The 71,424-nt window shown below is 39.9% G+C and overlaps 2 protein-coding genes and 1 long non-coding RNA gene across 10 annotated transcripts; 1 reads left to right on the top strand and 2 right to left on the bottom strand.

The window, feature by feature from the left end:
• The first annotated feature begins 16,991 nt into the window (after nt 1-16,991).
• ATF7IP2 (activating transcription factor 7 interacting protein 2) lies at nt 16,992-44,381 on the top strand. 2 transcript variants are annotated; one of them, XM_068908406.1, is made up of 11 exons: nt 16,992-17,143; nt 19,026-19,885; nt 23,410-23,543; nt 26,266-26,397; nt 26,698-26,781; nt 28,017-28,177; nt 35,942-36,003; nt 36,945-36,997; nt 39,289-39,358; nt 41,715-41,818; nt 43,337-44,381. In XM_068908406.1, exons 2-11 carry the CDS (start codon nt 19,036-19,038, stop codon nt 43,739-43,741), a joined length of 2,055 nt encoding a protein of 684 aa, XP_068764507.1. In that variant the 5' UTR covers nt 16,992-17,143; nt 19,026-19,035; the 3' UTR covers nt 43,742-44,381. The 2 variants fall into 2 exon arrangements, with proteins under 2 accessions (XP_068764507.1, XP_068764508.1); XM_068908407.1 differs by lacking the exon at nt 16,992-17,143 and adding an exon at nt 17,150-17,909.
• On the bottom strand, nt 20,555-31,596 carry LOC138061072 (uncharacterized). 2 transcript variants are annotated; one of them, XR_011134690.1, is made up of 3 exons: nt 28,763-31,596; nt 25,858-25,908; nt 20,555-23,048 (listed from the first exon to the last, which is right to left on the bottom strand). It is a non-coding gene; the product is annotated as an uncharacterized lncRNA (long non-coding RNA). The 2 variants fall into 2 exon arrangements; XR_011134691.1 differs by lacking the exon at nt 28,763-31,596 and having other exon boundaries at nt 20,555-21,749; nt 22,284-23,048; nt 25,858-26,259.
• A 2,146-nt stretch (nt 44,382-46,527) lies between the features above and the next one.
• EMP2 (epithelial membrane protein 2) lies at nt 46,528-70,529 on the bottom strand. Of its 6 annotated transcripts, none has more exons than XM_068908409.1 (5): nt 70,396-70,529; nt 53,063-53,174; nt 50,016-50,109; nt 48,357-48,503; nt 46,528-47,783 (listed from the first exon to the last, which is right to left on the bottom strand). In XM_068908409.1, the coding sequence occupies exons 2-5, from the start codon at nt 53,138-53,140 to the stop codon at nt 47,599-47,601; spliced, it is 504 nt and encodes a 167-aa protein (XP_068764510.1). In that variant the 5' UTR covers nt 53,141-53,174; nt 70,396-70,529; the 3' UTR covers nt 46,528-47,598. The 6 variants fall into 6 exon arrangements, with proteins under 6 accessions (XP_068764510.1, XP_068764514.1, XP_068764509.1 ...); XM_068908413.1 differs by lacking the exon at nt 70,396-70,529 and adding an exon at nt 70,073-70,124; XM_068908408.1 differs by lacking the exon at nt 70,396-70,529 and adding an exon at nt 69,827-69,903.
• Nucleotides 70,530-71,424: the final 895 nt, after the last annotated feature.

Here is a 71,424-nt window from a genome sequence, read left to right as displayed (position 1 = left end):
AAAAATGATCACTTAAAGGATTTGAAACAGGCCTGATCATTACTGAGCACTGCATTCACAGCTCAAGCTTTCTACCTCCTGATTTAACATATTCCCAGATGTTTTACACTTAAATTAAACTATGTTATGGAAACTTAACTAGTTTCTACTAATAAGAATGTAGAGAGAGGGCACAGCAATTGCTAATGTAAAATACTCTAGAAGATGTGATTCCACTTTGCTAATGAAGCCTACACAAGGCAAGATAGACTGGAACCTCCACACTCTGCAACTTTTGGGATGGATGTCTGGTCAAGAGTAAAATATGTGGAATCCAAGGTGTGAACAATGGGATACTCTAAACATTGTAAACTTGCAGAATGCTATTCTGGACCAGTTTGAACACACAATATAAAGTTCCAAGTTAATTGCTCTACACTCATGCACTGACATGAGTCAATCCATCATGCAAGGCCATCAGATGCCAGAACTGCCCTAGCTACTCATTTCCACAAGAGAAAAGCAAGTAAGGAAAACAGGAAAAAGCAGGGACCTAAATCACTTTTATCCTCCAAAGGCCAGAGCAACTTTTTTTGGAGCAGCAAACAGTCCTATCTGATACCTCAGTAGTGCCACCATAGTGGGGCACTATTGTATTGAGGTTTGACTTCACAATAATTCATGTGTTTTGCTCATGTTGCTTGATAGATCTTTTCACTTGCTTTGAGGCTTACTCTCAACTGCCACAGGCCAAAATGTCACTGATCTAAACACTCATAATAAAGTTCAGATAAGTTTTCTAACTGCACTCTACCTAATAGCTCACTCTCATTCAGAGGGATGACCCTGTTATCACCTCTGTCTTCCTCCTTTCTTCCACTGGTTCTGGAGTTCATCTGAATGTATGGTAAGCCATTTCTTCTTCCTCACATAAAACAAACTATTCAACATCTTAGCTAGGTTATTCTTTTGCCTTTTTAGCAAGTTCATCAGCTCATCACACCATTAGAGTCACACCAGCACTGACAATGAAAGCAGAGAGGGGAACACAGCCAGGTTTTCATCTGGTTCAGAGGGAGGGGAGAACTACTACTCCTTCCTTCCTTCCTTCCTTCCAACAGCAGCATGCTATTAGCTCAGCTTAGCCATTCATGCATTTCCAAAACAGCTATAATAATGCAAGTCAGCATTGCCATAGCCTAAATTATCTCTCCCTCACGTGAGTGCTGCCACTATATTGATTCAACATAACTGACCTCAAAGAAAAGCACAGTCCATATCCTGTCAGTTAGCTCCCTGAACTAGCTCCCCATGGGGTTAGACAAGTCCTCCTGTAAAGAGAATATGAAACTGTCATATGCAGGGAAGGGGAAAGGTGGGAACACAGCAGTATTGACTTGAATTAGTTTAAGGTGTTGTGGAACCACATGTGTAAATACTTATTTGACTAGCTTAAAGCAACTAGAAAATAAAGACTTGCCTGAATTGGATTCTGTCACATTGGATGCATATATAAACATCCCAAAGACTATCTCAATACTTACATAGGCTATTATCAGGCTTGATTATGCGTTATTACCTAACTTATGTATGAAGGACAAACTATACTGTGCTTTCTAGATGATACAAAAGTCTTTCAGTGCAGACCTTTATTTTAAAAGAAAGTGCATCATCCACTACTATTTCTCCAGCCAGAAGTCCTGAATTTTAAATGGCTACCAGATATGATTGCTGGTGGAAGCGAGATAACAACTCAAAGATTTGCTGACCTACAGGAAACAGCTACAGCAGTACATCAGATATGTGAAAACTTGAGAAAATGGTGAGAGGGTCAGGAGAGAAAGGCTTTGCCAAAACTACTTAAAGACCTGTGAGGACCACAGTTTAGTGTCTCCTCCCCAGTCTGCCAACATGTAAAAGACATGTCTAAGTAAGAGAAAGAGCAAATGGTTTTGAATCAGTGGGGGTGGGGGAGTGAAGAAGGAATAGCGTCAAGTCCTCTCCTTTATACAACTGCCATGTCCCAGTGGCATTTCTCACCTTTACCGGATAAGCACAGCATACCTAGCCCCCAACTAGAGGCGTCCAGAAAGCCCCAGACTCCATAATTTAAAAGCTTCTTTCTCATTATACATTAATATATATGAAAAACGTATGGCTCTTTTGAAATTTATGCACCTGGGTAGCATGCATCATTATCACAGCTTACTGGTACTTGCAAAATGAAACCGAATAGACCCTCATTTGCTTCTCTTACAACACTAATAGATATTGGAATAAGACAAAACAAACAAACAGAACCTATATGGGTAAGCTTGGAAGCTGGTCCCTGTAAGAATGACAAATCTAGGAAACTGCAGAGACAAACTGACCTTGGAACACACCAAAATCCCCTACTGGTGGAACAAGAGCTCTCAGGTCTTCGGTTTGGAAAGATCTAAAAGCGATTTATCCTTTGTGTATTTTCACAGCTGCGTAAAATAACTTCACATATTGTAGGTTAGGAGTGCCCAAAGAGAGCACAAAGGAATCAGAATTATATAGAGAGAATATAATTCATGTTTTGAAATTGACATAACAGCATCATGAGACACTCATATCATTTTTCGTTTGTATTCTCAGTAGTCCTTCAGTCTTAGCACAGTGCAGTTCATTGCTGCAGTTTAAGGAAGGGCACTCAGTCAACAAAAACGGAACAATGAAGTCTCAGTTATTTTTATACTGACATCACAAGTTTGAGAACCAGACAGTGCTGGAGTCTGATTTTATGACACAGCTAATTCTAGCTATGCAAAACCGCAGTTCCAAAGCTCACTTGCCACGATGTTTTGCCTCCAGGCATTAAACAAACAATCAAACACTTTTACTAGAATGGGTCAGAAAAAGTATTTTTGCTTGTCTCTAATAACTAGAAATGAATGGAATTATGTTAGCAGCATGTTATGATGCAGGAATCCAGAATAATGAGTTTCTTCAGGAAAACATGGCCAATTAATCGAATCGTAGATGTTGCAATGATGGTACTGACTTCACAAGAAAATACTAGCCTTCAGGGATGACACAAATTCCATGTGCCATCTTATATGCATTTAAGTGAAAGCCAGAATGAACAGATACAATTTATAATAAATTTTATTGAACTGTTTTTCCTTGTACATACACTTGAGCTGTAACTTTTTTTCAAATTTGGGAATCCCTCATTGTGCAAAGGAAGTTTTAGGATTTGTTTCCCCTCAAGATAAAAGTAATTGACAAATGCCTCATATCATGTTTAATCAATGAGCTAGTCATTTTTTAAAAATCACAATGGGATCCAAGAGTCATTTTCCTTTTAAAATTATAGTGTAAGTTTACTAAAACAATTACTGTTTTTTGTTCAGTTAGGTCTTACTGCTGTCTGCAGCTAACATGGGCAAAAGGAAACATCAATATAGCAGTTACACAGTGTATATAAGTCTGCACATGAGAGTTGATAGTTCTTCAAATACCTTTCATGTAAGGATTACATATTTTAGCATGGTAATAGAACGCTTAACATTCATGACAGGGAGGATGAAAAACATCAAATCATTAAAGACTTTAATATGCCAAACCAGATAATATGCACCACAGAACATCTAAAGAATATGCTGGAGAGCTCCATGAACGATTTATATTGATTTTTAAATCAATCTTGAAAAAACTGAGGATGTTCCAGATGATTGCCAGGAGGGAAGTGGAGGGAAGCCTAGTGTTGTGCTTTATGCAAGGCAGTAAATGGGACTTGCTAGGAAATTGTAAGTCATTTTGCCTGGAAGTGATATCAAAGTGAGCCTTGAAATTATGGAATATAGTTAATAAACACAAAAATAAAGCAATTAAGCATCATTAATGCTACTCAGCACAATTTCAAGGAAGATTAGTTCCTATGATTGCTAACTTTTGATGCAACGTTTGCCAAAGTCTTGAAATAAACATCTGTACCCTACAAATATATGTAGCACATTGAATTATTATTTTTAAAATGATCTTTAGTTTTTAGACTGGCTAATCAATGTAGTTTTTTCAATCAGTTCTTCTTCAGATTTGTTCTTGCTATTCCAGATCTATATTAAGAATTTAGACAAAAAAGTTAGAGTTGGTAGATAACAAAATTTGTTAAATTATTTATCAGCATTCTGCCACCACTTCTTGACTTACATCCCCTTCCTTTCTCATCTCCCAAACTTACTGTGACATTTACTGCAGGTTAAAAACTAACAAGCAGCACTAATTTTGAGTGAGATGCTTGCAAAAGCATTATGTAAAGAACTGTACTGGACTATTGTACAATTTCAATTCTACTTTTCTCCTTGAACATTTGAAGTTTACTTTCTTCCTCCCTCCTCTTCCCCCAAGAGGTAACGAGGAAAAATCGAACCCATTTTCTTATCAAAACATCACACTACACTGAACTGGACTTTTGCAATCAGTGCAATTTGTTACAATTAGGAGATCGGCTGGATTTTTTCTTTTTAGCAGTATTTCAAATGCCTCTTAATTTCAGAGCAAGACTATATTCTCAAATAAGTCATCATGCATTTCTCTTCTGTCTGTCTGCTCCTTATCTGGAAAGCAGACTTTTAAAGTTTGGGTAGATTCACAATTAGTAAGCAGCTAATTTTGCTCTGACATCTGGCAGCCATATAGATTCTCCCTACAGACACAGCATAGTTACTGTGCTAAAAAATAAGAGCCATCAGTGGATGTGATCGAACAGATTCCCGCTCCTACAGTGCATACAGCCAGCAGTTTGCAGACTTTACAGCAGATCGCCCGTCCACCAACACCACCACACCACAGTCTCCCCACCAGCGTACGCAGCCAGTATGGGCAACCTGATTCACCAGGAAAACCCAAAACAGTTGAAATCAGAAACACCCATCTTGTCCTCTCTTGGAAATGTGGGGTTGGGGGAAAGATGGCTTCTCAGATTTTCTGCATGAAGGGCTTTTATTTTCTCCAGGTTATTTATTGCCCTATGCTGTAAATAAGTTTTTCTCTAGCTCTTAAGAATATTTTACTTAGGTCTGCGTTTAAACCTTTCGGACAATAACAAAAATTAGCATAATGTACCTCTGAGAACCTCTTGAGAATAATTTGGAAAAAAGTCTCACATGATATTAGGCTATTGCAAATACCATTTGGACTGTCTTTTTAAAATAAAAGCTACTACACAAAATTATAACTTCTATACCAAACTATTCCCCTACTATATTCCGTCTTCCCTCCCATACAAGAAAATACTTCAGTACCTTTAATTTCAGCACAAGAGTTGTGAAAAATAAGAGGAAAAGGTTCATCTGGGTGATCGTATTCCTTTCGGGATGCTGAATGCTGTACTCAGCCCTGAGACAGGCCAGTTCTTACAAGTACAATTCAATCTTCGGACAATTCTGCTAGTTTATTCTTGAATGTTCAGATCATCTGTTGCCCCAAATATTGTTTCACAACTAGTGGTCCCTATATCAGAAATTAAATTTATGTTACATGTTGTAGCGTGGCATTTTATTTGAGCTGTCTCTCAGTAAAATAAGAGGAAGTTTCCACTTACTCCCTGCTCAACAAGGCCTTTAAAGAAAAATTTTCTATCCAGCCCATGCAGCAATTGCACCACCTGATGGAGCTATTAGCGGAATCTCAATTATCCTATAGCATTATTCCCAGATGGCAGATCTGACCTTAAGTCCAATTATTTGCCTGGATAATCCTGGTTTCAGAAAATTTTTGCATTGAACTTAAATTAAGAATAGAAGTGTATGTCTAGGATAGCATATAGCAGATTTTGCTTATATTTCTGATGTCCTGCTTGTCATTACAGTTGGTAATCAACTAACATAAATCTGAAGCGTAGGAAATGTGATCTACAATGACAACATGCAGTCTGGAAACTCTCTGCATTAAGGAATGCATGATACAATACATTACCACAACCTGCATTTAAAAAAGTGAAAGTCAAGAACACTCATTTCATATCTGGATTTTTCAATAAAGTTTATGTGTTTTAAAGCCAATTTTCCATCTATTCCTAAGACATGAAAGCTCTACTACAAAATAGAGCTGAGATTCTTGTATAACCATTAACCCCAAAAGCTGGTTCAGAAAAATATAATCAAATGTAGTTTACAAACAATCGGCAATGAATAGGATTTTCTTCCAAAAATGCCAGGATCCTATTATAGTTTCACATAATTTTGCAGATGCACTGATTTATGATATCACAGATTCAATGTTTCTGAAAACTAAAAGTTTGAATTGACAGCACTCAGGTAGACTACTTTTGTTAATCACAGTTCTATTATACTAAAACTCCTCTGAACACAGTGAGTAAAGACATATTAGTCCATTACTAGACAAGGAGATACAACAGGAACATTTCTCTTTTACTTATTACTGATATTGACCTTAGGAAAGAACAAAAAATAAATTCAGAGAACTATCTGTAAACCCAGGTTTAAAACTATTTTTCCCCTTAACTGTACTCAGTTAAGCATCTGCAGGCTTTACTAGGCTTCTTGTCTTTAGTTAAAGCTTCCTATGTAGTCCCAGAAAGCTACTGAACATATCTATTAATTGCCACCACATATATCTGCATTTTTTGATTCTTTCAAACAGTTAGGCCAGACCTATATATAAATACCACATCTCAGTGCAACTCCATATATCACACAGCATTCATCTTCTCTTCCCTGGGGCAAACCAAGTTTGTTTCTGTTACATGAAATATGTATTTTATCAAAAACAAAGAATGAAAAGCCACAGAAGCAACTGAAGTCATAGGGGAGAATCACCACTGGCTAGATATCTCATCAAAAGCATTAACATATTGAACTACTGTGGACTCAAGAATATCAGACATATCTTGCTGTAAGATAAGTGTAATGAACTTTTAACTTCAAGATTAACTTTGGATGCGAGTTGGAAGAACAGAACTGATGACATGGAGGAATTGAGTTTAGAATGTTCTAAAGGAAGAAGGAGATGTAAGCAGCAACAGCACCAAAGAGAACGTACTCAACTTAGAACAAACAGAACTGAAACTGAACTTTGATAAGGAAGAAGAACATCTGTTACTAAATAATCTAATGTAATCAGCAATATCAAGAATGGCACTAATCAGCATTAGGAGTTAACCAATAGATTTGTTTAATCAACAGTGACGTAATGCTAGCAAGCATATAAAAGAGGGAAATAAAAATCAACGGGGTCCCTCTTCGGAGGCACCCAGCTCAAGCTGCTTTTCACTACGAGTCTGACTCTTTATTCCTGATATCCCCAATTTTTCTATTACACTTGCCAATCCATTCCCACAGTAAATTTAGCAAAATTAAATGAGGTCCTCAGACTGTCACCTCACAACAAACTAAGCATAAATCAGCTACCTAAATTCAGCAGTATTGCAAACAATATCCTGAATCTGAAGCCACTTATATCAAAATCCAAAACTGAGGAGGGGGGAGAACAACTCTTGTTTTCTGACAAGAGCAAAGAACTTAATCAAAATGTGACAGTACCACAGCCAGCATTAGTCAATACATTCACAACAGGACAGCCAGGTTTGCAAGACTCAATCAAAATCACCTTTATTTACATTGGAAACTTTAGTTATTTGCCTACGTGATCTAGGGGCCTTGCATTACTTACTATTCCTATTATCAACGGCCATTCAGATTAGCCAGTTGTCAGAGCTGGCAGTTGTTGAAGCCAGAGTCAGACTCTTTCCTTCTACCTAGATCTCTTTACTCTGCAGGCAACCTAACAGTGATCTTCTGGATGAAAGGTAGTTGAATATGACCTTGCAACTTCATCTTTTTTACTTATGATTTCAGAAAGGTTAAAAACTACTTGTGAAAGGTATTGTAAAATTAATTTTCATTGCTTCAGGTTGTTTTTTCAGCATAGGGGAATTATAGTAGCATTCAGAAACTGCATTCATTTTTATTTAAAATGTTCTTTCTAGCAAATTCGTGTACTATCTCCAAAGTGACCTTGTTACTGTTTTTATTTTTCACTCTACAGTGGGGCAAACCATTATAAATATGATAGAATTCTGGTATGAGCTGCTGGTGTTTTGGGCCTCTTGATGAACAGCTTAACTTAATAAGAATGACTTTCAAGCCTAAATTCAGACTCGGTTTGAAATTTGGTCAGAGCTGAAACTTCCCCTACAAAAAGGGTAAAAATTCTGGGATTTGGTGCCTAAAGCTGGAGGGAGGGTTCATGCTAACTCATGAATTGCTAACCTAAGCCTACATTTTTAGTTATACTTAATATTGTACTTAATTCAATTCTTCCTCTTTCACATTTTGTGCAAGGTTGAATTGACTGGAAGCTAGCAAATGTCTGTGTTCTTACCGATGCAGATTCAAAACTCTCTGGCACTTCATGCAACCACTTAAAAAACTTGGCCATAAAGATCATATTGAGGAAAAATATTCCACTATTTAAAAGACCTCTCTATACAAAAAACTCTAAATTCAAGTGAATCTGTTTAGCTAAAGCAAAGCAAAAAAAAAAAAAAAAGATATAGTAGGAAAGGAGCCTAGACAATTCAAACTACTAGTAAATAAATTTCTCAGTAGAAACCCTCAGAGAACATGTTCAACGGGATTCAGAATTTTTAAATAAATAGACAGCAGAAGCCAATGAGACATTCTAGGTTTGTTAAATGTTACCTCTTCTCCAGAAGGTGGAACATCATACTAAAATATTACAAAGCAAAAAGCATGACTGAACTTCATAAAGTATGACATTCCCCCACAAAACTTAGTTCGTTCCACTTCTGCTGAAGTGAACGTGGCAAAGAGGCAAACCCAAAGCCTGAACGTGTTGGGAGAGCAGGAGAGGGCCTGGCAGTCAGCAAGTGGCCATAGCCTGTTGTCACAACTTGTCCTTCCAGCCCAATTCTTGGTCCTGCAGAGTAGGTGTTGAGTGCTAGGCCAAACTTCTTTCTTTTCTGACTCTTCTCACAGCTGCCCCACCAAACGCTGCCTAGATGCAGGGGTAGTCACTCTTGAGGGTAATGAAGGTCCAACTATTCCTGCCACCTCTCTCGAGCTTCTATAGGGGGTTTAGAACCTAATGATCCCAGCAGGCTTCAAAATGCATTTGGAGAAGAGCTTATGGTTTACTTTCCTTCGAAAGGAATCTAATTTATGCATGCAAACACTGCTTTAAGGACTGATCCAACATAAACTTCATGGAGATAACCAGGGGATCCCCATTCAAAACTGCACTACTGCTTTGAACCTAATGCTAACGCAGACAAAAGCCAAAGCCTGGAGGAGGAGGTATACTGAGGAGACATACAATTGCTTCTACCTCCCTGCATAAGACAGGCTGGAGGAATGACTGTATAACAGAACACAATGAGGAGCCAACTCAACTGCTGCTGTTAAAAAATTCAACTTGATTTTTTAAAAATCTTTAAAACAGCTACTCAAATAATGTATTCAGTCTATTATAGTGAATTACACAAGTTTATCATTCATTGGGTATAACACAAACATAATAAAGCATATGAGGTTGCTAGTATATAAGCTTGTATACTTAAGAAACAAGTTCTAAAAGCAGTAACTTGAACAATCTTCCTTGTTTTATTTAAAATTTGTAAATCAAAATGGCAAGTAAAAGGGTATTGTAGTTCAGTCCAAGAGGGAAGGAAAAAAAAAACATAGACTTTGTTTTGAAGAACTTTGTTTTGCAAGGCTAGTAATAATACGGACAACTGGCAGCTTTAAAAAGCATACCTTGTTTCTTGAAGACTTTGATTGTTTAGTCAGGCTATCCTATACCAAAACCGAGCAGGTCCAGATACAAGCTGTTCTGTTTAACAAGCACAGTAACTCTGTTGCTGCTTATAAATCCTTCTTGAAGACAGTTTATTTTCAGACAGAGTTAAAACACCTCTGTTTGGTCTATTCCAGCGCTCATCTGCTAAAAAAGCCAGTCCCTAAGCTTCCCTTCCTAGTAACTCAAAATCACATTAAGAACTGTTAGGCTGAATTGTTTGAGTTTCACTGACAGGAATTTTTTCTTTTTATTTGTAGCTTTCCAGCAATGTTAACCACATAGCAACAGAGCTTCTGAGCAACTTTTTCATGAACAGATTTGCTTCTAACCAAATTTACAGGCTGAAAAAAATCCAAGTAGAGCTGGATGACCTTGGTCCACAGAAACACACTTTGGTATGTGAGTCTGATAAGGCTCAAGACTGTATGTAACACTGCTGATGTTAACCCTTTGCTCTGTAATCCCAGTAATAAAGAGCCATTAAGTGAAAAGAAAAAAGCCTGTTTAAGTATTTGAATTATTTTATAATTAGTCTGAAAGTTAAAATCTAGTGTCTAAATTCAAACAACTTGAAGAGGCGGGAAGGGAGTATAGGAATAAAAAGAAACCATGCGGGATGGGGACTAAATGTATCTCAAAGCTAAAATTCAGAGAGCTTGCAAATACTTTATATTATCTGGGAAATATCAAGCCATCCCAGATATACATAGCTCTCTAATCATTTGCTCATCCAGCCTAACTATAACCTATTCATTTAAAGAATTTCTAAGTCTCCATTATACCTAAAAGAGCTGAAATAATGCCACACTTTTTTGTAGTTTTTTTTTACAGAGGAACAGCCAAGCTGAAGTCATGTAGGTTTCTCTGTTTTTATCTGGGTTTTTTGTTTAATATTCACTAAGGAAAAATACATGACATGTTATGCTCTAAATACACTTCTCTGGGAGATGAGAATTGCTTTATCAGTCTGCAGACTGAGCACTGATGGAGCAACTAGAGAAACTGGAAATATAATAAATCATTTTGATTAATGAAAATTATGCATGTTATAGAACTTTCAGAGAAAAACAAAAACAAACCCCAAGCTCCTCTGTGTTTCTAAATGCGAGTTTGTCACTAAATCCAGCAAAACAGAATCAGATTATAACTTAACAGAGCTCCTCCAACATTCCTTTGTGCTGCTGTTTTTCACCTAAGGATAAGGTAAGGAAAAAACTTTGAATGCAAGTTACTACATTTTAAGTGGCCAAACAGCCTTTCACTCCTGCTGTATTCATTGACGCTACTCACAGCAGACTGCCTTTGAGCATCTCAAACCATCCTCCTTCCAAACAAGCTTCACAAGCTGCTTGTGAGCTAACAAAATACTATGCATAGTTAAGAATATAAGACAAGTGTGTTCTCAGATTCACATAGTGTCTAAATTACCGTTCTACAGTTCATTTTTAGCTTTGTATGTATAAGAAAAGATGCATGAAATGAATGTTGCTATTGAAAATCAATGGCATCACTTTAGAAAACAAAACATGCTTAAAATTTCAAAAGATCAACAAACTATCTCTTGCCCTTCAAAAAACAGCAGCAGGTGACATCACGTTCTTCTGAATCCTAACCTGCTGTCCCTCTCCCTCCCTGTAAAAATACACAGCAGCACAGCATGGCCTGTAGAGTAGGGACTTTTTTTCAAAGTCATGCTTCTCAAGGAGTTCTGTGGAAAATAAGCCAGGCTTGCTAAACCCAGCTCTTCCAATCCCTCTACAACGCTGTCAATCTCATACACAAAAGCATTCAAATTAAAAGTAACAACATACTAATACCAAAAAAGCTTGATCGTGGCAGAGATTCCTCTAAATGTGGTTACACTTTTCCTCGTCTTTGGAAACAGGGTAGTCAGAATGAGCAAATTGAATAAACTAATGCTAACATTCGCAGGTTGAATTTATTTTTGCTCAGTCTTTGCCTGTCTGCACTGCTAAATGTTATCATGATCAAAAAGAAAAGTAATGTCAGCCATAAAAGGATTAATCAGCAATTAGAGTTAAAGTGAGACTCCTCCAGATCTGTGCTACTGCTGACTTAAGCCTCTTGTCCCTAAGCAGCAGTTCAGAGAGGTACTGCTCGTGCTCTGGAAATATTCTCAGTTCCTCACAAAAAGTTATATGAAGAGGCATCCTCTGAAGCCTGAAAAAAATTAGGGCAGAAACTTTTCTTGCCCGTAAAGACAATAGTCCCCTTTCCTCATGTGGATTTTGAACACAGTCTCCGTATTTGTCCATTTTGAAGATTCAGACAGATATATGCACAGAGATGATCATCTGAAAAATTGCCATAGAGGGGACATATGCACTCAAAAATGTTCCTTATTTCCAAATCAATTAGTGGACTAATACATTACTGCATTACAAGCTTTAATGCATTAAACTACACCATTAATAAAATACGTACTTCTGTGTTCACAGTTTTCGACACTTACTCTGTTACACAAGTAACAAATCTCCTAAAACTTGGCCTCTCAGGACCCTAACTGTTGTGTGTTTGCAACATCAAATACTTCAATATAAAAAATAAATCATAAAATGTTTACTGGATTTAACAGAGTGAAAAAACTTACTATAACTACTAGATATCCTTTAATAGTTTAGAGATATTAGAAAGGGTTTCTCAAGAGATATGAAAGGACTAGCTATTATAACAGCTTCCTCATTTACCACAGTAATATCACTGTGAGCAGTGATACAGTAACCAGCATTTCCTGCATTGATAGCGCTAAAATCTAACTTTAAGAGTGGAAAAGCTAAAATGCTTATTACAGGGGAAAAAAAGTTGCAGGGCATAATTTATGATAGCCTTATTAGACTTGAAACTAAAGAGATTCAACTACTTTTAGAAAAGAAAGCCCAAAGGAAGCAGGAAGAGGAGACCTTTGGTCAATTTGAAACATTCACTGTCCCTGACACAGGAAAACTGCTTTAATGAAAATTGAACTTCACTGTTACAAGAAAAACACACTAATGGTATTTACATTGTATGGAAGAGAAGTAATAAGCAAGAGATCCCTACTTTTCTGCTTCTTCAAAACTTGCCTATAAATTATTAATTGTATTTCTTTTAGTCAATAGATTTTTATGTGAGAGAAAAAAAAAACCTGAGCTCTGGGTTCCTTTCACAGATAATCTTTCTTTGCTATACTAGGAGGTCTTCAATTTTTCCTGTCATCAAAATGGGAAAAACCTGAGGCTATACTCTCGTGGACACCTTAACCTGCATCAGCTGGCACCGCTGCTAAAATAAACATTCCTGTCCCCCCATCACCCTTGGAAGCAAACAAATACCAACAACAATACTAGAGAAAATACATGGGTTTATATTTGTAAACAATGACAAAGTGGCATTCAGTTTTAAGAATTAAGGTTTTACGAAAAATGAAAGTTTGCCTTTAGTATGTTTAACAATGTTTGATAGTATTCTGCTTCTTGAATACATCTTCATCTACAGAGATGGGCTGTCTTATCTTGGAATTTCACTCGGAGGAATTTTCCATGCTCAGAGCCAGCTTAGAACAGCTGCAGCTTTGGCACTGCTATTCATCTCCTTCCCCTGGGAGAGGTACACTGAGTCTGTGAGATCCTAAAGCTCGTACTCACTCACGCAGACTGCAAGGGGCTACAGTTTGTGAAAACTTCCAGGACCTTCGATGGAGCCAGTCAGCAAACCCTTTCACTCAATGCCCATGGGGACTAAATATCTTCCAAATCCCAGAACAGCTCCTCCCAAAATTCTCCTCCTCTGCACCTCTTCTAACACGGTCTTGCTTGTGACTTATCAAGAGGTCGAAACACAATCACAGAGGCATACAACTAATCTAGGTCAGAAGGAACCTCTTTTTGAGTGGAAACCCCCATGAGCCCAGGTCCTTCTCTGCAAAGTTGCTTTCTAGGCAGTTGTTGCCAAGCCTCTACTGTTATTTGAGGGTATTCCATCACCAATGGAAGGACTTTGCACTTGCCTTTTTTGAATGTCATGAGGTTCCTGTCAGTCCACTTCTCCAATCTGTTGAGGTGCCTCTGAATAGCAGCACTGCTCTCCATTGTATGCCCTTGTCCGCACAGGGAAGTCAGATTAGTAGAGGGAACAGTTTATTATGCCTCTTTCTTCCTCCAACTCTTTGGCAGAACCCTAAATCTGCTAGATCTCATTGATAAACTGCCTTTCACTTCTTACAGCTCCTCTGCCTGCAATTTGCTCTGTTGCTATCACCACTACCAAACTGAATTTTGCCATGTAAAGCTCGGTGACCATAGTGAGAAGCCTCGAGCCAGCCTTGCTATACAAAAGAGCTCTTCATGACTGATTTGACAGAAAAGGGAGGCAAATAAGTGAGGAGGGAGTAAGCACAGCCTCCCCTCCGTAACATGGCCCGGCTAACAAAGGATAATACCATAGAAATCAGAGCACAGAAAAAGTGTGTGTGAATAGAATACCCAAATCTGTTCAGAGAGGATGTTTGTCCAAAACCTGATAATGCTAAGAGGAAATTAACAACGATGAAGTTTGCTTAAGACATCCATCAGCTGGATTCAATAGTAACTGGGGTATTACCAAGAGACTTTTCAGAAAAGGAGTCAGCTTGGAAAGAGGCATAAAAGAGCATGAACATTTGTGATGGTGACGGGTGATCTTGGAGTGAGAAGAACATTAACAGAGAAGCAAACTGGGTCTGACACTGCCAGAAGTCACCCCGCTGGAGGACACCTCTGCCAAGGCCTGACAAGGCATCCTCCCTGGAGTGCAACAACATGTCCAACAAGTGGGGACCCACACCTTGGGTGTGCCCACATGAACTAGCAGGGCGCTTTCTCACTGCCACATGGATCAGCAGAGCATAGGGAGTAGCACAGAGAAGCATAAAGGTGGAGCCACACAACTCCCACCAGAAGGGTGTGCAAACAGGGGAGCCTGCACTCATTGGGGGGGTGGGCGGTTGTAACCCCCATGGCTGTAAAAAGGGGTACACATGAAACAGCTTGAGAGTGTGTGTTAACAGCACTGACACTTGGAATACGCAGAGGTAGAAGACACCACTCTGGAGCAGGATTATTAGATGTTTATTACCTTGAAATCCTGGAACTGCAAGGGGAACCCCAGGAATCTTGCGAGGAAGCGACTGGGCTGTCCCAGGCACTGCAGAGCATCAGCCCACGGCGAGGTTCAGAGGGGTGTGGGTTTAAGCAAACTAATAGGCTACAATACGGGGTACTGCACATGTGCTATCAGATATCAAAGGAAGCAGTAATTCTTTAGGAGTACACAAGTCCAGATTGACACCTATATGGAGCAAGTCTAAGGGTCACAACGTGCTGTTTCTCATGGATTCTGCTCACGAAGGGTTTTGCAGCTGGAATAGTTGATCAGTCAACATGTTCCTGTCTCCTCACCTATCTTCCGCTGTTTACCCACTACAGTTTGTGTGTAAGGGGGTCAGAATTGTTCGAGGTTAGCAGCAGATGGATGTTTAGCAATTCGTCTTTATAACATTTTGTAAGGGCTTAGTATTTTGTTTTATGTGCTGAATGGCTGACATTGATCCTGAGCATACAGCTCACTAATCTCTGGTTAATAAATTAATAAACCACTTAGGACCTGACTTCATTTAAACCATGTGAGTTGAGCAGTTTTCCCCTGCAACAACTACCATTTGAAGCACTGTGTCATCTCTTTTAACTGTTAGGTATTACGGCTGCTATTTGCCCACATACAGTATGCACCTGTGTAAAAAGAATTGTTTAAAGCGCATTTTCTTGTCCGTGAGCTGTGCATACTTGACAGTGTAACTTAAAATGTAAGTCGGGCAATGCCCTTTCCATTATAGTAGAATCCTGTTCACAGGGAGAGAGTGAGAGCACACCACTTTTGATTCCTCTCTAATTGAATCGTTTCAGTCAAGTTTAAGGAACTGCAAATGTCCTGAATCAGCTATGACCACACAAGTTTCACTTCTGAATGAAAGCATAAGTTGTAATGAGGTATCTACACTTCATCTGAAGAAAGAAAAATTGCTAAGCCTTGGAAGTTATCCCATGTTCTTATGACTTTGGACTCTTCCTTGGTGTGATAAGCACATGAAATACTACTTGAAATCCAAACCCTGAAAGCTAACACTTACTGCCTCTTAAAAGGACAGCACATAAATCAAAACTAATATGAAATGACTGAGACTATCAAGGGCACACTGACGCAAAGAGGAAACCGGCCAGTCTTCACATTCCAGGTAACAGAAGAGAGGGGGGCGAGGGCCCACACGGACCAGAGATCCTCCCTGCGTACGAGAGGAGAACCGTACAGACCCTGACTGCAACGAGCTGCACAGGGCAGGACAAACACTAGACCTCTACCTGTTACACCAGGGTGTTCAAGGGATTCGGCAATTTGCCGCACTAGAGTGATACAGACACTAGAAATACCCGACTTGAACTACAGATCAGTATACAGCAATTCCATGTATTTATTCTCAAGGATCAGTAGGTAAAGAGGATTTTATAAGGAAACTAGAGAAACTGTAAGGAAAAAAATGTATCCTTACTTGCCAAAAACAGCAGGAAAAACACCATCTTTCCTATCCCCTTCAACCTTTTAATAATACCCATTCTAGCAGGAGTGATTACTGAGGAAATAGAAAGCTCCTACCATTAGGATTTGTCATGAGGAAGTTAGACTCTCCTAATTCCTCCTCCAGGGCATAAGCAGGTCTCTTAGAAACTCAAGACTTCCCCCAGTACGGAGTCCCTTCCCCAAATGACACGGCTGGTGCCACCTGCCCTCTCCTCCAACGGCCGCGCGGGGCGAGCTCCAACGGCCGCGCGCCCTCGCGCCGGGCCCCCTCAGCGCCGCCGGGGCGAGCTCCAACGGCCGCGCGCCCTCGCGCCGGGCCCCCTCAGCGCCGCCGGGGCGAGCTCCAACGGCCGCGCGCCCTCGCGCCGGGCCCCCTCAGCGCCGCCGGGGCGAGCTCCAACGGCCGCGCGCCCTCGCGCCGGGCCCCCTCAGCGCCGCCGGGGCGAGCTCCAACGGCCGCGCGCCCTCGCGCCGGGCCCCCTCAGCGCCGCCGGGGCGAGCTCCAACGGCCGCGCGCCCTCGCGCCGGGCCCCCTCAGCGCGGCCGAAGGCGCGAGCAGGCGCCTCGCGCCGGCCGCCCCCGCCCCTCCGGAACCGCCCGCGGCTGCAGCTGCGGCGCGTGGGAGCCGCCCGCGCCAGTGCTCTCGCCGCTGATTGGCCGCGGCGCGGCGGGCCCCGCGGCGGGGAGGCGCCGTGCGGGGCGCGCGGCGCTGAGGGTGGTGCGGTGCTACGCCGCTTCCCCGGCGGTGAGTGCTCGGCTCGGCGGGGAAGGGGGAGAGCGAGGCCCTTGGCGCCCCTGTCGCAGCCCCGCGGGCCGGGCTGGGCCCCGGCCCGCTCCGCTCGGTTAATAAGAACCGTTCAGAGCAGTTCAGTGAAGTGCTGCTGGGCCGGTAGCTGAGGGGAAATAGCGGGGGAGCGCGAAGAGAGCAGGGCTGGGGAGGGCGGCGGCGGCGTGTGAGGTGCCGTGGTGGAGGAGGTGTGGTAACGCGCTCGGTTTGGCTGGCCGCCCTCGCTCCCCTTCCCGCCCGCCCGGTTATTCTGCGCCATCGGCACGGAGCGCCTACGGCCTTGTGCGCAGCCGGCCTGAGCAGCGCGCGTAGGGAGGCCGTCCCTAGGAGAGGCCGTGGGCGCCTGCAGTCAGTCACGCCGTAATCCCGACTGCCGCGGCCTCCGGGGTCGCCTCCTCCCTCCTCCTCCTCATGGCCTGGTTTCAGTGCTTGACAGCAGGGACGCGCAGGCCTTCGACGGGCCGGGCCGGGCCGTGCCGCTCGCCTGGGGCCTTCATCGGGTGTTCTGCCCTGCGCGGGCTGGGGCGTGCGGTGCCCGGCGTCTGGGGGAGAGCGCACCAGCTTCTTGAGCGGCGTCCGCCCCGGATCTGCCAGCCCGAAAAGGCCCTGAAAGCCCATCCGTTTTAGTTGCTTGAGCAGCCTGGGGTCTCTCCTTTTGTGCGATTCACAAAGTCGGTGCGCATATAGCGTGTGGTTGGAAACCTAAACACTATAAAAGGAAAAGGTAGAGGATATTCTTCAATTCTGTTCAGTGTTGCTAGTATCTTACTGCACGTAATGCATTCACTGCACCTCAAGAAGGATGTGCTGCAGGTGGTATGTGTCCAGAAGAGAGCATTGAGTATGTTTCAAAGTGTCTAAAAATATATATAATATTGAGTACATGTGAAAAGGGAAGATTAGATGAAACATTAATCCTCAAATACATAGAGGGTTTTTGTGCAGATGGAGGGAATAACTTAAACGGTCCTGGAGGATAGGCTGAGAAGTGACAGGCTTAAATTGCTGCAAAATAGTTTCAGATCTTATTATAAAGATGGGAGGACTTACATGGGCATTGGGCTGGTTGTGGAATTTCAGCTGGCGTCACAGTTTTGAAAAATACTTTTCCGAGTTAGTATAGGCATCATCATCATCATACTGTGGGCTGGGGAAGGGCAGGTGACCTAATGAGAGGCCTTTCATCTTATTTTCTGTGAAATTTCAGCACCAAGCAGCTCCGAATGCTTATCTTTGTCTTCTCAACGTCAGTCACTTTGTGTTGAGTAACGTGAAAAACAGGGTTAAATCTTGTTGGTATGCAGAGAAGAGAGCTTTATAAGATGAGCGTCAGGTGTCTGTGCACCTTTGGAAGTGAGAGGATATTTAAACCCTGTCGAATATTTTTAACTAGCTGAAGTTAAATGGAAGCGATGATATTTTTCATTAACGCTAATACAGCTTTGAGTATCTGTCAGTGACATGTTTATCTTTACTATGAACAAAGGTTTTCCAGAACAACTAGCAAAATGTTTTATGCTACCTTAAATCTGAGAATACTGAAAAATAGCGGAGTACTGTTTGTGCGAACTCTTTGCATTTTTATTTAGGCTCCCTTCAGAGTTAAGTCTGTTGCTGTTCGTAAGCATAATGTGAGGAACACTCTTGCTCTTATTTGGTGACATAGTGTTTTCCTGCTGTGATGCAAGAAGAGATATTTAAGATATGAGTTAATAAATTGCTATAGTAGAGGTTTTATAATTTTGATTATATTTTATATTTGCAAAACCAAATGAGACTAAAGGCTTCAGATGAGAGTTACTCCATGTATTTGATTTTAAAATCCAGTTCTTTGTTATAGGGCCTGAAAAATGGAGTATTCAAATAAAAATTCACAGAAACCTTTGAGAGCCAAAAAAACCATGACTCCAAGTAATGGAAAACAAGCAGAAAAGCTGAATAAAATAAAGAATGCTTCAGCAGAGGAGAAGATTTTGTATGGCTTGCAAGCTAAAGATCATTCTCTTCAGCCAAGTACCTTAGATATAGTCTGCAAAAGTAAGGATTATGTCAAAATAAAAGTGTTTTCTGAATCAAAAGCAACTTCAGTGCTACCTGAAAAAAAATCACCAGTGATTCTACCAAGAGTCAGCATTAGCTCAGTAGCCAACAAGGCATGTTGTTACGATATAAACGTTGAACAAAATATTAGTCAAGATTGTCAAGATCCTGTGCCTCATATAATTTGCAACAAAAATTCAGATGCAAAACAGCTTTTAAATGCTGGATGTTTAAAAGTTATACTTCATAAATGGTATGAAAATGGTGTAGATGCAGCACCATCCAAGTCCGTTGAAGTGCGTTTGTGCTCAAGCCTGAATGGACGGCCTGTTGATCGGTTAAAAGAGAGCACTTTTGAGGCTGCGATTGACAGTAAGAGTAAGAGAACTAACAATGTCATTCCTATCCTGGAAAAGATGGGCATAAACCCTGGGACAAAGCCTGCTGAAAAACTTGTTCCAGTGTTAACAAAAATAGATGAAATAGATGCTTCAAAAAAGAAAAAAGAAAATTGTGCTGCCTTAGTTACTCCCATAAAGACTACAAGAGACAGAAACACTGCTCTGTCTGAGAGTAAAGTGTCTGGTGGAGATGATAGTTCAAATATTTTTGAAGATGATGAAATTATGCTGCTGGATACATTGTGCGAGTCTAGTATAGGTAAGCATTACTTTTTTTTCCTATTGGCATAGTGCTGCACTGTTCAGGGCAATTTGTTTCAGTTTAGCTCATTGAGATTGATGTGTATGGTTTTGTTCTATGATGAGAATTCTGTTGGTTATCCTTGCATATTTTGTCTGCTTTTCTAACCAGTGAGCTATATTCTGAAACCACCACTTGGATGGTCAAATAAATACTATTAGCAGGTTCACTTTGCAACCGTTCCAGGTGTTTGATTCTTTTCTTATGCTGTGGTGAAGCAGGAAGAGCATGGCGCTGGTCTTAGCGCATGCAGAGCAACACAGTGGAAGAAGCAGATAATGAAAGGAGAATGAAACTATCCTAAGAAAGAGTCAAGAAAAACAGAGTTAGAACCTAATTCCAGAATAAGTATTTTTCACATTTTTTTTCCTAGAGAAATATGAGGTTAGAAAGTCTACTCTTCCAATTATATTCCCTTTATGTCAGCACTTTCTCTGTTGACCCAGCTATTGTACTTGGCTATTTTAAATTATCTGCTTCAACTTTAACCCACCTATCCTATGAGAATATTTATAGTGTTAATAGTCATTTTACCTGACATCATGATGATCCTGACCTATTCTGAATGCGTTGGTCAGGATAAATTGTGTTCAAACATCAGCAACTAACTTACCAAGCTGAAGTTAGGGTTTCCTAGGCAGAAGGAGACTAACTGAATTTTTGGATTTGGGACTTAAAATTACAAGCATTGTATTGAATGAGTAACTTTATTCATGTCTGTGATGGATCTTTATGCCTGACATGGCTAAACAAATATTTTGCAGCTATGTTTGTTAACACTTTGCATAAGATGCATCAAAGCAAATTTGAAACAGCAAATGGTTGCACATTAGTTCGGAGGTTTGAAACAAAACAAAGCGATTTTCTCAACTTTTCTTTTATTTATATGGTAACTGGCTGTAAGCTTTGTTTCTAATACATATTTTGATAACACTGTATTTATACATAAGGCAATACATCTGAGCAAAACGCCTCTTTTCATAGATACAGCTGGTGACTTTGATCTCCTTCAAAAAGCTTAATGGTTAACTTAAAAAGCTTTAATAGTACCTCAGAATTTGAAGTAATTACTAGTGCCTTATTTTGGTCCGAGAAAAACTAGTCTTGATTCTTGAGCCTCTGAAAACATTGCTATGAATCTTGTCATTAAATTCATATCATTAGAAAGTAATTGGTAGAGAGTTATTTAACTCACCGTTGGGGTAAAAGCCAAATGTTTGGAGGGAAGGGAGCCGGGGAGGAGGGTGTGAAGATGCACCCAAACACTCCTCCACCCCTTTCTTGCCCCTAGAAAAAAATTCTTGTTAAAACTGATTCCTGCAGGTGTTCTGGCTTTGGCAAAGCATATTTTCCAACTTGGGTAAATATTTTAAAAGTAAGCATGATGTATGCTTAGCTGTGTATACAGTAGTATGTGAGGAACCTTAATTAGCTGAAGTATGAGGTACTTGTAGGATGTGTGGAAGCAGGCTTAATTCTCAGGTTCCTGGATGTTTACAACTAGGAGGAAGGTTGAGTTTTTTGTTTGTTTGTTTTTTGGTTCAGTCTCCCACGTACAAAAACTTTCTCCTGCCTTGTGTAGAAAAGGGAGTCTTCTTTGTGTAAAGTGCCTAAAATAAGTGACAGTGAAAAAGTAAATAATACTGTAAAAGGCAATCACACAAACATAGTTAGAAGGCGAAGAGGTGAGGTTTTGTTGGTCTTTTTGGAGTGGAGTAGAGGGAAGTGGTTGCAAGTCAGATGATGTCCTGGAGAATGAAGCTCTTCTCAGTCGCTGCTGTGCGTAACTTTTCTCTGTCTCAAGAAAGATCACGCTTCATAACTAAAAAAAATGCAGCACATCTTGTCAGCAGAGCTGCAATAAGCCTGTTTACTGCAAACCAGCATGGGTTCTGTGTTAAAATAAATGCTATTTTAATTAAATATCATGCATTTTAATTACCACTTTAGAAATTCACTTTTTGCTCTTAAATCTTTGACATGCTCATGAAATATGTTTTAGCACTTAGTACTATGTTGAGTAGTTCATATTTCATTGATACAAAAGCTGTATACTTTTTTTAAGGGGAAACTTCTTTGGGTAGAATAGATGCTCAATTTCACAGTTACTCCAGTGCACTGCTAAGTGCATGCAAAATTTACTGTTACTATTTTAAAAACTTTAATATAGGTAGCTATTTAAATTATGTGGTTTTAATAATTTGAAAGGTATTTGTTATATACAGTCCTAATCACTTTGTTTTGACTGTGGTAGTATAAATATATAAAAGAAACCGTGCAAACAGGTGTTTGCTTAATAGTACTCTATATCTTAATATTCTATTTAGAAAAAGATAACTAAGTTTTTCACCCTTACCGTTGTAATGATAGCTTAATCACTTTTCTTAGTGAGTAGAAATTCAAGCTTTGTTGGAGGCCAATGTCCTTCTAGCTTATTCATTTTCAGCCTCTTGCCCTTTATGCTGTTTGGGGGTAGAGAGTTAGTTTTCCAGCCGTATCAGTTGCTTCAATAACTACTGCTACTGCTGTTGCTGCTGCTTGTGTGATTAGTGGAGTGAAACAGAACTATTCTGTTCTCTGGATTTGTTTCTGCTTGGAAAAGCTGCAAAACAGCTGTTGTACAGTCACAAAATTCTTGTTAAATTTATATAGCAGCATCAGAAAGTAATGAATCGGGAATACTGTTCTTTTGGCAAGATAAGTACAATCTTTAAGTTGCAGGTGCAAGACTCCTGACTACAAAATATTACCTCTGTGAAACTCCTAGAGTATAGTTTCCTCTGTCTCATTCCTCATCTTAATGTGGTTAAGAGAAAGAAGGGTGAGAGGAGAGGTAGTTTGTTTGCTAGTAATAAGAAAGAGTCTCATGTTTAAAAAATGATGATGATTCTGACCTGCACCTGAGGTTGGCTCCTCAGATGATAAGGCTGAAAGGGCCCGTAATCCTGGGAAGGTACTTACTATGATGTGTGGGAAAAACCCAAAACTCTTAAATGAAGGGAATTGGGAGCACTGGCCCAGAGTAGAGCAGGGAAAAGCCATCAGGCATATCTTGGTGTTATTTCTGCAGAAATAGGATTGTCGTCTTTTATCTGCTTGTCTCAAAGTAGAGAGCCTGTTGCTAGAAAAAGGAAGAGAGGAAAAATAGAACTCTCTCAATAAATGTCTCTAACAAAGTTTAGTAGTGAAAAAATTAATAGCAATCTGTCAATGATCCTGTTTCCTACCCCTTCTTCCCCTCACCACACTTTTGCCTGACTCCCTGGTTTCTGTGTCTTTCCACACAAAATACTGTGTACCAATCATAGTTCAAGATCAAACTGCTGCAGCTTATTTAAGGAGGCACATCAGGTGATTTGTATGATACTGCTCCCCTTCCTCCCCAGCCTTGAATTGTAATTCTGTGTGCTGTAATACAGAACAAATTTTGTAAGGTTAATGTGAGCTTTGCCTTTGTTGTTGTTGTTGTTGTTGTTGTCCAGAGAACACTCAAAGGAAGAGGGTATGCTCAGGAAGCAAGGAAAGTATCCAGTGTAAACGCGTTAAGATTTCTGATGAAATCAAGAAGGAGAATATTTGTACAGTGTCAAAAAAGGAAGATGACCTTTTGGGGAAGGTACCTTGCTGTGCTTTGAATATTTGAAGTATTGTTTCATGTACGTTTTAAAAGTGAGATATGATTATCCTGTTTGTAACTTCAGGTGAGGAGCACAACATTAGGGATGCTGGTAACTGTCTTTCTAGGGAGAAATCAAATATGTGTTGAGAGAAAAAATACAAAAGTTATTTTGAATTGATTCTCTATTTAACTGAAATTTAAAATATTTTGATTGCCATATAAGATGAAATTCACATAATTACATGTATATGTTCAATTCTTGCATGTGTTAGGTGAAGTAACATTCACTGTATGTGTGGATCTTTCGATAACTTTTTGTGAGCGTGTGTCAGACTGCGAGTTCACTCCTGCATTTGATAATTTGCTTAAGACAGAATGGAATCATCTTCCTTCCAGAAGATGGAAAAAAGAGGAGGTACTCAGAGGAAAAATGATTTCCTTCTCCGTTTGTGGAGAGTAGCTGAAAATTCTCCTCCAGTTCCTTTCTACTTTTATCAGCTGCTACTGTTTCAGAGGTAGAATGTACAGTGTAGTGCCTCAGGTGTACTGGAGAATGCTGAATCCTTTATGCAGCTTCAGTTCAGTGAAAAACTGCCACTTAAACTCAGTTGGTCCTAAACAAAATTCGAAGTCAAAGAACTAACAATTAAACACCGAACATTGTCTGTCTTTGAAATTGTAAAACTCTAGCTGAGTTCAGTGGGAAGCATGATTTTTTTTTTTTTTTCTTCCTTGGGATATTCACCAAACACATTGTCACATAGAAAAAATACATCAATATTAAAATATGACTTAAACTCTTAAGAGTTAGAATAGATTGAGCTGCTTAAAGCATCATATGACAGCTATATGTCACTAAAGCACTTAAATTCTGGCACTTTCTTCAGAGAAAATGGAATTGAGCTTCCAGCCTGGTGTTTACCAAAGTGACGCCTGTGCTTCTGGGAGTCACTCCCTGATCATGTAAGTTTACTTCTGAGCTTGTAATACCAATCGCAGAGAGCAGGAAACACCATCTGAGCAAGTAGTTCAGGCCAGTAGGAGCACCTGTTGGTCTGGACTACTGCTCCTATGGTGCAAGTTACCTAATGGGACTTTTAAGTGATTACTTAATGGGACTTTTATGACAAAGACAGCAATCAGCAGGATCTGAAAATGTTACAGTAGAGTCCCCACTTTAACAAAAAAAAAAAAAAAAAAAGACAGAGAGAGAGAGAGAGAAAATGTAGGTGCTGCTGAAGGAGTTGTAGGAAATGTGTAAGCATTTAACTTGTTAAGATGCCAGAAGTCCTTGGGAGAAAAAGGGGAATTTGAGGGGTACTGGCTTAATCTTTCATTTGACGGCAGTATCTACTTGTGCAAAACTTCCTCCTCTCAACATTGGAACTGAAGAGGAAAGACTGACAAATGTAGGAGGACGTCTGAAGGAGGGAAAAGAATAAGAAAAAATAGCTGTATAGGAAAAGTATAGTTAGTTCTTGGTTTACGTCAGTTGTGAATAACCAGTGAGAGCAAGAAATCTGGTGCTATGAGTGCCTTCACCCTAAGTATCTTTCGTATTTAGCAGCATTATAGCACACTAATATATACTGTTCATCAATATCCATCTTGGAGAACTTTAGTTTTCTTTTTTGTTTGGGGCCCAAAACAATGTTTTAATGAAGTTCAAGGAATTAAGACGGAGAGTGTTTTAAAAGTCTCAACATCTTAGCAATTATCAGGTAAGATAGGAAATAATTTCTAGCTTCTTTTTTCTCTTAAAGTATTTATCTTTTTTGTTGTTTTATTTTTTGTAAAACAAGAAGGAATTCTTGCAAGAATAAGGAAAAGCAATTCAGTAATGGCTTCAAGAAAAGGAATGAGTTTGGCAGGTTCTTTTTATCACAGAAAAAGAACAAGTACTTCATATAGAGACTAACTATCAGGAATCTGCTTTTTTTTTTTTTTTAAAATCAGGAATGTGTTTTTTAATAGGTTGGGTTTTTGTTAGTGGTGGTGGTTTTTAGGAGGAAACTCATTACTACTTCTACAAAATCTTACTTGTTTTCCAGACATTAAGACATACCCTCAGTCCAGTTTTTATATAAACAGTTTTGTCTTGTGGTTGATCAAGGAGACCAGTCCCGATATGTAAAATTAACACATAACTTTATATTGAATTTTAGTACTAATAATTAAAATTATTTATAACTTATTTTAAATGTAATTATAATTCATATGAAAATTTTTATGGAGTCATGAGGAAGTTTTATTTTTCAGTATAAAAAGCCTCACTTGCTCATCAGTATTCTTCGCTTAAAAGCGGCCTTACCTTTCAGCAATTTCTGATCTTCAGTCCAGTAGAAGAGCAAATTCTCCAATCCTGCCCACAGAAAAATCAGAAATGTTAAGCAAATTTTTAAAACTACTGCTAGTGCACTGGAAATGATTGATGTAAACATATTACCCTTACCTCTTTAAATTTTTTGAAGGTGGGCTTAGGTACATTTTGACACTTCCTGTGTGCAAAGTAGGTTAAGTACAATGGAGAGAAGAAAGCCAAGGAATAGAATTTAATGTTTTTTATAGCTATCAGAAATGCCACAAAAACATTAGAAAGAAAATAACTCTTTCCGCTCCTGAAAATTTAATTAGATTTTAAATTTAACATTTCACTTGTATAGTCATCCCCAGTGTTGAAGGATTTTTAGATTTGAAATATGACTTTTCTTTCTTATAGATCAAACTTATGATTCGTGAGCAGATGGAAATTTTAAATAATGACTTTAATCATAAACTGGAAGGTTTAAGTGGAAGAGTTGAACAGGCACAATGCTGGAAAAAACATGAAGAACTAGCCTTAACATTCCTAGTAAGTTTATTTGCGAAAATGTGTGACTATTTTGTATGTTGTTTGTATGCTACTGCACATAATTATTGCATGTGATTATTACGCTACATTAGAGAAGATGACCTCAAAAATATGCAATCTTTTAATATTGTGTGAAATAAACATCGGTTAATAGTAGCTGCATTTTTAACTTCTCTTAATAGCGGTTGTTTCACTGTCCACTCTTTGTTTGATGATAGTATATAATAACTTGTCATTAATTCAGGTAAGCCTGAATTTTAATTTTAAGTAATTCTGTGTTTCTTTTCTTTTTTGTTGCAGAAAAAAGTATCAAAACTTGAGAGACGTATTAATGCTGTGATAGCATTTCAGAAGAAACGGTTGTCAAAAATGATTGTTCATCAGGTACGATGCAGATGTGTATGCTAATAGAGGTATTAATGACTAATTGCAGACTAATAGATAACTGAATGTTTACACTGAAACGTGATAGCTTTGATAGATGCATTGCTCTTGTTTGCAGCAATAATAAAAATCCGTGTAGAATTCTTAAACTGGTAGAGATTGATCTTTGGGGGATTGTCTGTTTTCAGTCATTATATTTATTTTGAGCCATCATGATTGAACGAACTTAACAGATTAAAAAGTAGGTTATAGAAACTGTTGGAACTGGCAGTTTTTGCTTTGATGCTGTTCGATTTGAGAGCCGCCGGAATTTTTCTGGTGGAGGGTCAGATCTCTTTATTACAAAGTTAAAGCTGCTTAAGAGCACGCTTGCCACTTTTCATTACCTTTCATCAGTCGCTTAGCTGTAGTCCGCCAGTTGCCATGAATGACAAGTTGAGAACCACTTCCTTAGGCAACAAAATTGAAAATATGATAGAGCAAAGAAAGCATTTTTACCATTGCTATAAATAGGCAAGCACTTTTCATGGAAGCATTGGTACATGACCACTAAAATGGTGCTGTTATGAAACATCATTTTTGTGGGGATATTTGGTTCTCGTGAACAATATGAATCTTTCATGTGCTTAGCATGATCATATTTTGTTGTACAGAAATTCTTTTGGTGAATTTTATGGGAGAAGGGGCTCTGAGAAGCCTCTTGTTTCATGTTGATTGTATGTTTCATAAGAAATCCCAATTTTACAGAAGTATATGTGTTTATTTAAATAAAAAATTGGGATTTTGTCCTTGTTATCTAAAACAGTTTTTGTTCTTTAACATCAAAAAGTATAACAAGAAACGCGTGTGACAAACATGCAGTTTTATCTTTTTGTTAAAAGCTTTCACATGTTTTGCAGAACTTGTTTTATATCTTCTTGGCTTCCTCCCAAAAGCTTTAAGCAGAAAATATAAAACTTGGATAAGGTAAAGACGCTTATGAGCCTCAACATTTAAGTAAACATTTGGGTTTTGTTTTTGTTTTTTTAACCAAATTAATCTTCAGGAAAAAATAAAAAAAAAAAAAAAGTGCTTTGGTATTATTGTGGACTTGTGGAGGTTTTTTGTTTTTTATTTCTTTATTTTGTTTTTCATTTAAAAATGCGCCTTGACTAACCTAGCATGTGTAGCAAATATAATCAGGTTTATACTGTGACCTTTATGACAATACAATATTTGTTTCCTCCTCTTGTCAGACAAGGCTTCCGAGTGCAGGCTCTCAAAACAAAATTCTAAACCATCTTGGACCCTCTGCTTCCTTTTCTAATACCATGAATACACAACAAAGTTGCTCAAGTAAACTTCTATTGTCATCCCATGCTGGTTTCACTTCAGCATATGTTTCAGAAGATGCAAGGTAGGTGTCTGTAATTGATTTCTAAAATGTAGTTAATGGCCTTGTATTGCTTTAAAACATTTATGAGAAAATTTACGCTTTCCCTCAACTCTTCCCTGGCAATTTAAATTCAGTCATAAAGCAGAATTAAACTCGGCTGTTATTTTAGGTGATCAGTGCTGTTGATCATATCTCTGCTATATCCACTGCAGTACAAGCTAGCTCATCAGTCCTTAAAGTGCTTCAAGAGAAACAGGTCTGTTAGGGCACTGATCTCTTATTGAATGACAGGCAGAATGTCTCTGTAAAGGTATTTGATTGGTCATGATAGGAAAAATCTTCCAGGTAACTTCTTAATGCAAAATATAAAAACATTGAATGTCCTACATCCTGTTTCCTTATTTGGGATACTTTCAGAATGAGAGCAATCTAAATTCCAGGAAAACACTTTTATATTATGAAATTTTAAGTCAGTGTATACTAAATAACATTAACGCTAATTCTAAACAGGATTTTTAAAATAGTTCCTTAAAGTATTTTAATTTGTTGTTCCACCAGTTAAAATACTCTTCACATGCAAATGATGTACACCATGCAATAACTCACCCCAAGTCCTCTATTTGAAGCTACATGCATGTGCAGGAACAAATCTTCCGATGCTCCTTCACAAAGTTGGCAAGAAGTTTGGTTTTATTTCTGTCTTGGCAGATCTGAGGCTTAAGCTTGTTCCCATCCTCTGGAGCTGGTTGAATATCGGAGCGTGAGCTCTGGAGTAATACTCCCCATCCACCGCTTGCAGGGTCCTCTTTGTGTTACGTCCAGCTCCCTCCGGTGGACATGGGGACCAGATGTCTATTTTTTTCTTGTTCTTCCTCTCCTGTTTTTATTGAACAGGATTTTTCTGCACCAATTAGTAAGAAAGTAATAACTTACTTTGGCCTGAATATAGACAAAGGCAAAATAATGCTATTTTGTGTACACAGGCAATTTTGCTCAAACAAATATTTTATGTGCTATATTCTTTCTTATATTTTCCACTTATTCAGTAGTACCAAGAGAGATCTGATCAGTCCCTTGATTACTGTTGATAGGATGCTGTAGGTAAATAGCTGCAAAAGGCAATGTAAAACAGAGATATTCATAATAATATAAAAAATGAGGGGCAGGTTCAGAGATACAAAATTTCCTCAGGACGGAAGATAGTAAACAAAGTTTCACATGGATTTTTCCATGCCTGGATTTTACTAGCATTTCACTGATTCTATTTCTGTGCTTTGGAACAAAAATCTAGTTTAAAAAAAATGCACATGCAAGATGGTTAATGAAAAATCACTATGCAAGTTGCAGGAATCTTTGACCTGTAGCTGGAATCTGGTTCTCAAGCTTGTGAAGAAGTTGCTCATTCCCTATATGATCTTATTCTAATGCTTTATTTAATCTGGTAATAAACCCATGTATTCTGTGTCACTGGAATAGTGTGGGATCTTCATTGTTATTACAGTCCACCTGCAACATTTAGTTTAACTCCTTCCCTTCTTATGCTCCTTTCAATTTACTCTGAAAGTTTGCAGTCACTACTCCCTGTTCACAGCTCTCATAAAAATTGACAGACTTGTAAGGGGTTTAGTACGAATCCTGAATAAAAGGGCTGGTATGTATTATCGCATGTGCCACAATATGATGGTGAGCTTTTTCTCAAAACACTATCTCGGAATCTGAGCAAACGGGAGGAACAGAGCACGCTGGGTGGAATGTCAGGGTCATACGTTGTATTAGATCAGCTTCTCGGATCATCTGTGCACCTGAAGGATGTTCACTCTTTGGAGTCGTGTAACCTGTTCCCACAGAATCTACCATTTTCCCAGGGTTCATCAACTCTCAGTTCAAGCCTTTACTTTAGGGATAAGGCAGGACAGGCTGGGGCACTACCAGCCTGAGTCTGAGGAAGAATAGCCCTACAGTAACATTAGCATAACTAGTTAGAAGCCTGAGTGGGTAGGCAGAGATGGGAGGACTCTAGAGTGCAAGTGTAGTATTCCTGTAAAGAACTGAGGGCACCTTAATCCTTATGGCTGAGGATTAATTGCTTACGGGAATTGATAACTCTGAATGAAGAAGATAGGTGAAAATCAGGATGTGTGTTTCACCCTTTCTTGAGAGCCAAAGGCTTCAAAGTGCTTGGCTATGGTGATGTTAAATCCAGTGAAATGTGTTCAGAAATCAGATTTCACATTGAAATGTAATACTGCTTTTAGAGCAGTGATGTCCCTCATTTAAAAAATACTTCATGATTCTGCCTAGTATTTGCTTCATAACAAAGTGTGTCACCTATGTTTAAAGGTAAAGTTGTTGAGAACTAGAGGTCACAGAATTTAACTTAGAAGAATTTGAAAGAGGAGTAGGAAAGTGATCCTCCCCCAACCTTGTAATAGTTTGGCTTACTATTGCTTGATATTCCAGTACCTGATTTTCCCCCCCCCCCACCCTTTTTTGGCCTTTCCTTGTGAATGCTAGCTTAGCTTCATTATTGTTCCTTGTGTTCCACTGCTATGGTGTATTAAACCATATTAGGAGTCTTATTTGCTTGCAAACAAGTCCTAATTTCTCTTACATCCTTGCTTGGTTTCTGTGCCTGGGTCTGTAAACCACAAGGTTCATGGGCTGATGAGGCAGATTAGATGAATTAGGGAGGCGAGACAGTTGTTTCAATTAATACAAAGGCAGAGGAACCATAGAATTTAGTGAAGCAAGGTGAACAGTTGCAGAATACTGTACTTTGATTAGTGGTTATCGTAGTTTCCTTTCTTTGACAAGGCAGTCTGTATTTCATTGATTATTTAAAAAAAAAAAAAAAAAGCCCAAGTAAAAAGCCCAAGGGCTTTGGTTTCTGTGACCGTGGAACCCTGTTTGAAGATCAACAGCTGATGGGGAGAGATGGGATCCACCTTATCAAGTGGGGCATGTGTGTCTTTGCCAACAGATTGGCCAGCCTGGTAAGGAGGGCTTTAAACTAGGAAAGATGGGGGGAAGGGGAGTGGTATAGTGACACGGTAGTCAGTAAAACACCCCTCAAGTCAGGATGCATCCAGCGGGTGCGTGCAGCCAGGGGAGACAGCCTGGAACATGGCTATGGAGGATCCTCTTGCACCTCTCCTGGGAAGCTTGCATGCTTGACTGGCTCTCTGAAATGCCTGTATACCAATGCACGCAGCATGGGGAATAAGCAGAAAGAGTTAGAGATCTGTGTGCGGTCGCAGGGCCATGATCTCATTGCAGTGACAGAGACATGGTGGGATAGTTCACATGACTGGGATGCTGCCCTGGATGGCTATGTGCTTTTTAGGAAAGACAGGCCAGGAAGGCGAGGTGGTGGAGTTGCTCTTTATGTGAGGGAGCAACTAGAATGTATGGAGCTCTGCCTCGGGGTGGATGAAGAGCAAGTTGAGAGCCTATGGGTAAGGATTAAAGGGCAGGCTAACATGGGTGACACTGTTGTGGGGGTCTACTACAGGCCACCTGATCAGGAGGAAGCCATAGATGAGGCCTTCTACAGACAGCTGGAAGAAGCCTCACGATCACAGGCCCTGGTTCTCATGGGAGACTTCAACCACCCTGATATCTGTTGGGAAGACAGCACAGCTAGGCACAAACAGTCAAAGAGGTTCCTGCAAAGCATTGATGATAATTTCTTGACTCAGGGGGTGGAGACGCCAACGAGGAGAGGTGCACTGCTAGACCTTGTACTAACGAACAAAGAAGGTCTAGTTGGAGAGGTGAAGGTTGGAGGCAGCTTTGGCTGCAGTGACCATGAGATGGTGGAGTTCAGGATCCTACGAGGAGGGAGCAGGGCAATGAGTAGGATTGCAACGCTGGACTTCAGGAGAGCTGACTTTGGCCTCTTCAGGGACCTACTTAGGGGAATCTCCTGGGGTAGGGCCCTAGAAGGAAGAGGGGTCCAAGGAAGCTGGTTAATATTCAAGCGTCACTTCCTCCAGGCTCAGGATCAGTGCATCCCTCTGAGGAAGAAGTCCAGCAAAGCAGGCAGGAGACCTGCATGGATGAGCGAGGAACTCCTGGCAAAACTCCAACAGAAGAAGGAAGTCTACAGGGGACAGGCCACTTGGGAGGAATATAGAGACATTGTCAGAGTGTGCAGGGATGCGAAAAGGAAGGCTAAGGCCCATTTGGAATTAAATCTGGCAAGGGATGTCAAGGACAACAAGAAGGGCTTCTTCAAATACATCAATAGCAAAAGGAAGACTAGGGAAAATGTCGGCCTGCCGCTGAATGGAGCGGGTGCCCTGATAACAAAGGATACAGAGAAGGCAGAGTTATTGAATGCCTTCTTTGCTTCAGTCTTCACTGCTAAGGCCAGTCCTCAGGAATTGCAGACCCTGGGGACAAGAGAGGAAGGCTGGAGAAAGGAAGACTGTCCCTTGGTTGAGGAGGATCAGGTTAGAGATCTTTTGTCCAAACTTGACATCCATAAATCCATGGGCCCTGACGGGATGCACCCGTGAGTGCTGAGGGAGCTGGCGGATGTTATTGCTAGGCCACTCTCTATCATCTTGGAAAGGTCATGGCAATCAGGAGAGGTGCCTGAGGACTGGAAGAAAGCCAATGTCACCCCAGTCTTCCAAAAGGACAAGAAGGAGGAGCCAGGAAACTACAGGCCTGTCAGCCTCACCTCCATCCAGGGATGGAGGTGATGGAACAAGCTCCTCCTGGAGGTCCTCACTAAGCATCTGGAGGACAAGAAGGTGATCAGGAGTAGTCAGCATGGATTCACCAAAGGGAAATCATGCTTGACCAATCTGAGAGCCTTCTCAGATGGAACGACTGGCTGGGTAGATGAGGGGAGAGCAGTGGACGCTGTCTCCCTGGACTTCAGCAAGGCTTTTGACACTGTCTCCCATCCCATCCTCCTAGGTAAGCTCAGGAAGTGTGGGCTAGATGAGTGGACGGTGAGGTGGCTTGAGAACTGGCTGGATGGCCGAGCTCAGAGGGTTGTGATGAATGGCGCAGAGTCAAGTTGGAGGCCTGTGGCTAGCGGTGTCCCGCAGGGGTCAGTCCTGGGTCCAGTCTTGTTCAATGTATTCATCAATGACCTGGAGGAAGGCACAGAGTGCACCCTCAGCAAGTTTGCTGATGATCCTAAACTGGGGGGAGTGGCTGACACACCAGAAGACTGTGCTGCCATTCAGAGGGACCCAGAGAGGCTGGAGAGGTGGGCGGAGAGGAACCTCCTGAAGTTCAACAAAGGCAAGTGCAGGGTCCTGCACCTAGGGAGGAATAATCCCATGCACCAGGACAGGCTGGGGGTTGACCTGCTGGAAAGCAGCTCTGCAGAGAAGGACCTGGGAGTGCTGGTGGACAACAAGTTAAACATGAGCCAGCAGTGTGCCCTTGTGGCCAAGGAGGCCAATGGTCTCCTGGGGTGCATGAGGCAGAGTGTTGCCAGCAGGTGGAGGGAGGTGATCCTGCCCCTCTACTCAGCCCTGGTGAGGCCTCACCTGGAGTACTGTGTCCAATTCTGGGCTCCCCAGTACAAGAGAGACATGGCACTCCTGGAGAGAGTCCAGCGGAGGGCTACCAAGACGATTAGAGGGCTGGAGCACCTCTCCTAGGAAGAAAGACTGCAAGAGCTGGGCCTGTTCAGCCTGGAGAAGAGAAGACTGAGAGGCGATCTGATCAATGTGTAGAAGTATCTGAAGGGGGAGTGTCAAGAGGATGAGGCCAGTCTCTTCTCCGTGGTGCCCAGCGACAGGACAAGAGGCAATGGGCACAAACTGAACCACAGGAAGTTCCACCTAAACCTGAGGAAAAACTTCTTCACTGTGAGGGTGACAGAGCCTCACAATTGGACCAGGTTGCCCAGAGAGGTGGTGGAGTCTCCTTCACTGGGGATATTCAAACCCCGTCTGGATGTGATCCTGGGCAATATGCTCTAGAGGCCCCTGCTTGAGCAGGGGGGTTGGACTAGATGATCTCCAGAGGTCCCTTCCAACCTAAACCATTCTGTGATTCTGTGGAATCTGAAATAAATTAGTAGTGTAATGTATTGCTGTCATTACTGTCTGTAATAACAGAGATAAGCTATCTAAAAATGAACTGTAAGTATTTTATAGGAAACATACCTATGACAGCATGAACTCATAAAACATTTTGTGGCAGTAATATCCAGTATTGAAGGGATGCTGTCATTTTTTAAGCAGAGTACTTTTCAGAATGTTTCACCTATTACACTTGATGCTAAATACTTGTGTTAACCTTTGAAGTTTTGCTTTAAAAAAAACACATTTCGAGTAAAATCTTAAAACAGATAACTAGTGTCTATACAAAGAAAACAAAATACTTTTAATTACACAATATAAATCTGAAAAAAATAGGATCTTATTTTTTGGTGTTTTTGTTGAAGAAAAATACATTAACTTACGCTTTTTACTGTCTGAATATCCAAATTTTTGCTAATGGCAAAATGAAATAGGAAAGTTGATTTATCTAAAAAAACAGTTTTTTCAGAATCCCTTAATAATCAGCAATGAGAATTTCTTGGGTTCATTATTGAATATGAATAAGATTCAAAACACTAATTCGACACAGCTCAAACTAGTTAGGTGATCCTTTTCTTAGTTGTAACCAGTAATCAGCTACAGGATATCCAGAGGAAAAAAGATGAGAGCTGCACTTGCATGGCCGTAACTGTGTGACAAAATGTGGATAGGATTCCCATATTTCTTTTTGGGAAATCTTAGATAGAAATACCAGTGTATGCAGCATGTGTACAGTGAGTCTACTGTATTAAATTGCTGGGTTTTGATCAAAATAGATGCAGTAAGTCTGATGCATTCTAGATGCTTACAATTTTCTCTATGTGTACAGTGTCCATACATGCTGAACCTCTGCATATGACATCAGTTCAGGTGATGGGTGGTATCAGAAAACCTAGAAAGCATGCTACAGTATGGGCAATGCAAATGTCAAAACTGATGTCCCCTTAGGTGTTGTTATCTTTTTCTCTGAGTAGATATACATTTCATATGTTTCCAGTCTGTGTGGTCTTAGACAGGTTTTCTATGCCTCAGATCAACTGGATTACCTTCGCCATTAGTAAGTAGATAAAGTCTTTAGGAATTTTATTCACCGTTTACACTATAAAATCAACTTACTAACATGTATGCATATCAGCATGGCTAATGGTAATTATTAATGGTTTAGAGTAGTAAGTAACCCTGGATTTGACATAACAAAATGTAGCAGAATCGATCTCATGCCATTTGATATGCAGTGTGAGATCATGAAGTTGTCGAGTTTTGGGTAATGTGAGTAATTAAGAGTTACAGTTTGGAAAGCACAGAAACATACTGCTAGTGGACAGAATTTCAGTTAATGCATGTCCCTATGTTCATAAAGCAAGCAGAATGACTTAGTTGTTTTACTAAGATGGAAGCAAGTAAGGTCTGTTTCTAGAGAAGATGTCTAGAATGTGATGCATTCTCCTGATACATAGCATACTCTGCTGTTAAATAGTAAATCTAGCAATGCACAAGTTAGTAAGTTGAAAAGGTTTAAAAATTTTTTTTCCCAGTGCCATAACTTATTATCTATTTTATTGTTATTTGATTTTTCTGGGACATTATTTTGTTGTTTTAATTGTTTTAATCAACCAGCTCAACCTTTTCATGGTTCGTATATTTGTGTACCTGATTCCAATGCCTTTCTGGAGAGGAAGTCATTCTTATACATATCTGAACGAGTTTTATCTATTTTTGTTTTGTTTATTAGCTCTGATGAAGTCATACTGTTCTCTGTGGAAGGCCAAAATTCAGCAACTGCAAATAATTCAGGTATTGAAATTTAATGTTGAAGCCATGCATGCTAATGGATATACTGCAGAATATAGAAAGCACATCTAGCACATCCACAGCCACTAATGTATTTTCTCTTTTTTAATGTCATCAAAATACAGTTTCGATCCTGAAATGCCAGTTCTTTTCAAAAAAAAAAAAAAAACCTCTCATTTTATGTATGTGTTTAAAAAACAAATAAACAAATCCTATCAGTAGACTTCAATTATTTAAGAAATGTTAATTTTCACCCATCCAACTTGTTTTAATATTGCAACATTCTTTTTCAGAAGATAGCATAGAAAGAGTAGAGGATTAATTTAATTGTTTGTATGAAATTTAGACCTTCATAGATATTTCAAAGTAGTAGAAGCTCCACTTTTTTTTTTTTTTTTTTTTTTAAACCAAGTTTGAATCTGTCATAGAAATGATATAACAACGAACTAAGAATTCTGAGCAGCTCTTTCCTCCTTCTGGTAATGGTTGCTGCTTAAAGGGCATAAGTACCACCCTTTTATCAAGACTAATACACAGTAGGCAGTTTTTTCTTTCTACCCACATACTTTCTTTGTGGTAGTTGGGGCTAATTAACTTGGCAAAAAGTTCTGCAAAAATGCTAGCCCACAGAATCATTGATAGCATCTCAGAATGCACAATTTCTGACATTGCTTCTTTACAGAGATGTATTTCATACTTAGATCCCATCTAAGGCAGTTCCAGGTAGGTTGATCTGACTTGCTAGATAGTTGCTTCTTACCAAGAATGCTCAGTATTGCATTTATCTAAGTCTGTCATTTCCATAACTGTCCCATGTTTTGGGGGAAGGTGGGAGTTTTGGAATATTCTGCTGCTCCAGCAATTACTAAAACGTATTTTTATAACAGTATAAATGAATACTTATAGATAAAAGGTTTTAAACACTTTCGAAAATTATGTTACAGATGTTCCAAATAACCGAATATCTATACAAGCAGAAATATCAGCAACAGCTCAGGTAAAAAAATAAGCTAAGAGTTTAACTAAAAGCAATTATAGCTGATGGTACATAGACCACTTCAGTATCCTGGCTTTTGAATTGCTGTTATAGTTGGTTAGTTTTTTGGGTAAACATAAGACAGCACAGCCCATATATATATAGAACTTTTTTTTTGGGGGGGGGGGGGGAGGTACAGAGAATGCAGGTATGGGCTGTGTCATACCTCTTGCTTGTAGTATTGTTCTGTCACCTTCTTAAAAGTGAACTTACAGAGGAAAGAATAAGGTGTGAAGTGGTAAAGAAATGCTGTGCTTGTTTTCCTGTTGGAAACGGAGACCTTGCCTCCTTGATGCATGCAGTTTTCCATGGTGCATGGAAAACGACAGAAACAGTTAGGTTAAGCAAATGAGAGGGTAAGAGATGTTGGTCGATCCTGAGCTCTTTTAGTTTTGTAAGCACTTAAACAACTTCGTTGATTCCTCATTTTGAATAGGAGGTGAGTATTTAAAGAAAAAAATATAAAGTAGGTCTCTCTTCCAGCATTGATAATTTGTTCTAAATTACTTTTAAATCTGTTAAACAAAACCAAATTGATATACTTGCTTTTCTGACCTGTAGAAAAAGGGGGGAGGGAGGATGTAAATTTAAAACTTGCTAGTCCTTCTCCATACAATCGAAACAGCGATAAGCCTCACTGCTAATTAAGAACAGCAACAAAGCCCATGTAAGTTACCTTTTTCCAAGCAGTATTATTTTTTTGATTTTGTGAAAGATGAGGTTCTCAGACCTTCCTAAAGTGTTTTTGACTATCCTGAAATCCTTCTCTGAATGCTTCCAAACACATTTTTCAGTACCATCTTAGGGTTCTGACAAGCTGCATTTCTTCTTCAAAGAGAGGTTTGTCACCTGGTATTCTACTGGAAGAAAAGTCTAGATACAGTTTTGGGTAGGATTTTGGAATGCTAAAATAGGATTCATGAGTCTAATGATGACATTTCTACCTACATATTGGTGTTGAGATGGGCTTGTAGTAAATCAGTATTTGAAATAGTCCTCATAAATATTTAAGTGCTAATCTCATTTTTAAAATAACACAGAAACCTGTAGACTAGAATCATATTAGGGGCTATAAAGTCATTCATGCCATTGATCCAGGGCTGTATGCTTCAGGTGTTGGAAAATTTAATTTTTTGTTATTATGAAACGAAATCCAAACACACTGTCAGGAAAGGCAGTGCTGGTAGGATTGGGGCAGCTGCCAGTACTGAATTGGAAGGGTAGAATTGACTGGAGATGTATGTTTTTACTCTGAAAATATCTATGTGAAGATATTTTGAAGATATTTTGAACTGACTGCTATGTTCTCAAACTAAGCTTCACTTTAACAGTTTACTCTGATCTAGTATTCTTCAGTTTGGCTATGATGTCATCTCCCTACTTCTACTCAAAACTATCAGCCTAATAAAGTATTTATTTACAGTGTGCATATTGGCCAACTGGAATTCACAGCTTCTATATAGACTGCATTTTTATTCTTGCTTTCCCAATTTAAAGGATGCTTTTGTTTTAGACTGTTCAGAATGTTTTTTGAGAAGTTCCGATTCTGAATCGGTAGTCTGTCTTCCCTGAGTTTTTTTGACTGGGGAAAATAATCATAGGTAATTACAAAAATCCAAGCACAAAAGAGCATGTATTTTACCAGGTAATCTGTTTCTCCTCAGAAAAATCGAGTGATCGTGATGGTTCATGGAGTGTTTTTAGTGACCTTTGTCTTCCCAGTTTATCAAGTCAATGGAATTATATCAATGACAGCAGCTCAGTCAGTGGGAATAACTTCTCCCTCAGGGAGAGGAGAGTAGACGAAACTTTATGAATCTAGATTCATAAAGAAGCTACTATAAAAACACATGGTATTTAATGATTTATTAAGTTGATTTATTAGTTGAGTGACTATTTTTCATAAGAATAGAGAAGAAAATAGCATGCTACCGTTTGGCTCTTAGTGCACCTCTAAAATTATTACTGATATGTCTGGAGCTAGGTCCAGTTGTACTAGGTGTCCTCACACAATTAGATGACCTTCTAAATAGTTTGTTGTGGACCATCAAGTATTGTTTTTACTTGAATTTCTGCGTGTAAACTTTGCCTGGCTCTATAGCTTTGCAGTTTTACAAGAATTTTTTTTCTCTTTATGTAAGAAATCTAAGCGTACAGGTATGTTACATTCTGCAAACTGTTAAATAGTCTTGTAGGTATGGCATTTTAAAATTGAAAGTGAAACATTCAAGTGATTTTTTTTTTTTTCTCAGACTGAAATAAAAGAAAGAAAACTCAAAGTGATTGATCTAACAGAAGAAGAAAAGCACAATTCTAGCAAAGGTAAAAATAACATTTTGTTAACTCACTTTTCCGCATCTCTCCAAACTTAATGGGGTAGGTGCAACTATGAATTACTTAATTTAAGTCACTTTATTCTAAGGAGAGGATAACTTTGTAGAATCATAAAACTATATCCGTTTCTCAAAGGAAAAACACTCTCCTATTGGCAGCTGCCTTTGCATATATCCATGATAGCAGCAAATTATTTTTGGAGATCAAAAGCAGTATTTAAATAATTTGCTGTCTCATAAGGAATGTCTTTTGCTGACTACAGATCTACCTATTTCTGTCATAACCCCTACTCTTACAAGGAAGAAACATTTATACGAGCTATACTTTGTCATTAAGACAAACTTTTACACTGAGCAGCCTTTTTAACTGCTTGGTAATAAAGTTAGTCCTACTTTGTTCTTGTTACAAAGGATATTGTTCAGTATAAACAAAAGAGATTCCTGTTCTTCATTCATCTAAGTCGAGACTTGTTCTCAGCATGATAGGAACTGCCCAGATGTGTCTTACTCATAGTAAAATGAGGCATTTTCTCTCTTAGTTCCTCAGAGGTTCGCTTTGAGGTAAGGGATGGGATTCTTAAAGTTTGGGAGAATCGGATTATAGAACTTTGCAATGGAAATATTAAGATTGGTATAAAAGAAGCATGAATCCATGCACAAAAGTACCGGAAGAAGGAGCAAGGGTTAAAACAGAAAGAAAGAAACGGAAAGTGACAGAATATAGCGTGTGTCATTAGCTGAGGTCAGCCTTTCCTGGACCGCAACTTCTGTGTGCGTGTGTGTATGAGATTACTTGCAGTGACCAGATAGCAAGAAGACAACAAAGTGAAGCTGTAAGATAAGATGACAGCAAGACAAAGAACAGCTGGAGCCATAAGAAACCTAGATAAGGAAAACAAAGGACAATGTCTGACTTGGCAGTTCTGTTGAAGACTGACAAAGCAAAAGATCTCCTGAAGCAGAAGATCGCAATAACTTTCTACTCCTGAAAGGGTATAAAAGGCAACATCCAAAATTCAGATCAGTGTTGCCAGCAAGAGGAACCCAGGAGATACAGTGAGAACATGATCACTGGTGTTTCCGTGTTCCCTCCTGTTGCACATAAGTAGTCCTGGCTAGGCTACCTGGACACACACGTCTTTGTGGTCGCAGTTATAACAGTGCGAGTGAGCCCAGTCAGTTTTCCCAGGAAGCTAAATAAGGTATCTCCTTTGCCTTCCGTGTGGTTTGGTATTGAGTTTTGCTCCCTTAATTGCTACAAAATGGTAAAGTTAAGTTATACTTTCTTAAAAATAAGATGCACTAGAATATTATCAAAGCATATATTAGGTGGACCTTTTTGGATTAATATAAAGCAGTAGGCGTTATCAGGTATGTCAGACAAGATTAACATTTGATTTTTGTTCAGAGAGTTATGTAATTATCACTGTGACGCTACTTTTAATTCCCTTTGTTTTGCTTGTTTTACCCTTGGAGCTGGCTCAAATGCTTAATTTAGATGTTTTCCTGTCTATGAGCCTCCTTCCTTGAAGATGATTATGCACCCTGATTTTTGTCAGGAACAATTTTAAAAAAAAAAAAAAAACCAGTTTAAAGACTGCTTGGCTACTATAGAGTAATCTAAGTTGTACCTAAATGTAAGGGAAAAGACAAAATGTGGCATCTTTCACTATAGTCTGTTGGCAAATACTTAGGTTCTCATTTTTACTCTGAATATAGAATATATTCATTATAGAAGAAGGTAGTCTTGATGAAGTAAGCATAGTTGCTGACCAGTTTTCTTACTAGAATAATTGTTAAATACAGTGATGTGAGAAATCTGATTTGAGTAATTATGTTACTAGATCTGTTTGGGGAATTAGCTGAATTATTTGAAATTTTTTATCTTTTTTGTAAACTGCCACATCAGTAATGTGCCATTTGGTTAGTTTTGCAGTTTTAATAACAGGTAGATAGTTATTTGAGAACAATTTGAAAACTGTTTGGCTGATGGAAGAATTTTGCCCCTGTTTGTTTATGGGATTAAGTAGTGTCCACCTAATTTCTCCAAGATTTGAAGATGAAAGTTCGTGGTTACAGGGATTCAAGATGGACTCATTCTGTTCCAGTTTCACTTGCTGCTTCTCTGGCTATACTAAGCTGAAGCAGTGTTCCAGTTTGAAGAAATTTGCATGTGATTGTTTTGTAAAGACAGGGGAGTCTTTTGCTGAAATTATCACACTTCACAATAGGGAAGAATCCACAGCATGTAGGGAAAAATCATTAATATATGAATTGAGGATTTTAACCAAGCTGATTCTTGATAGGCAGAAAAATAATATTTAAAGTTTACATCTTGTTTGCAGGCAAACCAGAAAAAGATCAGAAATCTGTATCACAGAACAGGAATTCAAAGCCAGTGTGCCTTAATGTAGATTGCTTAAAGCTAACAGCAGAAACATCAGATGAGGTACTATTTTTCTTTCTTCCTTTTTTTAATTCAAATTTTGTACTACATTAAATTGTGGATTTGCATATTGCAGAATAGTAGAGAAGTTAATAGAAAGAGACCTTTTCAAATGGGAAAGGAACAGTGTTTAAACTGTTTGGCTTTAAAGGAGTAAGCTTTTCTTATGCCACTAGGAGGCGGTATTGTAATGATAACAGAACAGTAAAGTTTTTGCTAGAAGTAAGCAAATAATAAATGCCAGGCAGGGGATTCCGGGGTTAGAAACAAACAAAGGGGGAAAAAAAAAAAAAACCCAACCTTAAAACTTGGTCAGGCCCTTCCAAGTTTGCCATTTTCTTCCTCTACTGGGCTTGCTTTCTTCTTCCTCTCCCTCCCTCCCTCTCCAAATTTGTCATGCCTAAAAGGTGTGAAATCATTATTTCCTAACAGGACTTAAACTTCTATATTGTCAGATTTTAAGTTCCAAAAAAGTTGTAATGCTTCCATACAGATACTTTAAATGCAAGTAAAACTTCTTTCAGAAGGAAAGTTTTTACTTAAAAGTATATGGCACTGTCTAAAGTAATACTAAAAAAAAAAAAAACCTCTCATAAAAAAGAGATTAAAAAGCTCTCATTAAAAAGTGGGGTTTTTTGTTTTTGCTTTTTTTACTTCTTGCTGATAATATATAAGAAGGTTGAATCTGTGAAGATATACACATGCTTTATAACCCTACCCTTTCCCTTGTAGCAATGTCTGCATATTTGTTTTGAATTAAGTCTTCTGAATCCTAGCATTTATGACAGCAACACAACTGCCATTTTACTATTTTTGATTTTGATTTAAATTTGGTGAGTTAAATTTCAGAAGCCCATTTCACTGTTTTGGGGAGGTGGGGGGAAACAGAAATAGAATACAACATTTCTTCTCTAGGAACCAGCAGTAAAATCAACCAAAACTTATGTTACATAATGTAGTCCAGATATCATCAGGAGTGTTTAACATCTGTTAAAATTGATGATAATAGTTGAATTTGATGAAAACACCTACAATTTTACTCATCTGTGCAATATATGCCAGTTTTAAAACTAAATAATTCAGTACTAACTAATGCACAGGTTTGCTTTCTGGCTAAATTTACAAAAAAAAAAAAGGCAAACGTTAAAATAATGTCTAGAAGTTGTGTCAGTGCACTCAAGGTTCAGAGTAAATAAGTATCTCTCCAGATGTAACGGTAACCTCTGCAGCAATCCCTCTGATTGAACAAAAGCTGTTCTAAGTTAGTATTGCTATAGTATAAGGAGTGTTTTGTGCTTGGGGAAGAGCATACTGGATAGACAGAAATCAGATGTCAGCAATGTGCTTAATGTTAATGTATTGACAGCAGATAATCTGTGACACTTCTGTTAGCTTAGAAACGGTGCAGACAGTAACAATGTAGAAGTTTATATATTCATACAAAGCTAAGGTAATATGAATAAAAAGTAGTGCATTTGCCTTTGTTGTTTAAATAACACCTCTTTCTGTCTTGGTGCCTAGGCTCCCAAGCAGTTTCCACATCTTCCTCCACTGCCAAGGATCCCTCCTTACCCAGAACTCACTGAAGAATTCAGGGACACTGTCCCTCCACAGAAGCCTGAACTAAAAGTGGCTCAGGTGCAGAATCCAAAGGGAGTGGCACTGTCATGGACCATTAAGGAAATGGATCCAAAGTGTGCTCCCCTAGACAGCTATCACTTGTACCTGTTCCATGAAAACCCCAGGGACACTTCTGCATCGCGCTGGAAGAAAATAGGCAAAATAAGGGCTTTGCCACTTCCAATGGCTTGCTCTTTATCGCAGTTTACTATCCCAAAGAAATACTACTTCGCCATTCAGTCAAAAGATGTATGTGGACGTTTTGGACCATTTTGTGATATACAGTCTATTACCTTAAGTCTTTAAAAAAAACTCTTGAGAAGACCCATATTACCTCAGCAACTGGTCTGCTGTTGTTTCAGTGTGAAGTACTACATTCTTATTTGCAGCGAGTTTTGAATCAAAGCATTATTTGTACTGCAGACTCCATTAACTTCCTTATGTTTCCTACTTGTTACAATCTTACATTATGCACTTTATTCCATTAATTTTGTAAGCTTGTTTCTACAGCCTTAAAGATGAAGACTTTTTTTTAAAACTAACTTACTTCCACGTTCTACTTTCTTGCATCTTTCTTATTACTTCAGAAGTGATTACTGGAAAAGAACTGAAATGAAAGAATTGAAAATTTAATAAAAGTTTCTTCTTCATTACTTCCTTTATTTCAGTGGCACTATTGAACCCTGAGTTTAGGGATCTGAACTGTCTTGAACACTTGGAAAGGCATGGGCTCATCTTTCTTACTCCCGTTTTTAAAAATTATAGGAAAGATTCTTTTGTTTTATCCTCTTTGCTAAATGGCACAAGCTTCCAAAATGTAAGTTTTTAAAGATACGTTTGTTCAGAAAACACTGCTGTAGTACCTCTGTTATTTTGAAGCTGCTAAGAACCATGTAAAATTGATCATTGATATAGTTGTGATAATAAAATAGTTGATGCTTAAGAACACAGTTTCTAACACCTATACTTCTTTTTTTTTTTTTTTTTTTTAAAGATATCTCACTGCAAAGGACTGTAAAGCTTCTTTATTTTCTCTCATTCTGGGGGGAATACATTACCAAAATACAGCAAAATAACCCCAGTCTTGCAATGTAGTTTCCGGTATTTACAGTTGAGGAAGAATCTTAAAGTATTTGTGGAAGAAAAAATGTCAGGTAGATTCACAGCTACTATTGAATATTCTAGTAGTTAGGGCTTTCTCCCCTTTGTTCCTATGATTAGAAGGCAGAAGTTTTATTGGGTTTTGGAGATTGTTTCTGGGAAGTGGAGGAGTTTTGTTTTGTTTTGGATCAACGTTAGTATTCCTCTCTACTGTTGTCATCTCAGTGCAAACCTGAAGCTTGGACTGGAGCATATGCGGAAGTCACTGGTCTGTTTCTAACATTTTCTCTCATGGTAAGGCTTCTGAAATCAGTGCACTCAAAATAATCTTTTAAAATACACAGCTGTTTCTACAAAATAGGAAAAGAGACCTTAACAGTAATCTGCTTATCACAACATCTGTAGATTACATTACTCAATAGTTACTCTTGTGGGACCGTGCTCTTAGATGTTGAGTACTCTAATGTCGTCTTGGTTTACCCTGCAAGGTCTTTAATAAAGGACAAAAATAACCAGCGTGTGGTTCTAATAGAGGCAGGAAGAATTTAATTTTACCTGTTCACACAGATACTCAACTATGTCTCATCCAACATTGTGTAAATATATCCCAAGCTTAAAGACAAGGTAAGTTTGCTAAACGTATTGAGCTTGCTATTACAGTACAGCAATTTTTGTTTTAACTTTATTTTCATGTACAATTTCAGAATATATAGAGCATAGAAAATGGTATATTTTAAAGGCTTATTAGGTAGAAAGAATATCCTAAAATATGTTTGTCCTGTTAAGAATTAGTTCAAACTTTTTTGGCATTTGTTTTCTCAGTATACAGAACATTCACATATGCTCTGTTTTATGTGGCATCATGTATACCTTACTGTTTGTACATTGTGGTGTATGTGTATGCTGTCCCCTTTTAATTAAAGGGACAGCGCTTTTACTGTGGAAGTAAGCTGTGCACATATATATACACGTCTTTATTTAAAATATTTGCTGCATAAATGACCAAAGCAAGAAACTGAAGAAGCATCTCTTCAAATCAGTGGCACAACAGCTTAGCTTACAATTTTATAGAACTGTCTTCTAGATATAAAATAGTATTTTAAATCCAAATATTTGCTTTTGAATTTCCCTTACTATTTCATGTTTGTATAACACTAGCAAATGCCTAGCTTATAGTCTGCCTACTTAGGCCTGCATCTGTTTATTCAAAACAAATTCTGCTTGCTAAAGAAGCTTAGGTTTTGAATGTATTCAGCAAACTGTAGAAACAAGACTTTAAAAAAAAAAAAAAAAAAAAGTAGTGGACTTTAATATTTGAAACTTAGCGTTCCCAGAAAAAGGAAAAACCCAGAAAAAATATTAGCATCATGCTAGACTGGTGAAAAAGCATTTTGCTTGGGCTGATTTTTTTCCTTTTTAATTTGTTGTCCTGTTTACTTGCATAATTACTTATCATTCTTGCTGGGCTTTATTTGCTTGCAAAGGACAGGTCTAACATGCCACAGGGTGTTAGGATGTTCAGGGAATACAAATGAACAATATGACCTATTATTTATGTTGCAAACAGTTCCCATACAGTTAGCTGCCTGAACTTCCACTTGGTAAGAAATCAAGGATGAATTAGCTGAAGATGAATGGGTCAAAACATCAGCTGATGTATGTGCTGTAGTATCAATTTTGATAGAACTACACTATTTTATAATAATATATTTGTTTTACATTGTGTAAAAGCTCATTCAAAACCTATTTACTTTTTTATTGCCTGTAATATGGGTCCAACTGTAGTGAATGTACTGAAATAAATATATGCTTAGTGCTTTTACAAAGTCAAGTCTCTATTTAAACATCAAAGCTGTGACTAACCAGAAGAAGCCACTTCATTCATTCTCCACACTGGTCCGAACTCCTAAATCACCATCACCCAAAGCCAGTATTACATTGCTGAGCTTTTAAGTCTGCTGAGTGTTACCGTACAGATTTATCTCACAAAATTATTTAAAAATAAAAGTCAACAAGTCATTTTATTCTGCAAAACTATCATGGAAATCATAAACATAGTAATTACACCCTGATTTACTTAGGAGGAGTGTTTGGTTCAAGTAAAATTCACAAAGGAGTTTAGAATTAAATTTTTAAAGGTGATTCCCTAATGGATACACTCAAGGAAAGCTTTTGTAAATGATGCGTTACATATAGTGACTATATATCAAAATCCTGGTGTAGTAAATATGTTGAGTTATTTGGCCATAAAAAACCTAAATTTGGTATTGCTGGATCTCTGATTTGCTTAGAAATTTGCAGGTGTAGGTAAGGTAACTAATTTTTTTTTTCAGAAAGACTATGAACAATGCAAAAATGAAGGGATAAAGGGAGTATATGGGGTATCTCTAACCGCTCAGGCTATTCTGGTCCCATATTGTGCAGTGAATTTGCTGGTAACTTCTCCTCCCAAAGGCTCTGTATGCTTAAATTAAATGTGAAAGAAGAGAATCATCTACCAGAGTACAAAAAGGAATTGTTTACTTTTGCAAAGCAAGTGGTTTTAATAAAAGCTTGATGGCACTTACTGCACATTATAAATAGCAGAATGGTAGTCCCCTGCTAAAACGCACGCGCTGAGTGCTGATTTGGGCTTTTATAATTGTTTTTACATTGTGATCGGGGCTTCGTTTTTTACCTCCTATATTTATCCCATCCCAGAGGGATCGATCTGGGCTGGGAATATGGTTAGCATATTGCTTCAAATTAATAACCACAGTCTTTATTTGGAATCTACTAGAGGCTAGGAATAAACAGTTAATGTCTAGTTAAGGGAAAAACATTTGATGATGAAATATGTAAAGACCAACAACTTGGCTTTGTATTGCTTAGACCCTTGACCTGTAGATGCCAAGCATTCCATTAGACCTACAATACTTTGTACTCTGTTTCATATCAAGAACACAGTACGTTTTTAGAGAAACAATAGCTTTACTACAAAACCATGTAAATGATTATATACAAAATGGTTACTGGAATTTGGTTTTGTACTGTAGTGACAGAAACAACTAGCTGCTGATGTTTTATTTCCGCTTCCTTAATACTAGGTACATAACACCGCTGATCAGAGTAAAGGCAAATGCAATCCAAGCTAAGATGAAGGAATAGCCATACTGGCCTTGAGAAACTTCAATGTTATATTCATTTCTCTTGTGCAGTTCTTCGTGCCTATCTGTATAAATGGAAGCTGCAATCATAACACACAGACCTGGAGAAGAAAGAAAGTAGTGAAGCTTAGCATCTTAAAATAACTTAAATATGCATAACAACTATTCACTGTCTCTTCTGTCAGCTGCTGCCACTTGCACCAATATCCTTTTTTGTAGACAATCGTTTTCCATATTCAGTCTAAACTGGGAGTAGTTCAGGACATGCTTTTCAGTTTCTTGGGCAGGGATTAAATGGCAAGTGCTGTTGTGCGTTCATGTTATTAGCAATCAAAACAAAATAATTCTAAGCATCTGGATAGTTTTAAGGACTAATAAAAATTATGGAAGTACCTGCCTGTGGCAATCACAAAGCTGTTCAAGAAGTTTAGAATCTAAGATTCTTTCCCTTCAAGGTTTAAATGACTTTACTTCTGAGCAGTTATCCATGTTGTGACTGCTTTAGTACAGAATGGAACAGTTCAATTTTAAAGAAGTCTGTGGGACAAGCTATCACTTCCAGAGCCCTACCAATTTCTCATGCAGCTGGTTCTTCTTGAAACTTTTTCCCCCTTCCCTTTCCTACTTTAATGTAAACATCACTGAAGTGACAAGTGTCAAAAAAAATCACTCACATGACAGGAGCTGGATAATAGAAGTTAACACAAATCTTTCTCCTTGTTTTAGGCGGAAGAGTTGAAGAATGAAAACCAGAAATGCCACACAACAGAAAATAGTAGACAGGACCATGGTGGCCTGAACAGCCTGAATTGATTGATAATCTGTGAAAATAAAAGCAGCCTTGATTAAAAATGCAATTCCTCGTTTCACCTATTCCTGCAAGGAGTAGAGGGGCAGAGCAGCCTAAGCTCTGTAAGTTCATCAGATACTGCAAACAGGTGTGTATGCATTGCCTAGGATAGATCTTTCCTGCTTTCTTGGTATTAGTACAGCCAATGGTTTAAGGACTTTTAAACATCCCCTGCTTCGATCTATGTACTAAAAGCCTAGTGAAACTGCCAGGTGTCTAAAAGGGCTTACAAATGCAGGGTCATGCCTTTCACATGACTTGGGGACAGCTCTACCCAATAAGATGTAACTGGACATGACTGATTGCCAAACTCGGCATAAAACATTTACGTTCAGTTTTTCTCCTGTCAATTACCTCACTGTAACCCGGAGCTAAAATAACCAACACAGTTTTAATAACCAATACGTTTTTTAACTACATGAAGCTGTTTTGCACAACTTTGCTGCAACGATATGGACAAGATAAGCTACTTAAATATGCTCTTTGTAGCTCTTCCCCTTTGGGATAGCTACGCTGCAGTCAGCAGGTCTGTGAACAGCAAACAGAAATACCTGAGCTGCTTTTCATCTACCTAGTTAATGTACCTAATTTCAGGGAACACATAGCAATACAGACATCAAACCCAGCTCAAGTCTAGGTTAAATTCATGTTAGCTTTGATATGTCTGTGTGAAATGTGATCATCTTTCTTACTAATTGCAGTATAGATATGTCCTAAACCAACTCAATGCTTAGACAATAGTTACTTTGTAGGTACCTGGCACTTCAAATCATCTACTCCTTTAACATATATACCAAGACTGAAAGAGTATGATAAATGTATCAGTCTAGTGTATTTATTTTGCTAAGGCAGGACAGATTAGACTGTGCTATATGTTGTGTTCTCTTTGTTAAAATTTTAGATGGTGTTCACAGAATCGTTTAGGTTGGAAGGGACCTCTGGAGATCATCTAGTCCAACCTCCCTGCTCAAGCAGGGGCCTCTAGAGCATATTGCCCAGGATCACGTCCAGACGGGGTTTGAATATCTCCAGGGAAGGAGACTCCACTACCTCTCTGGGCAACCTGTGACCTCCTTTCCTCCCCTCCCATTCCTGTACACGTTTTTAGGTTCATCTTTGAAAGCTAAATTCTGACAGTCATATTCTGTCACTTCAGAGCCACCTGCAAATGACTTCACTCTTTTTACCTGGTTAAATTTTTAAGAGTTCTCTAAAACTCCTGTTGCTAGTTGTTTGTTTTATTCTCTTCTACTATGCTTTCAAGGGCACTTGAGTGTTCTGTTTTCCTCTTACAGAAACTGTTGGAACAGTATGCTTGTCCGAAATGAAAAGTCAGTATTAAAGGTTTTAGAAGATTTGAGAGTTAATTAAAGCATATAGTTTTTTTTGAACAAGTATGCCACTGCCCCTGCAAAAATTTCATAGCGAATTCACAGTATTTCCTTCTGAAGGAACTACGAAACCTATGCCGGCAGACACTCACCATTGAATTGATCAGTAATAGCTGTACAGGTGGTGGTATTGGTGACACAAATTCTCCAGACATCTGTAGAAAAATTATCTCCTACCCACCAGGCCTGCAAAACAGAAGTAAAGGAATCTTATAGGGGGGAAAAAAAAAAAAAAACCCTGCTGGTTAGCTATATCAACTGGGACTAACTTCTGTTCATTTTTGCTACTTAACTTTTCAAACTAGACTTCAGATGTAATGGACTTAAAAGGAATTTTTACAGGCTAGACGTCAAGGAAAAGAGCAAAACAAACAGGTTACTCTCCCATATTTTGGGATGGGTGGGAAACTGGAGGCCTCAGGAATCAGAAAACAGTTTGTATTCCCAGTGCAGAACTGACCAAGTTTCTATTGTCACTGCTTGAGACAGGATTTGGGAACTAACAGGCAGAGGGACAGGAACAGAGGCCTTTCTAAATGTTTCCTGGTAAATTTGCAGTTGACTCATTTACTGACCAAGAATATGAATGCTGCATCAGTTGGTATCTGTTCAGGTATAAGTAAATTAAAGCAAGGCAACTCATAAAAGCTTGAACTTTGTATATTTATTTATTAGATGTTTTGAAATAAAGAGTATTTTCATTTTAGACCTATGTGAAGTAAAAAAGAGAACAGGCAGTACTCTTAACCCAAAGCAACGAGGGATTTTCCACTGTCTGGGCAGCAATTTTGCATGTTCAGTGATAACTCAATATGCAAGGTACCCATACAAGATCTGCTTTGTTCTGTTGCTGATTCCAGAGTACTGTCCTTAGCAACAACATCCAGACCCTGTTTGGGAGATGCAACTCTTAAAGGCATAGCGTTTTTTAACTTCTGGGAAATAGCAGGGTAATACATCTGTGAAACAGAAGCCTTGAGCATAAATTTTCTAGTTCCGGACATTAAATGAATCCATCTCAGCTTTGTATAACATAGCTGTACTTTCAAGTGTGCAAATGCAGGATGTACACTATGGCATCAGACTGGAAGTGGCTATTGACTCATTAATATCCCACTGTGATACTGCTATTTTGATGTTTTAACATTTAACATAAAATAGTACTAGAGTGACTGAACAGATTTTTATGGTATCAGCCCTGCAAGTGCTGCAAGCAGTCCACACAAGTGGTATTTCCTCAGGAAATCCACTGCAGTTACAATAGCTACCCAGGCCTTTGTTCTAACTGGAGCTGGAAAAATACAACTTTTAAATATGACTTCTGGTAGCATCTGCTACTGGAAAAGATACTCAAGAAACCTCACAGATTATTGTGCAGCTTTTCAAACAGTACAGCAATAAAAATTGTAATTTATTATGACATTAGGAGTATGTGTCATAATAACACTGGAGTATCATGCCTAAGAAAAATCCTTATTTTCCAGGATGAACTAAGCCATTCATTTGGATTTTGCACTCCCAAGTTCAATATATTATTTTTCAACTTTGTGTGCTATGTGATTCTTTCAGCATGATATTCGTAAAACCCCTGAAGACCATAAAATCCAACAGAAGGTGGTTACAAGTTTAAGTCTGTAAGTGTTTAAAAGTAACTAATGACACAGAGGGCTTGGTTTTGTATTTCTACAATTTTACTTGTGTGTGTGGAAGATCTGAATTTAGAATAATTTGCTCTTCCACTGTCCTAGCTCTCTAAATATTCAAAAGGAACAGGTTAAGACAAGACAACCTGTTTGTAGTGGTCAATTAATGACCTACTTCAATGCAACAAATCAACCAGCTGACTGAAAGATAACATCTGAGTCCATACAATTTTGCGATAAAAAGCTTTGGGTAATATATCATTTCACTTAAAGCACAGTCTTGGAAAAGACTATGGGGTTTGAACTAGCTTCACTGAATATGGTAAAGTACTTCCAGTATAGATTTTTTTTTTAATCCTAAAAGCCTGAGCACACACTGAACGTCTTAGAGAAAGAAAGACTCTAATGAGCAGTTAAGAATATCAGTATCAGGATAGCAGGCAGTTTTGGAAAGGGAAAGATATGAAGAGCTAGACAGAAATATTGGAAGATAAGTTCTTCCTGGTCATAAAAGAAGAGGTAATTTGAAAAGCAACATGATTCTAAAAATTTGTGGTAAAGTTGCTTCAAGTAAACGGAAATAGTTAAATTCTTCGTCTCCCTTTCATAATTTAATTAGGCATCTTGGACAGCCACTTCTAAGGAAAGCATACTTTGGCTGAAATTATCACTACGCATAAATCATGAGCTATTTGACTTCATGCATGTGACACAGAAGGGCAATAGATTTTTCCCCCTTTCCATCAGATCTAGCTGAAGCCATAGCTTCATCCTCCAAGCATGGTAGTATTTGTAAACACATTTACCTGCAGGAAGGAATCTCACAGGAAGGAAGATTAGCTGCATAATGTTGGCTCTTCCATGATGCCATATGCAAGTGTGGTATTTACTGGTATTGTCTCATCCAGTTAAAGGAGCAACATGAATGTTCCGGGTAGTTTTTTTTTTTTTTGATTTTTTTAAAACGAAAAGGTATAAGCAGACTAGTGTGCCTAACAGTGTTAAATGCTTTCAATAAGCAAGTTTAAGACAACTAGAGAAGTATAACTAGAGGCATCAAATTATAAGCACAACTAAGAGTACAAATAATGCTTTTATATACAGCTTGGAACAGCTCAGTTTTGCATGGCCTTACAGGAAACGGAAGATCTGATAAAGGTATTAGGAGTAGAGAAAGTGATACAATATAGGCTGTGTAAGCTGGTTGGTCTATTTTAGGTTGGCTTGAAGCAAAGTTGCCAGCTGTATTTTTAATTGCATCATTTTAAGTGTTATACAAAGACTTTAGGACTTTAGAACTAGGTAATTTTTTTTTCTTATACGTTACATACTCCAAATATAATGCTTTTGTTCTGATAATAAACGGGTAAGTTTTCTAAGGTTCAAAATACATCCAGAAAATAATCTGAAACTCAGTAAGAAAAAATTGTGTAAAGCTTCTGATCTGTGCTTCTGATCTGGGTGTTCTAGGAACAAACAGGAGAAATCAAACTTACATTGTCAATAGTTGAGATGAACAGCAGCGCTGCTGAGGTTATATGAAACACAATAATGAAAGCCAGAAGGATCAGCATCCTTGATGTGAGGAGGCTTTAGTCTGAGACAAATCTGTTAAAAATAAGAGCATATATGATCAGTCTTTAAAACCTGTTACCTGATCAACCTGTAAAGATGCTGTCTTGGTGTGGCTATGAGGTACCAAGGTCATCCTGAGCTTATTTCAGAGCGAGGTGCTTGTTAGAATTAGTATTGTTGGATGTAGTTTGACTTCAGAGCACTCATTCTTTTTCCAGAGATAAAAAGATCACACTTGAGTCAGACTACACATCAGCATAACAGCTTTTTTTTTTAATGTATGATAAGTAGCTACTATCATAGGTGTTAAAATGAATCTCAACTTAAAAGTGAAGCCAAGAGGTGCACTTCGTAATATGCCAGTTGGACGGCTGCAGCGTTACTCACTGCAGTGTTACACACAGAGAAGTTTCTCTCTGTGAGCTCCTCCAGCAAGGATATCAAACATACTTCCCCGCTGACATTTAGAGAAGTACTTTTCACATCACAACCTCATTTGCATGTAACGCTAGAACTTCTGCTGGCTTTGGGAAGGTCTTGTTTCAACCATGCATTCAAAGTAGGAAAAAATGCAGATTTCAAAGGATGCTGGTAGAATAAAACTACGTATAACAAGAGCTACCTCCTAGATTTAGGAATGGCTACAACGTACCTTAGGTTTCATATAGTCTGTCCTTAAAGAAAGCATAGCTCAAAAGTTACGAGTCTTAACCTTTACTAAATAACTTAAGGCTGTTGTTTTCTTCAATGTGTTGCTCTGACAATTAGGGTTGAATAAACTGGTTAGTTGCATAACACTCCAGTTAGTTATTTTCAGTCACTTAATACTCCTTCCAGTCCAGCTATTATCTTCTTGCCTTATCTAGCCCACCTAATATCATTTCATGTCTCGTACGAAAAAACTCTAACAGAGGAAGTTGCTGGATGCACGCTCACATACTTAATTAGGGTTTGAATTGGAATCCCCAGAAAATCTATGGGCAGATAACAAGCACTTTAGGGAAACTACTATTAATAATATATTGGTAAGTGCAATTGCTTGGTATATCCATTATCATCATCTTTTTCTTGTATAGAAATGCTTGCTAATTAATGTATGCTATATTCTATAAGGACTGATATTTTCTTTGCATTAAATATGTACCATTCTGTAGTATTATCTGTGTGTTATCCATCATCAGTACAGTAATGATTTCTCCACTTCCTTAACTTTAAAAATTTGCTCTTATGTCAAATGGTCATTTAATGTAACAGCAAGTATCTGGGAGAAGAGGTGGCTATATTTTTTGAAGACTTCCATGATTTTTTTCATTTCTAACCTTCTCTCCCCTACTGCTGTTTGCTAGACTGATGAACTACACCTACCGTTAAGTAATGAGGATGGAGAATTCAACTAAATAAAAGGATTACTTTGACAGCATTTTGCAAGAGAATAGTGGTTCCATTGGCATTCTCATCATTCCAAAATACAACTACTCTGCAAAACTTTAACAAAAAGATAACAGACAGCATATAAACATACTGAATAGAGACGAGAAGTTCCAGACTAATCCTTTATGCCTACACTGGAGTATAGCATTTCACTGCAGTAGAGCATCATAGCAAGGACAAAGCCAAACAACATTAAAGTGCTTTAGAGAAAATAAAAATTAATCTGAAAAACCTTTTTCTGTATTTATTTGGAGTGATTGTATTGGAAAGGTAAGTCCAAACCCTGAAAAAAAAGGAAAGCATCTACTCAGTGTTTATTCCTTCCGAATTTCTCCCTGTTAAACTCTGTCTTTTTAGCCACAACAAACAACAGAAGTGGTAGTTTCCTCCAAAGGGTTGATACTGCCATATGACTCAAGATCTTCAGAACCTTGCAGCCACTTCTGTTTCTATAAATGTCATTCATGGCTGTCTGTTGAGCCTTTCTTGAATGAAAGGAAGGCAGAAGGAAAAGAAGATACTTTGTGGTTTTGTTTAATGCCACATGAAGATATTTTCACTGTAAAATGTACCAATCTTCACACAGTACTCTCTTGTCTAGTGGTTAGGTTTTTTCTGAGTTTCATTTGTTGCAGAGATGGTTATCTTAAGCAGACAATAATGCAACAGTCATTTGCCATATAAGGAGAGAGAATCAAATTGTACTCAGTATTATTTTAAGGCTAACAATACGATTTCATCTTATTACATGAGGCATCATAGAGTAAGACAGACAATAAAATGTGACCTAATTGAAACCAATCTTGCAAAATCAAGATTTGCCAGCCCAAAAAATTCCATTTAATCTTCAGTCAAGTGAATGTTTTTGTTTTACTGCCATCGAGCTTAAACAGAAGTGCTTCAGACAGAACGGATAAACATGTACAGGTGATGAGGAGAAGACACTGTATGTTTTACCCAAATAAAATCAAGATTAGATGAAAGTTTCTTGTTTTGTTGTGAGAAAAATGATTGAGGTCTTAATACAGTTAATGTTCTACAGTCTCAGTTTATGAGTCTTTATTTCAAGAGAAATGATTTAAGGCTATGAGAAAGTAAAATATAGGTAAATCAGTTGCAGGTGGTATTGGTACTAAACCTTCCTTCACAGTAAAGGACACTAGGAAAAGTTTGATGCCTCTCCACTGCCGAACCTTAGGAATAGACAGTTTTAGATACTTCCCCTGACTTGCAGGCAATAGCCGCTTTCACGAGCTCCCAGCGCTGCCCTGCACACAGTGCTATGGCACTTCCACACATACTCGTACTGAATGCACTGGGGAAAATGAGGCACAGCCCAATTTCAAGTAATCAACACCAGGAAAAGACAACAACATCTTGCTGTCCAATCCATCATTCCTGAGCGTGGCTGGGACCCCAGAGGAGCAGAAAAAGATCTGCGGACTTCAGTCATTCCTAGCAACTTTCTCTCCCCTTGGAGACCAAGGAGTCTCTTGTTCATCACAGCCAGCGCAAGGAGTAAGGAGGGGAAGAGTCTCCCAGCTAAACTCCATAGAATCTGGGCACAGGAAGCAGAAAGCAGCTCCCCTCCCTAAGGCATGGCCAGCAACAACGCAAAAGCTCCTACAGAATCTGCATCCGTCTAATGGCAGAAAGGACTTCATCTCTTTGAAGGGCTGTTAGCAAACAGTCCTCATTTACTCCAGACAGTGCTAGGATTTAAAAATTTATTTAGCCCTTGAGCAAGCTGCTCTTCCTTCCCAGTTCCTCCGTGGGCAGCCTACCTGCACGTATTTTCCAGCAACAGGCAGCTCCCTTCCTCTCTATGAGCAGGGAAAGGACATGGTTATGTTTTCACATGGAGAATTTCTGAGAACAATGTTTGCATTAACATCCAGAATTCTTAATATGTTAATTATTTATTACTAACCAAACACTTTTGCAGCATCCTATTTTGCATACTAGCTGTAGTCCTCTTTGTTTTGTCATTCATTAACTGCTCCTCAAGAGTTCTCTTCAAGTTCACAATTGTTTGCAGTTCTTTTAGCAGCAGCTTCACTCCCTGTCCAAGCTTGCCAAACCAAGAGCATGCCATTTGGCAGTGTAATCAATGTCTGCTTTTGCTCTTTCAAAATGGAGAGTACCTGCAAGAACAAGTAAGCTAGCACTGCTGCTCACCTGGCTGAATTAATTCTGCTCTACAGAACACCCAGAAATTAAATTAAAATTCTACCTCTCACATTTCATTTATGTAGCCAAAAGAAAATATTGCTTAGCAGTGTTTCCTAATAAGAACAGAAAACATATTTTCAAATCAGATAAATTTGGCACTCTAATAACGTATACTGTTGCAAATAAACAAGAATCTACAAATGACTGTCCTAAAAGATGCATAGAAATGATCAGACTTTTCAAATAAAACTTAAGTATGAATATGTGATGTGATAAGAGATTGTTAATGTTTATTTCATGTGCTGTATTGCAGGTTTGGAACCACTGCCCTACCTATCAGTGCTCATCTATGCTGGTATGAAAACATTACAAGGATTGCTGAGCTCTCGGGTTTTAGTCTCTTCATTATAGGTAAGTATACGTATATTGATCAAAAAAGCTTCCTAGGCAAAGTCATATTTTATGTTCTATCATTTGAAGCAATATGCACTACACACTCAAGTCAAGGTGTTCACTTTTTTTTTTTTTTTTTTTTTTTTTTTTTAAGTACACTGTCATTAGGCATGGATGGAGACTGCGATGATACAACAGATACTGCCATCTTTCCCCAAAGTAGTTTGAATTCTTTTAATAGTTTATATATGCCCCCCCACAATGTATATGGCATGCTAGAGCTGTGTTTTATAGAGACAATAGAGCCACTCTTCTCAGAAGTGCATGATGAGAAGGGGCAACAGTCGCAAGTTACAACAAGGAATATTCTAGTTGTGAAAAATGTTTTCATTATACCTAATGAGCGTAATTAAGCATTGGACTGGGGCCAAGAGGATGTGGAATCTCCATTCTTGGACATTTTCAAAACTTCACTGAATCAAGGCCCTGAACTAACTCCCTGCTTGAGCAGGACGCAGGACTAGTGACCTCCTGAAGACCCTTCCATGCTCGTTTCCCGGTGAGTCTACAGCTATTTCAGGAACCTCCCTGTACCAACCTCCAACAAAGCTCAGAGAGAAAAGAACATCACTAATGAATTTTACTTATTTCATCACCGTATCGCATTAAAAAAAAAAATTTGGTTTGAAGAAAGAATGACACTGGAGCTCAATATGAATTCTTCAATTGCAAGCCTCAGCATTTAATAATTAATTAATAATTTAATACTACTTTACAAAGTATGTTGTAAGACAGAACTGCAAAGATACAACTGAGGTAAAAGTGCCTATTACCACTGAATTCACACAGAATAAGCTATTAGTATCCTACTGAACACATCCACATATGCGGTGGTAATAAGGTTTCCTACAAATGCTGTAAGTTGTGGGACGCTTACCTAAAACATATCGAAAACAGAAGGCCAGCTATATTAACAAACATTTTTCCAAATAGTACAAGCAAGCTGTTTGGGGGTAATACTCTACTGGTACCTTATTTTGTATAGGTAGGATAAGTGCAGCATTCACTTTCACTTATCTCTAATCGTTTCAGTAATGGAGCCTATTGGCAGTATTAATTTGCACTTTTGTTATTAAAGCCCAATGTGCTTTAGAAGATGTGGCTAAGAAGAACCTCTGCCATTATCTTCCAAGACATGCAGAGAGGTAAGTCTCTTTTTACACGATAAAACAGTATAACAAATCAGGGAACTACAGAAAAGGCAAGTATCCAGTACAGGGTTCCCAACATTTTTGTATTGTAATAAGAAAACACATTGCAGAAATGGCTTGTCTCTCTATGCCAAACTTGTACTGATACATTATACTGTAATATACAGTACACACCTTTCCTCTTTCCCAAAAATAAATAAATAAGCCAGCTTTGGTTTATCTGTAACATAAAATCCTTTTTAATGTCCAGCAGTATCAAAAAAAAAAAAAAAAAGTGCCTGTTAAGCATTCTTTCTGCTGTTTAGTACAGCAAGCAAGCAAAAAGGAAAACTCCATCTTTGACCGTTCCTAGCAGGTTTATCGCTACTTTCCAGTCCAGATGTGATCTCCACAACCCATGCTTTCATTTATTCCTAAGGGGTTAAATTCCACTGTCAGGCTGTTTCTCATGTTTGTACATACTTACTTCTTGCAACCAAAGATGCATGTACACAGTACAGTATGTTCATCCTGTGCTCACTTGCACTGAGAAGCCTAGAGTTTATCCTACCACCTTGTGTCTTGCCCTCAGTTCCTAAGATCAAGTCCATTCTTTTTATCAGCTTCATCTGGGTCCATGTATGTAAGCAATCTCAACACAGACAATCCTGGCATATAGTCCTAGAAACACAGTGAGAACAGAGCAAAACAGCTCCTGCTTTGCACACACCAAGGCCTGTGGCTGTCGGTGTGCAGGCAGCTAGTCACCCACCCCAAGGGTGCTGTAAAGACACACCCAAAAGAAGGGGGAGAGGATCCTGCTAAACAAGTTGGCATACCTGCAGCTTTCTGCACAAGATTTTTCATTGCAGCTAGAACAGCAGGTCTGTGGGTCACCAGTAAGGATTTGATTCAGCTGAACTTCCTTGAGATCATGCGTGCAAAACTGAATCAAAGCAAGCCTTTTTAACTATCAATTCCTCAGCCCTTCAGTGCTATAATTAAGACTACACATCTGAAGTTGGAAGAAAAAGCTTGTATACTGGTGGCATGTGAGGTCTGTCATCTTGTGATACATCATAAGATGCTTGTATTTACATGATAACCACTTCACTTTACTCAGAGTTCTTGTGCCACATCTCATGGTGTCTTATGACATAGCACAGAGAACTCAGCGGTCAGCTCATGTTTTGCCTGTATCACTGTCCCTAAACTTGCATAAAATTCCCTGGTTTATAAGGAACAGAGTGATACTGTTAAACTTTTTTTTTCTTTTATCAGATATGAAAGGTTCTGTTTTTCTTCTTGAATGAGTCTCAGAAATGGAAACAAAAGTGAAATAAGTTCAGAGAGCTGGGTTTTTCCCAAACTAGCAAAAGCTTTGAGGATTTCAACAATCCTCTAACGCCTAAATATCAAACAACATAACGGACAAGAAATTCAGGAAATTTAACACCAACAGAATAATTATACCAGTTGAAACAACTCACTGAAGTTTCATTATTCCTTCTTTCCAAGTTAATTTAACAACTGGGAATACCAACATTACAAGATATAATTTACTGAGTGACACTCCTTAAAATGAGGCAGATAATACCCAAACTCTCATGCTTTCTTTCTATGCTTTTCAATATTCTCTTAAGCTGACTGGCATATAAAACTGGGTGTTGTAGTATGTTTTTTGTGCTTGATTATCTGCTGACTAGCACTTTTGGCAGTTATTGTTTCCGTGTTATGCAGGAGACTACACTAGATCTTTCCTCCCCCTCCACCATTCAAGTTATCTTCTTGTCAACCGGATATATCAATTTTAGTTGCACCTTGCCAGCTGTTCTTTCATTAAGTGATACTGAATCAAAACCTCACTGAGATGCCTAGAGCACTTCACACCGTTCATATCATTTGATTCAGGTTAATTCTTCTAATGCCAGTTACACTTCTATTTTCAACCTTTAATGGCTTGCAAAACGCTAGTGCCCATGACTGCATTTATGTTGCTCTGGCCTTAACTCACAGTCTGTGGTATCTGTGTATTAATCCTTCCTTTGAGTAATTTCAATTGGATCATCTGTCTGTTGTGTTTGTTGCTGTGGAGTTAACCCGGGCAACTAGCACATGACTGAGCTCCAAGGCTGGCATGACAGAGGGGCCCCTCCGTCCTCAGCGTTTCTGCATGCCCCCTAGGTTGGTGTGGGGGCATTTTCCACAGCTCTTTAAGCTATGAAACATTTGGATCCTTTCCAAGTCAGCTACAGGAGACTCCTCCTACCATGCAGGGAGAAGTGTGGAAAGGATAAACACATTCTTGTGTCTTTTTTTTCCTTTCCTTCTTCTTTTTACCTGCATTGTCACTGCAAATTGAAAAAGAAAGAAAAAAACAACTAAAGCACACTAGTATTATTTTATGTGATGACTTGGGAGCCTTAATTTAAGGAATCAGCTTAGCCTTTAAACACTGCATAGAACAGGAGAGCTAATTTTGAAACTAGCTTTGCATGTAGATTTATTAACTGCATCTAAAGACTTTGCTGCCAGTCATCCCTGAAAAGCATATTAATAGTTCTCTGGTGCGTGAACTGAGCTGCTACCGTTAGAGTTTGCAAGTACACAAGCTACATCATAGAAAATGAGTTTTCTCTTTTACTAATATCTTGTAATGTGCATGATTTGGCAGTTAACAATACAGATCTATCAACAAACATGGCAGTCTCTGTATTTGTGCTCACTCATTCTCTGTTCTCGGTGAATTTAATAATATTGTAAAACTGGGCAAAAGTGAACTGTTTAAGCCTTGACAGATTCTAAATGCTTTTTTTAATGTTAAGTCCTCTAAGTCCATGCACTGAAAATTCGTATGTCATGTCCATATAGCCTTCCTCCCTGACATATCGGAACTGTCTGGTTCTGTGGTAGTGCTCTGGGCAGTGCTGTCAGGAATCTGTACTTTTTCCAGTTATGTAGTAAAACAGCAGAACTGACTTGAAGGACCCTTTGGTCTCAAAGTGCCTGAAGGTCTCTAAGGGCACTGGCAGATCTAGTCTTCATGGTCAGAGGTAGATTCAAACTCGGATTTGTTTTTGTGCTCAGGTACTAGAGGGCTAACAATCAATACAGAACCAGTACCTCTCTTTAGCCAGCTAACAAACCTGTAGGAAGTGCTGGCTGGTTCTGGCTAGATATCTATGGTACTGAATGGGAACTTAGAAGAGAAGTTCAAAATAAAAGTAGCAATCTATGCAGCAGATGGGCTCCCATTTTTTCTGTTATGAAGGTACGTATGCAGTCCAATGTATACTCTTCAAGAAACACAATTTCAGGCCCTCAGCTTGATGCTAGACTTGGATCAAGAGGGCTAAGCGTACCGTCAGCCCTTAGAAGCAAGGGACACCATCAGTTCTTTCTGCTTACGAGCAGCGGTAGGCTCCCAGTGTGTTGAGAACATACTCAAGCCTGTAGCTTTTTTTACTTTCTGTGTGTTTTTTATGCGGAAGGAAGACAGCTTCTCACTTACACTTCCAGCTACTTTTCAAAATCCTTCATCACAAAACAAGGAAATAAGAAGGAAATGAAACAATGCTCTCTACATACAAGCACTGTATGCGGGCAAAAAATTAAAAAAAAAAAACTCCAGAAAAAATTAATTCACAACTTTTTCTACAGCTTTATTTGGACTCCAACTTTTATGCTTTTTTGGCTCAATGGCAGAAAATGGAAATAAGATCATTCTGCCAGATCTAGATTTTTATGGTGCTCTTGCAACACACTGTGTTAGGACACAGCAGTCTCTAGTACAATTAAAGCAGTTAGCTTGTTATATTTTGACAGTGAAACACAGGGGTTTGGATATAAACTAGCAAGATATGGTATGATCTAGTTTTTGTCCACTTTCTTTCAGGAAATCTTGCCTTGCAATCAGAGCCCTGAGGTCTGCTTTTTGTGTACGTGAAGATAACTATAAATACATACCTAGAGCTCAATAAAGCCTTTTGTTATAATGGGGGTTGGATGTTTGCTCCTCCTATTGGTAGTGTATGGGACTGCCTGAAGAACAGTAAATCTACAGTGAATAACCCCCATGTTCTTGGCCTAATTCACTTCCATGTGAGGGGATACTGAAGCACTCTTCAGCTCTCTGTGAATCTATTTCACAAAACCAAAATCTCAGCTCACATTCAGAAACCCTATTTAGCTAGCAAACACAGAATAGTGTCTACAGTGATGCTGATGCCTGGCAGTTTTTCCCTGGAGTTTCTCAGCTCCATGCTCATCCTGTCCTCCTCGTTAGAACAGTGCTAATAAGCTGGTACTCCAAAGTTTGGGAAAGTAAAACCCTGGAATGCCATACAATTCCATTTAAAACCACACAAAAGACAGCAAAAACAGCTAACTTCCAGCTTTTGAGTACGGAGGCCTGAAGAAGCTTATGGTCCTACCTTCTTATAATTGCTTTTATGGAAGTTTTGGTGGTGCTTGGGAAACTAGGGATCCAGCATTACTGCCACCTCTGTAACTCTGTCCGTCATTTATTTCTGAACAAGTTCAGACTAGGTTTAGACTTGCCCTACCACTCCTTTCACTATGGCCTTACTTCATGCAGTGCAGAGGGAAGTCACTCTGCCATTAAGCCTTTGTGGATAGAGCGAGAAAAAGAAAACAGGTTAGGCCTATGGGAAAACACCAAGACAATGCCCTGCCTTGGGTGGGGAAGTGGCACTTAAGGAGAAAAGGGGCTAGTGAGGTCTTACCTGAAAATCCTAAAAAATAGTCTTGAGCTTAAAAGATTCAAGACAGATGTATTTAAATACTCCAGTAAAAACTCAGAAGTATAACAGCCACCATGTGCTGTGATGAAAAGTCAGTAGGTAATAGTTACCTACATGAACAGGTAAGTGATGCTACATGCACATTAGCATAGTCATACTCCTTGAGCCTTCATCTTTTCAAAACCAGCTCTCTTTAGAGGCTTTTGCGTGTTCAGCAGAAAGACTTTGTCCTCTTTTAAAAGCACAAACCAGCATCTCCCTCTGAAGTAAATTTTTCATAAATTCTCCTTCCTTAGAGACGTCTTTTGGTGCACTCTTATTCCAGATAATTATGACCTGTTCTATGTCTGCTTCTAAATCCTAACAGAACCCACACTGGTGCAAGCTAGATGGCTGACCCATTTCTGAATAGCACCTGAAATGGTTCCTTGACCTTCATCTCTAGCTCTCATCATGGTTGTTGCTTGAGGACTCCAGGACCTGCTCATCCACCTTCAGCTTATGCTAAAAAAGGGAGTCATGTGCCTTTGGAAAAATGCTAACAGAGACTGCCTTTAATGGAAGATACTCCATGGAAGCAATCAGTTCAAGACATTAGTTCTCAGAAGGCACATACTGTTTGAGAAAAACCAGCAGTAAGAAGAAACAGCCTGTACAGCGTTTCTCACAAAACATGAATATATTCTCTTAACTTTCACAGAGTCATCTGCAAAACATTTTACAAAACACTTGTAACTTGAAGTGTATGTATGGATAGAGCTTAATTGTATGCTTAGAAACTGAAAGAAACACACCTCATTTCAGGTATTTAATACATCCTTTCCGTTCAGCCAGTTTGGCTTAAGTTGTACAGCAGACACCATTTCACTATAAACAGAACTGTAGTATACATTAAAACACTCTTAACAACCAAGCTGGTCTAAAAGAACGAAAAGCTTGTTTTGCTACGCTAAACGCAACAAGTACTTCTCGTTCTGGCTTGCTCATATCCAAAAATGAAGACGGACTGGGGATATACTTGTTGTTTACAGATCAGGGTAAACACACAGAAGGAGAAAGAACTGTTTAACCTAAAGACCAGAATAAATGGCTACAAATCAATTGTGAGTATGTTTAGGAAATTAGAAGAAGGTCCCTAGCTTTCAGAGTTATCAGGTTCTGGAACAGCCTTACAATCAGCACAGCGGAAGGAAAAGACCTACCAATCCAAAAATGGATTATCTGATACAGTGGTTGTGCTAACATAGGAGTAGACCTGATGACCCACGAGGTCGTTCCAGTTCTTTACTCCTGCAAAGGTTATTCCTACAATTTGTTTTAGGTATCCATATGTTTTGCAAGATTTTCTTTGCAGAATCCACATGTCCTTGGGAGTCTGCTGAATGCTTTCCTATCTTTCACAGGCTTCAGGTAATGCTGTGAGCAAAGCTGAGTTTTGATCTCTACAGTGGAGTAACAGAAGAAGTGATCATGGGACAGATGACACACAGTCAGCTTTAAGGGAGGATTTGTTTCTCAGGTGTGTGGTAAAGCTACAAAGGGCAAGCAGGGCAAGCCTTCCCCTTTTTCTGCAGGTGATCTCAGGCCACCATTCCTCCCAGCACTCCACAGCACTGGTTAAGCACTGTACAGCTCTTTGCAGCCTGCTGGCATAGTGGGATATGGCTGGCTCTGTGACCCAAGGAATTAGACAGCCGTTTAATGAAGCTGGGACAATGACATGGGGGTGTACTAATAAGCTATTCAAGCTATGAGAAGCCTCTTGGGAACCTGCTTGTGAAGCAAATAACTGAACTGAGGTGTGGCCTGACCTCACCCTTGCTCAATCACCGTGTGGTCACATTTTGGTGCTGGGGTTGTTGCCGTTCAATACCTCGTTAGTGCAGGGAGGAACAGACCAAGTATAACACTAGACCTTTGCATCAAGTAGACAGTTTAAATGTGTCCCCAGACTGAGCCAATGAAAAGCAAAAAACACACCTACAGCATTAATTCTATACATTAATATAGTTCTACGAGTGTATCTCAAAAACTGAGCTCTACTGGGTACGGACTGCTGTTTATTCAAATGATTATTCCAGATACAACAGAACGGCTAGAGTGATTTATGTTGTTCCACCTAATTAACCAACAAACAAAGGCAGAAAAGGTCTGTCTTTCCAGATTGAAAGCAATGCATTTAATTCAGTAGAAATGAAAGCTGATATTGTTTTAACTTTGGCAGATGCTCTATGGAAACTGCTAGCAATTAAATGTATTATGTTCACTGTTGTAAAATGTTCAAAACTGCTTGTATTGATTGATTATGAACAGACTAGGTCTGTATTGAGAAATAAACACCATCTATCAAGAGTGTGAAAATACATCTCTACTGACTGTAGAACAGTTGGCTATAAAATGAAAAGAGCAAACTCTTCCACCACTACTACTGTTTTGTTTCACAGCAGTACCGTAGCATATGATTTAACACTCAGTTAAATAAGCTACCTTCATAAAGTCATTTTTACATTCTGATTTGTAATTGGTGCAATTAAGAGTGAGACTTAGAGGTTACCATGTGGACTTTATCATTCAGAAGGATTTCTAATATGCTACCCCTCTTTCTTTTAACTCCCTTTCATTGTACAGTTGGGCACACTAGTTGCATTGCCCTTCTTAGCTCTGGCTGCTATGTGTAAACAGAGCCCCGTCACCTCCTGCTAGTACCTGCATCAACTGTGTTCTATCCCACGGTTTCACCCTGATCAGACTGGCTGTGCTAATAGCGCTTGGTTCACTGCGAGTCACATCTTATTGCTAACAAACAGAGCCCGGTTCTGCTGGGTACTCTCCAACAGGCCTCGCTGGTGTGTTTTCTACAGCCGTGCTACAGGTGAAGGCACTGCAAGCATGCTGGCATGTGACAAAGAGGCAGGCTTGACTGGCTCTCTTCAGCTCTACATGAGTTTCTTCTTGGAGTCTCTAGACTTCAGTTTGTTTCTGCGTGTGAATTAAGTTGCTGGTTTGTTGTTTCTGCGCATTGAGAATTGGCAACCTTAGAAACCCGGTGAGACTGTGAACTGACTGCAGAAGTCATCATCAGTACATGTATCCTGATGTGGCTGTCTGGGGACTTTGGAAGGTCATTTTCTGTCTGGAAGATGGGCACAGATTTCATTTCTTTCAGGACACTAAACACTTGCGTGAGACACTTGAGGGGAACGTTCATACTGCCTACCTTTGCTGTCCGGGGCCTCTGCACTTCCAGACACAGCACAGTGTCTACGAGAGAAGTAAGCCATAAATATATATATCCTATAGCCATCTCTAAGGGGTGCTTGAGTCAGTCCACTTTCTGCTCCACCTACAGGCTCCTGTGAACATATCTATGCTGCCAGAGGGTTGTATTTTAAGGTCACACCCAAATTATGAGGCTTCACCTGGCATGCACACATCATCATTAAGCCAGCCCATGAAACTTCATAGGCAGAATAAAGAAGCATAATTACATTTGCTCCACTCATTGAAGAAATAATAATTCCTTTGATGGATGAATTCAGGCCATCAGTCTTTCCGTTGAATCCCACCCAGTAAGATCTATTTTCTAAAGATCGAGATGCTTATCTTTTTGAAGAAGTCATAAGCATTAACTGACATAGTGAGATTTGTTTTACAAAATTATCTTCTCTCTAGAATATTAAAGTTTTCAACAATAAGAGTGACAACTGAGATCCCACCACAAAGATCACCAGTTTGCTTTGAGCATGCAAAAAACAAACAACACAAACAAATGTCAAACAGCTCCATGAATGGAATTCCTTGGTGCTGTGGCTTATGTTTCCCCTACTTTCCTGCTGAGACCAGAGTGCTTTCAATAAAAGCTGTACATTCTTCTTCTTTCAAATTTGGCTTGCATGGCTTTTATACATAAAATGTTTGGTACATGTTAGAATAAATCCCTTTCTTATTATTTCCTATATAACAGCACCCTATTCTGTTGGGTCTTCTTCCAACAGGAATGTGGCACTAGGACCTGGAAAGTACATATTCTGTAGCTCTTGTCCCCAGAGACCTACTTATCTCCTTAATTAAATACATTTTTGTACTGATTTGGGGGGTGGGGTGGGGTGGTCATGTCTTACGTGACATTCAAGATACAAAATAGAACATAAAGCGCAAGTAGAAAACCAAAATATGCACAAATTACCAAGGTGAAAAAGGAAGTGTCTCCTTGTGCTGCCATCTCATTTTTCAAATGGATATGGAAACTGCATTAAAGGAGACAGGCTACAACTAATAAGCTCAGCAGAAGTGGAGGAAGGTCTTGGTCTTCTAAATATACATACGGAACTCATCAGTCCAACATTCTCCTAATCACTGTAAGAACTTCAACCTGAGATGAAAAATAACCTTGAGACATACAAGACAACAAAGCAGAAAGCATGAAAATGGTAGTAAGAGATACGAGGCAACTGCAAAGCAACAGATGCTAATCAATCAAGTGGGTAAAAAGTGCATTAACGGAGAACGAGTATAAGATGAAGGTAGAGATGTTAACTTCTGTTAAGCAGTGCTGACCCGAAACAGTAACCGAGGCACCTGAGAATTGAGACAGAAGTCTTGTTTAACCGCATGGCTTTTCAGTGGCCTTCAGTCTCGACCTGCTCTGTCTGCTGAACAACTTCCTTTATCAGCAATGTTTTAAACACCTTTGTTCTGTGTAAGCAAATAAAATATACTGTCTTCCTCACTGGCAGATCTGCAGCATAATCAACGCTCTTTAGATACTTACAACAAAAGTCTTTCCAAAGACCACAAATAAAGAATACAACACCAGTAGCCTCTTGTCTACTGATATAAGGTCATTTTTTGTTTTAAATTATATCAACAGACTGATTTCCTTCCTATATGCTATGAGCTTGTCAACAAGAAACTGATCATCTTGTGAAAATATTCACGGCATTCCTGTATTCCGCCTTGAGTTAATGTTCACGGTTATCCATTTAGCAGACTAATTCCTGGTTTCTTCAAGACAAGTCCAGCCTGGCATGCAGCTGATATGGTAAAATCTGTGCACATCTTGCTCAGCACAGAGGATGAATTCTCCTTCAGGTGTCCCAAAGGTCCATTCCCCAACTGTGTTCTGCAGATTCACAAAGGGATGCAGAAGACAGCAAGGGTTCATTGTTCCAATGTCTTTGGTGGTGACAGGTCAAGTCTTTACACCTTACTCTAAGTAACCTTGCACCAGCTTCTGGAGAACTTACAAGTTTTTCATATACCTTTGTTTCTAGTCCCACTTTGATTTTACCACTGGTGGTAAACACCTATACCCAAGTTGCATTCCTGAGCATGGCATCTGCTTTGTCACACACGCTCTTGCTAAAAAGCAGCTGCACTCTCCAGTAAACTGCAACTCGATTCTTACCTTGCTGAAACTCATGCCCACTGCCACACTGTTCATGTGGATTGCTGCCTGCCCACCTGCTGCTTCAGTCCAGCCTTAGAGTTCCTTTCTTGAGCAACCCTACCCTACCTGGGCAGCCAAATCTTCAAAATCAAAGTTGGAAAGCAGGTCCGCACAGAACATTCATGACAGAGTATTTTACTTGACAGAAAAGTCTGCTCAGGTAGACAAGAGGGCTTATTTTAAACAGCTAACATACCAGCACTGTATAGATAGAGTCTCAAAGCAAGCAAAGAGAAAGTGCTACTTTTTTATTTTTCATGGAGACTAGCCAACCACAGCTGTTTATTTCTAAAGCTCCTGCAGAACTCTTTAGGAAAATCTAGTGCTTATTTTACAGCTGTTCTGTGGGTTTCTTCACTCCCTTGTACTGGGTCAGAAGATGCTCCACTGCAGCAATGACTGACCCTTTCCAAAACATCCACAGGTGTTGACCAAAAGACATCCCTGCACTATGTCAACAAAGTATTTCTGCCAAGAAATTAACGGAGAGGCCAAACTGCAGATTTCTTGCTGGCAGCATGCTGCGAGTAGGGAGCAAGCCAAGGAAAGGGCAGCTCTGCCACATTCTCCCTAGAGACGTCCAAACAAGGAGCTGACATCTAAAACCCTCTCAATAGCGTAAGCAACACACGCTGCTGAAAAGCTGCCAGGCTTTTATTCGCCAGAAAACCTCCCAGGTATAAGTGAGACATTAGCTCCGGAAAAAGCACAGTGCCGCTCAAGATAGGCGGAATGGCTTTGCAAAACCGCAGCCCGATTCAAGCGGGAAAACGTTTAACACCGGTGAAAACTGCATAAACCAAAAAGGGCACCGAATTACAGAGAAATGTATTCTCCTTCCACTAGGGGGCGTCCAGTTGCCAAAAACAACCAAAAGTTATTGCGGCGTACGCAAAGCCCACTGAAATCACGTAAAAAAAAAAGAAAGAAAGAAAGAGAAAAAAAGCTATTCCGTGGAGACCGAAAACTTTCTGACAGCGGGGGCAGCTGGGCGGGAGCGGCCGGCCCGGCCCGGCCCCGGCGGGGGGGGGGGGGGGGGCGCCGGGGGCCGCAGCCGCCGCCGCGGGGCCGCCTCGCAGCCCCGGCCGCCCCCGGGACGGCGCCCGCGCTGAGCCCGTGCGGGACAAGCGGCAGCCCCGGCGGCGAAGCAGGGTTTGTTCGTAGTAAACAAAATCCCCGCGTGGTTTCGGCGTTTGGCGGTTCCCGCCGCCCCCCGCTGGCAGAGGCGCCGCCTCGCCTCCGAGCAGCCCCCCCGGCTCCCGCAGCCCCCCGAGAGCGGCTACTCACGGAGCGCGGCGGGGCCGGGCCGGGCCGGCGGCGGGGCCGGGGGCGGCGGGGCGGCGGGGCGCGGCGGGCAGCGCTGCGCGCGGGCTGCGAGGCTCTGGCGCCGGCTGCCTCCCGCCCTCCCGGAGAAATGATGTCAGCAGCGAGCTGGGTGTGGAAAGAAAATAATTTTCGAAAGTGCCCCTCAGCCGCCTGCGAGGGCGGGGCAGGAGGGTGCGCGGAGGGCGGGCCGGGGCGCCGGGCACAAACCTCTCCCCGCCTGCGTCCACGGCGGGCGGGCGGGCGGCTCCGCCTGGGGGGCGCGGCCCCCCCGGGGCAGGGGGGCGGCCCGCCGTCCCGGCCGGGGCAGGCGAGGCGCGGGGCCGCGCTGGACGCCGCGGCCGCGGGTGGGCAGCGCCCGGCCGGGACACTGCGTAACGCGGAGCTGGGCGGGGGGGGCGGCCCCGCGGCCCGATCCCCGTCAGGGACGGGCTGTCCCGCGCCCCGGAGGGCTCCGCGGGGGCGGGACGGGCTGACCCCGCGCCGCGGTGTCCCGCCAGCCCGGGCGGAGGATGGAGCAGGAGGGACGGCACCTGCGCGGCTTCAGGGCGAAGTCTTTCCGCGGCAGCCGTGAGCGGGCAGAGCCCCCGCGGGCGCCCGCCGTGGGGCGGCACCCCACGCAGCCTCCTCTGCGGCCGCGGCCCCGCACGCCGCCGCGGCACGCTGCGAGGCGCGCCGGCCCCGCCGCGCGGGGGGGGGCACGGCCGGGAGCTGCCGCCGGCGAGGCGGGCGGGGCGGCGGAGGAAAGGCGCCATTTCGACTCCCCCCCCTCCCTTTTTTCCCTTTCCCATCCGCGCGTCTTTAAAACGGCCGCCGCTGGGCAGCTGTGCAGGCCCGGGCCGGGCCGCTGCGTAACTGCGTCCCCCGCGGGCCGGGCCGGGCCGGGCCGGGCCGGGCCGGGCGGGGGCTCCGGGGCGCTGCGAGGCGCCCGTGGCGGCAACGGGGCCGCCGCTGCCGCGCGGACACCGCGCGACGGCTCGCGCCGGCGGCGGCCGTTAGCGCCGCGCGGGCTGGGCGGCCCCCGCGCCGACCGTTAGGGCGGGGCGCGGCCTCCCCTCACGGGAGCGGGCTGGCGGCGCCCGCCCTGCCCGGCGCCTTCTTATTTCTCTGCCCCGGAAAAATAATAATTAAAAAAAACTTGTATATGAAGAGCTAAGCAAAACTGTGTGTAGAAAGCCATCTCCCAGGCGCTTCAGGTGAGCCTGATAGATGCTTAAACTTCACACGTTTTCTCTTTCCTGAAGAGATTTGGTTAACTGCTGTCACTGCTAGCAAGAGTCAGTGAGAGGCTGCGTCCTCTTCCAGCTTAAAATACATGACGAAATAGATAATGGCTATTACCAGCTGCATGACACGATCTTTACCGCTGCTTACAAATGGGATGAAGACCTTCATTCAACATGTTGGTTGTTGTGCAGTTATCAGTGTCAATACAGTCTGTTAGCTTCTTCAGGGGGCCAAAAGGTCTCATCTACCGTTCAAAATTAATTTTATCGCTGCTTAAATTTGCCTAGGAAATTTGGCTATTCTAGCATAACATTTCTCCTTTCAAGGTATTTTAT

This window comes from Struthio camelus, chromosome 15, assembly GCF_040807025.1.
Source record: "Struthio camelus isolate bStrCam1 chromosome 15, bStrCam1.hap1, whole genome shotgun sequence".
In the NCBI taxonomy this organism is placed as follows: domain Eukaryota; kingdom Metazoa; phylum Chordata; class Aves; order Struthioniformes; family Struthionidae; genus Struthio; species Struthio camelus.
This window is presented reverse-complemented; position numbering and strand designations above follow the sequence as displayed.

Excerpts from the sequence above, each read along its gene's own strand:
- ATF7IP2 (XM_068908406.1), top strand. The coding sequence starts at position 19,036 with ATGGAGTATTCAAATAAAAATTCACAGAAACCTTTGAGAGCCAAAAAA. Across the intron at positions 36,998-39,288 it reads AAATATCAGCAACAGCTCAG|ACTGAAATAAAAGAAAGAAA; the intron begins GTAAAAAAATAA and ends TTTTTTTCTCAG. Across the intron at positions 39,359-41,714 it reads AAAGCACAATTCTAGCAAAG|GCAAACCAGAAAAAGATCAG; the intron begins GTAAAAATAACA and ends TCTTGTTTGCAG.
- EMP2 (XM_068908409.1), bottom strand. The coding sequence starts at position 53,140 with ATGCTGATCCTTCTGGCTTTCATTATTGTGTTTCATATAACCTCAGCA. Across the intron at positions 50,110-53,062 it reads TCATCTCAACTATTGACAAT|GCCTGGTGGGTAGGAGATAA; the intron begins GTAAGTTTGATT and ends TCTGTTTTGCAG. Across the intron at positions 48,504-50,015 it reads TATTACTGATCAATTCAATG|ATTATCAATCAATTCAGGCT; the intron begins GTGAGTGTCTGC and ends TTATTTTCACAG.